The sequence below is a fragment of the Hydra vulgaris genome, chromosome 06 (assembly GCF_038396675.1).
Source record: "Hydra vulgaris chromosome 06, alternate assembly HydraT2T_AEP".
NCBI lineage: Eukaryota > Metazoa > Cnidaria > Hydrozoa > Anthoathecata > Hydridae > Hydra > Hydra vulgaris.
The window spans coordinates 2,378,317-2,450,405 of NC_088925.1; the positions used below are offsets into that span (position 1 = coordinate 2,378,317).

At 29.0% G+C, this 72,089-nt stretch overlaps 3 protein-coding genes and 1 long non-coding RNA gene across 5 annotated transcripts; 1 reads left to right on the plus strand and 3 right to left on the minus strand.

The window, feature by feature from the left end:
• The first annotated feature begins 11,387 nt into the window (after positions 1–11,387).
• Positions 11,388–20,699, plus strand: LOC100202696 (uracil phosphoribosyltransferase). 2 transcript variants are annotated; one of them, XM_065798956.1, is made up of 2 exons: positions 11,388–11,680; positions 19,843–20,699. In XM_065798956.1, the coding sequence occupies exon 2, from the start codon at positions 19,860–19,862 to the stop codon at positions 20,550–20,552; it is 693 nt and encodes a 230-aa protein (XP_065655028.1). In that variant the 5' UTR covers positions 11,388–11,680; positions 19,843–19,859; the 3' UTR covers positions 20,553–20,699. The 2 variants fall into 2 exon arrangements, with proteins under 2 accessions (XP_065655028.1, XP_065655029.1); XM_065798957.1 differs by having other exon boundaries at positions 11,388–11,672.
• A 3,320-nt stretch (positions 20,700–24,019) lies between these two features.
• On the minus strand, positions 24,020–26,040 carry LOC136080917 (uncharacterized). The gene is made up of 4 exons (XR_010638724.1): positions 24,679–26,040; positions 24,373–24,598; positions 24,208–24,289; positions 24,020–24,131 (listed from the first exon to the last, which is right to left on the minus strand). It is a non-coding gene; the product is annotated as an uncharacterized LOC136080917 (long non-coding RNA).
• Positions 26,041–28,596: 2,556 nt separating this feature from the next.
• Positions 28,597–58,641, minus strand: LOC100207443 (E3 ubiquitin-protein ligase RING2). The gene is made up of 5 exons (XM_065798959.1): positions 58,553–58,641; positions 50,796–51,192; positions 37,813–37,940; positions 29,806–29,906; positions 28,597–29,102 (listed from the first exon to the last, which is right to left on the minus strand). Exons 2-5 carry the CDS (start codon positions 51,123–51,125, stop codon positions 28,690–28,692), a joined length of 972 nt encoding a protein of 323 aa, XP_065655031.1. The 5' UTR covers positions 51,126–51,192; positions 58,553–58,641; the 3' UTR covers positions 28,597–28,689.
• A 6,372-nt stretch (positions 58,642–65,013) lies between these two features.
• LOC136081114 (uncharacterized) lies at positions 65,014–65,724 on the minus strand. The gene has a single exon (XM_065798400.1). It carries the CDS (start codon positions 65,722–65,724, stop codon positions 65,014–65,016), a length of 711 nt encoding a protein of 236 aa, XP_065654472.1.
• Between the last annotated feature and the right edge of the window lie 6,365 nt (positions 65,725–72,089).

Genomic DNA, 72,089 nt, shown 5'->3' on the forward strand with positions numbered 1-72,089 from the left:
CAACTTCACTGAGTTTAGTATTACATAAATTTTGCAAAAAAGCAACAATGTATCGGTTCTTGTTTTGTGAAAAACAATTATCTGTGAAAATGACCAGTTTCCTTATCGACTCTGGCAATTCATCTTTATAGCGTTCCAGACATGAAAAAACCTCATTGGGTCCTTTGTGAGCAAAGTTTTCGGCATAAATGTACATCGAAGCATTTCCAGAGCAAACATCATGAATGCCAAGGTTATGCACAGCCAGCTGTCTTTTGTAGTATTCCTGACCAATCCCAGTAACAGGTAGAAGTAGGTTCTTTTGAAAATCCATAGCTATGACTTGAGTATCATCAGTAGAAAGAGCAAGATGCTTGTCCTCTCTTATCTCCTCGTAGAAGGCATCCCCTTTTCTTTTGCGAACTTCATGTTCAGTTCTCAGTTTTAACACCAAATCATTATTTATGTTGACAGTGGCAGATTTAATATCAGCATTAAATTTTTCACATGTGTCACACACATCTGTGCGTGGAAACCCAAAACTAATATTAAATTCATAGTTGAAAATATCTCTGTAGATCCATTCTTTGGCGATAGTTTTCATGTCTGGGTGTTGTTCCAAAAACAACCTAAACATCTCAGAAATGTTAAGGTCAGAGGTTAGGTAGATCCTTTTTCTATTGTCTGCTCGAGAATAGTGGCTTTCTCTTGCAGGAAATGAAGAAATATGTTGACGGATTGCTTGGCGAATCTCATCATTAAGTTTTTTGTGATGGCCATGCTTTCCTCTTAAGTCTTGTAGGGGTTCTTCAAAGTCAAGGACTTTTTTTTTCAGGCGTGATTCCTTAATACCGTGCAGAGCACAAAAAGCATTTTTGCACACAGGTATAGGAAAGCCAGTTTCTTTTATTGTGTAGCTGTAGCTGCTACGGAATGTTTTGGGGACTCGTGGAAATCATGTCATCATTTCCACGAGCATCAGAAACAGAAAAAAGTTATTTTCTACTTTTTAGTCGATTGAATAGAAAGCTATTTTTAAAAAGTTTTTTTTATTTATTCTATTTTCTACTTTTTAGTCTTGATAAAATTGAATTATTACACTTATTGATTATGATTAGTATTCAATAAAAATTTATTTTGAATTCTGTATATAATAATTAACAAAAATATTTGGAGCATATTTTTTTTTATTAATTTAAATGTTGGTTGGGTCTTCTTCTCGGTTCTTTTTTGGACGCATTTTTATTTGTCTGAAATTAACAAGTGGAATATTTGTAAAATTTTTAATTAAATTTATATTGATACTTAACACTTTTTAATGCCCTCTCGGTTTCCGATATTTTTTTCGGAGTTCCAGATCTAACCAACGGGGAGGTGGGGCATCGTAAATCTAAAAGACTTATTGTTACAAATGTAACAAATATAGCTATTGTTAGTCGGCAAAAGATTATTTGTAAAATTTCAAGGCTATACGATCAAAAGAATTGCTTCAAAAAGCGCTGTGAAGTTTTGGCCTCCACAAAAAAAAAAAAAAAAAAAAAATCAAAAAATGCGGACTCGTCAGTGAGTGAATAGAAAGCTATAAAAAATACAGTAAAGTTAAAAAATTGCGTGCTTTTAGTAATGGTTTCACATTCTATGCGAAAACTTCTGATAATTTAATACTCCATTTTTGTAACTGGAAAACCATCACTAAAAACTTAATATCCAAACTGGTTTTTTGGTAAAATATAGTAGTTAATTTCAAATCAAAATCAAAACCCTATTCTTGACACGTGTTATTCTTAGTGTTTTCGGGAGTTTTAAACACGCAACAGAAACCACGCGTAACTTTTAAACGAGTTGTGCCGTTTGGGCTTTATGATTTTAACCTCGCATTCTAAATTCTATATTTTTGATTTTTTCATTTATTTTAATTTACATAGTGAACAAAATTCATTTTAATATTTTAATATTCAAAATTTATCTTAATGTTTATGAAATTTATCCAGGAGCTTGGAGATAAGACAGACTAAGTCTTCTTCTTGGCCCTGCTATCAGTATATACTGTTAATATCTTACGGAATGTTTATATTTCTATCACGGAAATAATAATAGAACTACTGTACTTGTACCACATTTTCGATTTTTAACGTCGACGGAGTGGTATAAAAACAGCGTCCCAGAAAAAAAAGTTCTGTAGAATTTCTATAAACTTTTGAGACATATGGCCTATAGAAATTCTATAAAATCTCTATAGAATTTCTATAGAATGTCAACTAATTTCTATAGAAATCGCTATAAATTTTTTTTTTCTACAGAAAAAAAAGTTCCATAGGAATTTCTATAGATATTAACAGACGTTCTAAAGAAATTCTACAGAATTCTATAGAATTTATTAAGACTATATGTTTCAAAAGTTTATAGAAATTCTATAGAACTTTTTTTCCTGGGCGTGCAATGTTTCAAACATCTCAAAAATCTAGTCGCATATATTTTTTCTAACTTTTAATTCTATTCTAAATTTGTGCAATTTAAGTTTAAATTTGCTACTACCAGCACATAATTAAATTTACTTCTACTACCAGATAGATAACTACTACCAGATAGATATTATGTCGATTTATATAGACAAAAAGTTCTTGATTTATACTTATACTTGTTTTTATTACCAACAAAAGTAAAGCTGCAAAGTTGCACTGCATGTAAAACGTTTTATTCAAAGGATAGCAAAGAAGCTAGAGTTGCTTCATTCTCTAGTTCCTTTCATTTCCTGTCGTAATTAAAAAATTATTTTTTGTTCCTTTTATTGAAAATTGCTTTCAATATATTTTATTAAAATCGTATTATGGTAGCCCGATAGTAGCTGGATGCGTTTATATCTTTTTCAAGATACGGGTCCCAGGTAGCAACTGCTCAAGACGTGAGTGTATATAGGTGGTGTAAAGTTTTTTTCCATATTTTGGTGTCTCTGCAGATTAAAAGTATTTATCAAGATTCTAAGAACTTTTTTGGCCTTGGTAGCGGCTGTTTTTGTATGCCCTTCATGCTTTAAGTTGTTAGAAATTTGATATTCTAGGTTTTTTTCGAATGTTGATGACTCGAGTTCTATTCTAGTGACGCTGCCGTTAGCGTTGTGCTCGTTCATCAAGTAAACGTTTGGAGAATCATTGTAATTGCTGAAATGCATAACCTTACACTTCTTGATGTTGAGTTTCATTAACCAGATTCGAGTCCGGGTGACAATGCTAATTGCAGACAAGCTTTGTCTTCTGCGGTTTTGACGACGCTCAGGATTTTAGTATCATCTGCATAAATTTTACATAATTTTTCTCTACCAATGTGTTCAGGTAAGTTGTTAATAAATATTATAAACAGCGTAGTACCTAGCACTTAACCTTGCGGAACGCCACAGCTAACTACCCAGGTGAATTCCTAGAAGAACGCGTTGTAATTGATTTTAAAGGAAAGCATTTATCCAGTTTAGAATGTTACCTTCAATTCCGTAGGGTTCAAGTTTTTGCAGTAATCTTCTGTAGGAGACTTTATCAAAGGCTTTGGCGAAGTTAAGAAAAGCACATCTACTGGAAGCTTGACGAAACCATGTTGACAATTGGCTATAAGTTTATGGGCTATAAGGTGCTGCATGATCTTTTCTTTAACAGTTTTTTCCATTATTTTGCATGGTAACGAATTTATAGGAGAGGCATGTAGTTTCTCGGTCGAGTCTGGAGCCTTTCTTGAACAGTGACGCAATGTTTGCCGAAAGCCACGCTTGTGGGATTACACATTGATCAACCGATTTCTGAAAAATGATGGAAAGCGGGGTAGTCGCTGCATTAGCACATGCTTTAAGCGCAAATGGGCTGATACGGTCACCTCCATTTGATTTATTGGCGTTGAGAGCAGATAGATGTTTGTGAATGGAATTGTAGTTGAAGATGACGGAGAAACTTAAATCGGTTTCACGTTTGACGAAGGGAGGTAGTGGTTGATTTAATGGTTTGATTGTGATCTGATGTTTTGCATTTATTGTTTACATAAGCGTATAGATGCTTGGGATTCCGTTTGTCGTTGTTAAGTTGCATTTGAAAGCTCTGATTGCAATGCAGGAAGCTTTTTCGATGAGGTTTCACCTTTCGCGCAAAAAACTTCAGCGAAAACCACCTTTGACAACAAATCACATTAAAAATCAAATAGCTTTTGCAAATGACCACGTAATATGGAAAGAAGCGTTGCAACAAGTAGTATTTTCAGACAAAAAACAGTTTTGTCTTAATAGGCCGGATAGATAGAATTATTATTTTCACAATTTGCGTAAACACCAGTAACACAGCAACGACGTCAAATTAGTGGTGGTGGTATAATAATTTGGTGTGCAATTGGGTATCATAGTAAATCAAAAATTCATTTTATTGACGGAAAAATGAAGGCTAAGGATTATCTTTTAATTGTTCAAGAATTCTTACGACGTGAAGCCTCTGTCATTGGTGGTGAAAATTTTGTTTTTCAGCAAGATGATGCTAACGTTCATAAAGCTAAGATAATAACGGAATATTTCAACAGCAGTAAAATTGAAACATTGAAGTGGCAAGCTAGATCTCCAGACCTGAACATTATTAAGAATGTTTGGGCACAGCTGTCACATATAGTGTTTGAAGGTGGTAAACAATATAGTTACTAGCTGATTTGAAATCATCCATCGCACCTGCATGGGATGCAAATGACATTTCGTACCTAAAAAAGTTGTATGATTCTTTACCTTCTAGAACGATTGAAGTGATTTAAAAAAAATGGTAAAAGTACTCACTATTGATTGTTTAAAATTGAGGCATCTTTTTATTTAAATGACAATTTATATGAACTTTTTCCAAAAGTGTCTTATAATTTTGTCGCAGTAAAAAAACAGTTTTTTTTTTTTATAAAATGCCAAGTAAGTTTAGAATAAATTTTTTTAAATGTTGTTTAGACTTGTAATCCTTTTGCTCTCATTTACTATAAAAATTAGTTTTTAAATATAAATGTATAGTAGAGTTTTATAAATATTTTTGGGGTGTCTTATCATTATTTCGCGCAGTGTATATATAACTCTTGTTATTTTTATATCAAAAAAATAAAGTTTTATAACTTTGTTTTTTCGACATTTAATGAGAGTTTAAAAGCCATAAACCTATTATTTATCTTATTTAATTCAAAATTCATAACAGCATAATTTTGTTTGATGCTATTAAGGAAAAGATTTTAGGTATGGAAAGGCTATTTTGTACGTTCAGTTGAACGAATTTTCTGAAATCCAAAATTGTTTTGAAAAAAATTGCTTGTTTTAAAATGGTTAAAGATTCTATTGTAAACTACACGTTCGAATACTTTTGAAAATACAGAAAGCACTGATAAATATCTGTTGTTTTAAACGTTTAAATGATCATCATTTTTGTAAATTGGAAATACATTTGCTAATTTTAGTTCATCAGGAAATATCCCTTGATCTAAGGAAAAGGTTCATATATAGAAAAATCCTTTATCAATATTTTTTTTTCAATTTAAATTAAGTATATTCTTGGGTTTGTTACCCTGGTAAAAACTAAATTTATTTTATTCTACTAACCTATTAAAGTTGATAATGTTCCATTAAAATTACCCAATCTACTAATCAATAAAAACATTTATTAAAAAGGAACCAATCGATAATTTTCTTGGAGTAATACTAAATGAAAATTGTCATGGAAACCACATGTAAAATATATTGAAAATAAAATCTCAACAAATATTTCCATATTATACAAAACTAAGCCATTTCTCAACACTGCATCCTTAAAACAATATATACCTGTATTTATTCATAGTTTTATCTTCAATTGCAATATTAAATAGGGCAGTACGAATAATGGTAAATTAAAAAAATTTTATAGTAAGCAAATACACCCATGCAGCGTGTACTTGTATCAGTATTGTGTTCGGTGCTCATAGAACTTTTCATTGTGAAACTCTTTTAAGGAAACTTAAAAATTTATAAGCTAAATATACACCAAGTTCTATAATTTTTTTTTAACAAGTCAAAATTACAATTTACAATTTACAATTTTATTTAATACAATTTACAATTTACAAATTAAAACAAAACATAAACTTTTTCCTTTTGTATTCAAGTCGTACTTTTGTGAAATTTTGCGCAAATATATATATTTTCAGTTAATAATTTTGTTGTTCAAAGAGCTAATTTAAAACTAAGCTCTTACCAAATCCAATACCGTAGACCGTTTATATAGAAACATATTTCAAAATTTATAACAAAAAAGAATAGCGTTCAAAGCATCTCTTTGGAACAGTTCAGGAAAGAATCTAAGAGTCTCTTATTACAAAAAGAATTTGATTTAAAACACCTCTTTTAAAATAAATACATAAATAATACACCCGTCCAGCACACCTCGTAAACGCAACGTCAGAACAACGTAAAAAAATATTGGGCCAACGTTATCCCAATGTTGATCGAACGTGTTTCTTGGGTAAGTTATCTAAAAATTAGTTAAAAACATTATTTCTCTTTTGTTTCAATTTTAATTAAATTTAATTAAGTTTTTTTAAAAAAAAAAAAGCTTTTTTTGTTTTCTGGAATTCCCGAAATGGCAAGACCACCAAAGTTTGATGTAAAAAAACATGCTATATCCATATAAAATTGCCGATGTGATGTAAAACGTGACTCGAGACTTTGGACTTCTTGATCCACCACCGCATTGAAAATTTGAGTTTTGTTGTACTCTAAAGCTTCAGGCCCGTGACTTTCGTCCACCATATATTTGTCTAATATTATTGGTATCTTATGCCTCCGTTTACATGATAGCTCCGTCTTCACTTCTAAAATGGCTTTAGTTCTCTGAATGATATGAGCATTGCATTCCTTGTAATTTGAAGATGTTGATTACGTAAATCATCAAGTTGTCTTGATTGACTTTTCAATTTTCGACCTTCTCCACAATCTTGAATGTAACCAATACATTCAATTCACGGGTTTCACGTTTATTTAATCCCACAAATTTTGCAGATAGGCAAAGACTGTCAAAGTGTTTTCAAATTTTAGGAATGGCATGAGCTATGTTTTAGCTTCATGATGCGTATTTTCAAAATCTTCTGCTTTACTTACACATGACAGACATAAAATCAAATTAATTAAAACACTGTCGAATATGGTTCAACAAATGTTCCAAATACCAACCCAACAACTGGCTGCCTCCTTCACAAATAAGTTAAGAGCATGAGCATAACACCAAATATGTACATGGTGATCTGCAGCTTCTGTAATCTTTTGTTACAATCTATTGTAATAGCCATTATAGCTTGAAACACCGTTTGTGCTTTCCAATAGGCAGTATTGCAAAACAAGACAAAGCCGCTCTAGCTTCCAATTTTAGATATCAAACAAGCCTTAATTAGTACTGTCGTTAATTTGTATAACAGAAAGGAGCGCTTTATGAACTTTAGCATCAAAAACTTAGCAAGTCATAATGATGAATCGAACAATCGGAAATATACTTTGCGTAGAATCCACTTGCAAAGGTTACATTTGTGCAATCAAGCTACTCTTTCCACTCCACCCAAAAGGCAGGAGAAGCAGCTGTTACCCTAGGTTTATCCTCTCCGGCGTACCTGAAGTATAGTATATTTTAAACTTTGTTTTCAGGGTTAGATAGATTTGCTTTTTTTAAAGTATTTTAAACGTAATAAATTTACTAGTTTTCGTGGTTACAAATTAGTTTACACAATTGTTCTTTTGCTATAAGACACCAGATTTTTATATAAAAAATTTAGCAAAGTCAATTTTGTTAGTGGAGTCCCATTTGTTCTCACATTTTTTTTAAAAAGAATTTAAACTTTTTTAAAAATATCAATAACATTGACTATAATTATCACTTAGTCACTAATGAGTAGAGCTAGTTCGTTAAAATATCTAAATATAATTTTCAGTAGGTTGTTAAATTAGCCGAATATTTTCATTTTTTATTCTTAAATTTTTCAGATAATACATAAAGTTAAATTGTTATTAAAAATTTATTTTCAAATAAACAGCATTACAGTTTGCCTAATGCATTAAACCTACCCAAAAAAAATTACTCAAAACCTGGCTATAATAACTGCAGGCCCATATTTATACAGCTTTTTAACCGTTAGCCGTTAGTGGTTAAATAATATACAGTTAGAGATACACATAAACATTTTACTGAAAATCTTGTTGTTAAGTTTAATACTTGTCAATAAAATTGTTGGTAGTAAGTCGATAAAATTGTTGGTTGTAAGTATAAGTGTTTTTATTGTTTTTTCAAGATGGCAGGAATATTTAATGCTTTAAGTTCTATATTCTCGCATATTATTTTGTTGCATAGGTATGGACTCCGGCAGGAAATAAAGAATCGTGAGAATTTGGTTATTTTTCTTGGAAGTTTCCTGTTGCTCTTGTGATATATCTATTAGAGTTAATTTGAAAAAAGTCTAAGAATTGCGATGTGACTAGTCAACATATATTGTATTCAAGGATGAATATTTTGATCGATGGTTTTCAGTAAGCATTTAGCACGGGAAGATTTGTGCACAGGATTTGGGGGCCCGAGCATCATTTAAGTTGGCGGCCTAAACCCCAACATTAACTCCCCCCCCCCTTCCCTTCAAAAAAAAAATTAGCTAAAGTTTTTTTGATATAAGTATACTGGTATATAACTGATTATTTTATTGGTATATATAAGTATAGTTAAGTAGCCCAGCTTTAGTTTCTTACAATGTTACAGAGGCTTGGCAATAAGACTAATTTGTCTTTTTCTTGCCCCGGCCATTTGTATATTTTACAAATACAGAAATTAGATTTATATTCAACGGCAAATATAAAAAAAAAACATTATGGAAGTCAAGATTTCGTGCTAATAAACACTCAAAATAGGAAGTTGGTTTGTCCTTATGCATGAGGACAAAGGAATTGTGCATACTTGCCATGTAATATTAGATAACGTAAAATAACTTTGGATGTAAGAAAAATAAAGAATTCTTAGATTATCTTTGGACAACGAGTAATAGCAATAAAATAAGTCGCAAAATTTGTCAAAATTTTGGTGTTTATTGTACTTATGTGGGCTATATAAGATTCTTGTCAATAAGGATCCCAAGAAATTTGATTATTTCTGTTCTTCCGATGTTTACATTATCTATTTTTAGTGAGGCAAATATAATTGGTATATCATTTTTTTGTTTTTTGCAATAAAACAATATGTATATGTTTGTTTTGTACTTAGTAATAAATTATTTAATTTCAACCAGATGTTTAACCATTCAAGCGCGTTGTTCATAGGTTCGTAAAGATCTATAATAGAGTTCAAGGAATAAAATAAGTTTGTATCATCGCCAATTACTATTACTTTTAGTTTTCTTGAGGTTTTTTTAAGATCGTTAATGTTTTTTTAATGGTTAACAGAAGGGTTTTAAAAAGGTCTATTCTTAGTTTGAGTGTTTATAGTTCTCTGAATATCATCATTGTCATCCAAAGAAGTAGGTAAATGTGTCCTAAGTATTTGAAAAGCTGTTCAAAGCTTTTCAGGTTACTAGCATCCAATACAAAGATAAGAAAAGAGTAAGTAACTCGTATTAAGCATTTGTATGGCACAAATATAATAGTCTTTGATTTTTTTACATGGAACTTCATGTCTAATTTAGTAACAGCAATAGAAAAAAATATTCAATAAACGCTGTTGTGTGCGCTAAGATGGAGCAAGCAAAACTTAATCATCTGCATACAGTAAGATGCTAACAGTTATACCAGCAATATGATAACCAAGCTTTAATTTGGCAAGAGTATTTTGCAAATAAATGCAAAACAAATAGGGAGATATGAAATGCCCTCTCTGGTACCATTAATTACTTTAAAACATCCACAAACAATGCTTTTCCACCGCACATTTATCTATTAGTCGACATACCAAAAAATTTAAAAAATTAACCTTATTAAATGATTATACTATGTTAGATGATCATATTATGTTACTAACCAAGTTAGATATTTATACTATGATTTACCGTGTAAAACGCTTTTGAAGGGTCAATAGAGATTTCTAGAACAAAAGTTTTTTATCAAAAGGATTACTTATACTCTTAACTATATCTAGAATTGCGTGTTCTATTGAATAATGGTTTTCAAAACCAAACCATTTTTATTTAGGATTTTATTTTGGATGAAATATTCGTACAATCTGTTATAGATTACTCGATTGAGAAGCTTAGAGAAGGTAGGAGAACCTAGATAGATATTAACTAAACAAGTATTATTTATCGATTTTAAATATTCGTACAACTTTAGGTACTTTTAAATTGTCCGGTACAACTCCTGTTTTAATCGAAGACTTTAAAATTTTAAATATAGGTTTATTTATCATTATAAAGACATTTGCCACTATCATACTATAAATATCACCTATGCAAAGAACTTTATTTAACTTTAAGTAATTTGGAGCAACGAAACTATCAAAGTTCTAGATAGTTTAGTTGTTTGTATTTCAGTTTGCTCTGGACATCACTTAGGTATGATTTAAATTAAATATTAGGAAACTTTATTTTGAGTCAAGATTAAGGTCAATGTTAACAAAAAATTCGTTGGACTTTTCAGCAGTTGTATTTTTGTCACTGTTCTCTAAATTGTCTATAAAAATTAAAGTAAATAGATTATTTGATTTAGTTTTTTGTTTCCAATTGTCTCTTTTATATATTTCCTTTTTTTTTTTAACGTCTCCAGCTGCAATTTTTTTTTTTTTAATAAATTTTGTATTGTTTGTAAGTATTTAGGTTTTTTTCATTTCTAGTTTTTAGATACCAGGGCCGACGAAACGGGTTTTGAAGTGGAGGGGCACAATCGTAAATTTCTTAAAAAATCTTCTATATCTAGAATGTTCTAAAGAAAAAAAAAAGGCCTTCTGAAAAAAAGTGGGAAAGGTATGAAAGTGAGGGAGGGAGAGATTTTGAGACGGGGGGCCCTCGGTGTCGTCGGCCCTGAATACTAGGTGTTAAGTTTTTTTTTTTTTAAAGATTTTTGATACCTCCACGAATATTGTAAGATTTTTACTTTTATTTGTCGTTCTATAATTAGGAATTGATTATTATAGTGCAATAATATATTATTCGTAATACGAATATTTCTAAAAAATATCTGGTCGGATATATGACATATTAGGCCTAATATCGGATAGTAAAATTTCTGATACACCTTTCTTTTCCCGGCACAACTCTAAATTTCCGTTATATCTCTAAATGATTTTGAGGTATTACGAAATGGTTTACTTTTGTTGAAATGGTTTACTTTTGTTGAAATGGTTTTTTCAAAAAAACTCGGAAGGTTTACGTGGTACGAAAGGTTCGACAAAAGTTAAAATTTTTTTTTTTTTGACGAACCTTTCGGACAAAGTAAACCAAAACCACGTGTTTGCTTTAAATATAGAAATGATTCTGCACGAAGAATTAAATCAATAGTTATGTGAAGATTAGGATATGTGTCACAGCATTGTTTACCATTAAATGCGAACCGATAGAGTGGATTCATGCTGTGATTGTTTTTAATCTTCTGTGTCGCACCCTCTTTAAATTGCCACCCCAAAAGTTTGGAGTACATATGAAGTAAAAAAAAGATTTTTTCAACTTTACGCAAAAGAAAATAAAAGCTGATTAGTAAAGTACTAAAAGCCGAGTAAAAGGTAGCAAGGTAATATCTTTCTGAGTAAAAAATAAAAGCTTTTTGTGTAGAAGGTATAAATTAATTATAATAAATTATTTATCCTGAAAAAGTCATTTTGTTAAAAAAACATTTATCCTAAAAAAGATTATTTATGTGGGTTGAAAATGAGGATTTGCATAATCATTACACCAGAATATCTAAGGATATTCTGGTGTAATGATTATATATGATGATGAAGAATATCATATTCCTCATTACAATAATTGGACAAAATTCAATATTCTGCAAAAGAATTAAACTATATAATAGCCACTTTGATGAAGAATTTAAAGAAGAGGAATTCAGAATGGAAGTCGTGAAATACGTGAAAAAAAAAATGAACTAGTTTAGATATTTATTATAAGTAGTAATAAATATTGAAAGATTTTAAATAGCATACTATTGCTCACCGTAACAAAAAAATAAGAAATACATTACCCTACCTTATAGCCAATATATTTATACCCTAATTAAAAATTACAATTAATTTTGAAAAACATTTTTTCCTCCACAATTCTATCCTAGTTCTCTTTTCAAAACCAAAAAGTTAAAATCAAAGTTTTTGGAAGGGCATGTTTCCCCTCCCCCAATAAAAAAATAAAAATTTTAATTTCAAAAAAAGTTTGGAAATGAAAAATTTAACTACCAAATAAAAAAAATCCAAGTTGAACAATATTTTGGTTTCTCCTTTAACATCTTGATAATAGCAAGGCTTCCAACTTTAGTCTGCATTGAGTTTGCGTTATCCCACAATGTATGTCATCTGACTGATGTAATAGTTCTTCTTTTAATTGTCTTTGAAAGAACATTAAGGTCACTATTACAAATAATTTTATTAATTGTCAATCTGTCTCTGTTAGATTTATAAGGCTATTCTGTCATCAAGCATCTGTTTCAATTATTTAAACATCTATTAATAATCTATTATTTTTTATCTCTTTTATAATCTGTTTAAAGTTATAATGCACACAAGGAAGAGTGAAAAGTAGGAGAAAGTGGGGGTTTAAAACAGCAAATATGTACACGGTTTGACTATCTCTTGTTTTCTATCTCTCCTAAAAACTAATTTCTTTTTTTAACAAAAGCATTAAAATGCACAAGTTTTAGAAACTAATATTGCAGACATATGGAGAGCTGGGTGAGGGGTGTTAAATGCATACAGGTGTGTATAAGACATAGCTGTCCTAAATAAGTGGTGTTACTGTGTACGTACTGTATGGATGCCCCCTAAATAAATTCGATCTGCGAGTCCAGTGCTTCTCTCCCTATATTAGAGTATCTAGTTTTAGCATTCAACAACTTACAAGCAAAACAGTACAAGATGACCATCTTTTAATTGTATAATAGGTATTGCTTTTTTACTGATACCAGTTGTTAATTTTAGAATTTTATTGATGTTATAAACTTTTACAAGAGGATCTTCACAGAAGTTCTTCTTTAGCAATTTGTATGCATGATGTTCTTTCCTATAATCAAATATCTCAAAGTACCTAATGTAAAAAAAAAATTCATATTTTTCTGTGTTTGTCTAGTTTATTATTTTTACCCAATAAAGAATTTTACACTGACACATATGTCGTTCTTGCAATCTTATATATTCAGAATAGTATCACTAAACTGTATAAATGAAATATATTTAAAATATAATAATATTCTAAATATATTATTACCAAAAACAGATTCTATTTTAACAATTGGTAAGAGTATTGTTATTTCTTTTACATTCTTGTTTATTAGAAGTTGATGATATATCTCTTAAGATTAATTTTAGTAAAATACTGACATTTTATAAAATGCATTTTCTACATGTAAATCTCTTTATTGTTTTCTAATAAAAACAAGTCGTGAGGTCCATTTGCTTTTGCTAGAAAAAACTCTTTGAAACAATTCTTATTGAATTTTTTTATTGAACTTTTATATCTTGGTAATATAAAAACAGGAAGAGGTAGAGGTTTGATATAACTTGCAAGTCCGCAGGACATTTGGCAGATAGTACTGGATTCTTGCTATCAATACCTTCATGAATTTCCAAGTCTCTTGGGTGTCATATAAAATGTTACTCTATCTGATTTGTAACCATGTAGTTTGCTACATGGTTACAAATCAGATAACTTAATTTAAATAACTGTTACAAGATGTAACAGTTATTTAAAGTCTTCTCTCAGTACTCTTAACACAAGTTGGGGTAGGAATAAAAATTAGAGTTGAAATTTTTGCCTAGGTCTGATAAATAGGGATACATTATATGCATTTTTAATAAATAATTTAAATGATCTATTGGCTTATAATCTCATAAATTTTAAGTAAGCTTTTATACAGAACATGCATAAAACAACTTAATTCTAGTGTGGCTTGTGGTTAAAACTTGTATTTTATAACAGCTGTGATATCATAATTTCAATGGGACTTAATAGGCTTATATAAATTTTTTGCTAAGGTAAAAAATATTATATACTTACTAGTGGACAAAGGGGAGGAGAAGAGGTTAAGAAAAGTTGCCTCAACAATATTACTTTTTAAAATAAATTTAATTACTTGAAAAGAAAAAAAGATTTTTTTGAAATTTTTTTTATTTAGGGTGAGGAAGGGGGAGTAACTAAATATTGACATAATTTTATAAGAAGGTGAAATAGGGGTCTCTGGATTTTTGACAAGTTGTTGACAAGAGGAGAGGGAGGTAAAAATTGCTGAAAAATTGTTGACATAATTAATGGTCAGCCCCTATAGACAATTTTTAAAGTATATCGGCTGAAAACCTTTGCAAAATTTTACATTTTTAAACTGATGTTTTATAATGGCAACACTGGAACTTTTAATGATAAGCTTATTAAAAGTTCCATTATGTTTAAAATTTAAATTAGTTATTGATAAAATATAATAAATTTATTAAATACATAAAATAACATAGTTCATGATATTTCATTATCTTTATAGCATACTCTAAGATGCTTAACACATGTATATGTATATGTATATATATATATATATATATATATATATATATATATATATATATATATATATATATATATATATATATATATATATATATATATATACAGCCCTCAGAATTAGGAAAAGTATTTAAAGTCAGCAATATATTTGTTATATTTATATATAATATATTTAAGTCAGCAAAAAAATTACAACACAAAGATTTTACCAGGTCAGCAATCTTTTGCCTACCTCAAACACTAGGTCAACAATTAGGCATTGCCGAATGTGAACTCTAATTTAGAGGGCTTATATATATATATATATATATATATATATATATATATATATATATATATATATATATATATATATATATATATATATATAATCATTACTTATTCATAAGATTGATAACATTTTATGTATTTTCAATGTTAAATTTAAATTTATGTTTTATAATTAACCAATTTTATTTAAACTATTTTTATAAGGATGTTTAATATGGGATTAGATAGGCAATACTGAATTACTGAGTAAAGTTTGGTTTAATAAATAAATAATACAATATAGTCATTTAATATACAAATTTACAATTAATAATCATTTTGCATATAAATATATGATAGGTTGTATGTGAATAAAAATCAGTTATTATCAACAACAAAAAATTTATTGAATTTTATATAAAGGTCATTTAAGCTCAATTCAATTATGCTTGGCACCATGCCACCTCTGATTTTAATGATTTTTGGTGTACGACTTCAATTATTTTTTGTTTTTTTTTTGACTTTATAACTTGAATTGAATTTTGGTGTACAAACTTAAGTTGATGAAAAAAAACTTTACTCCAAATTTTAGTGTCTGACTCCTTACGGTTTTAGAGATATTGATACTCAGTCCCAATTTCTTTTTTGATTATTTTTTCAGCGCTATTTGTTTTTTAAGCTTATTGCATAAAGCTTTAACTTCTGAAATACTTGCTTAATAGTGTTGAAAATTTGTACCTAACTATTTTTTAGGGAGAGGAACTCGAAAATGATATCTAAAACACTAAAGAATTAAAGCTTCACTATGAAAATTCAATTTCAAAATGGTGTAATACTTTTTATTAGTTTTTTGATGCCCCGTACAAAAAGAAGTATATCTTGAAATGCCTAAAAGATATGATTCTGAAAATTTTTTCTATGGTTCTATATATAACAAACTCCTTATTACAAAAAAACTGCAGGGGTTGTCTTTTTGAATCTGATTTATTTGCATTAAAAGTTTTATTAAAAAAATTAAGAAAAATTCTTATTAAATAATGGAAAAAAAAAATTATATGCATTTTTTTTGTGTATTTTTTTACAAAGATTTTAAAATCTCAGGTACAGTTCTAATATATAAACTTGTTTGCATTTCACATTAAATATCTTCACTTTATGTTGTATAACTTCATGTACTTATGCATTTCATGTTTAATGAAGTCGTTCTTGCATTGAAAGTGATGAAAATGCAATGGTTTGCTTCTATGAATATGTTTACTTAAAACATTACTCTGCAACCTACATAACTTGCTGTGATCCATTTTATTTGCACAATGGAAAAAGAAGAAAAGTTATTATTACTTAACCACGAAGCTTTTTTTAAACTTTATTGTAATTATTATAGTAGATTATTTTCAAAATACTCAGTGAAGTAATAATAATCACTCATGTTTTTAGGACGATATAAAGAAATTAATTAATAACTTACTGGGAAAATAAAAAACATTGGTATTAATGTTATTCCTGGAGAAAAGATATGTCTATAATGTATAACTAAATTGATGTCATTTAAGGATGATGGACCAGGAGAACCGACTTGCAGCCAGATTTATGAAGATGAAGATAATGAACTTCTTAAATCTTAATTCTTTTTTGACGGCTATGAACATAAGTCTTCTCAAAATGCATGCTGTGAATAGTCACTCGGGAGTTGCTCCGGGTAAAAAGAAAACATTACATGTTCAAAAACAGTAAAGTTAGGTATTGCAAGAACTTTAAATAAAGATCCTGATCAATTAATCCAAGAAGATTCCTTCAATAAGTTATATGAGGAAGTTAAATGAAAAGCAAATGATATGGATATACTTTTAGGAAAAATTAAAGAAAAAATGTTAACTTTCAAATTGAATCAGAAATTACTACTGGTTCCAATGCCTTGGTTTAACAAATCCATAGAGAACAGAATTGTTACTAATTATATGGTGCAGAAATCAAACAATCTGCTGCTGAAAAATGGTATTTTATCTTTCCCTGAAAAAAAAAAGAGGAAAGGAAATATCTCATTTGTACTTATGTGTATTTACTGTATGCTAAGTTTAAAACCAGTTATCCTGATAAGACTTGTTTTTCTCACATTTGCTCAAATTGCCCAAAATAATGAATTACAGTGTGAGCATCTGGTATGCATACATTATGTGGGTGATCACACACATACTGTATGCATACCTACCATCAAAATGTTAGGTTAATGATTAGTGCAGTTGAATTATCAAGGGATTTTCATGAACTTATAGATATGCTTGTTTGCAGTAGGGCTAACAAGAACTGCATGATACATTGTTGCTCTTTGTGTCCAGAAAGTTCTATATTAAGACATTATCTTGAAAATGAGCTCTACTCTCAAGAAGATATTGATGAAGATTATGGTTATTGTATAGGTTACAAACAATGGAAGACAAGAGACTGATAAATAAGTTACAAAAACTTACTGTTCATTCTTACATTGCAAAACATTCATTCATTGCTAATTTTATTATAAAAATTAAAAAATGATATGGGGTTTAGAATTATAAAACTTTAAATGTAAATAAACCTGATTTAAAAAAGATTATAATTCTTTTTAAATCAGGTTTATTTGCATTTAAAGTTTTATAACTCTAAACCCTAAAATCTAAAGGGTATACCTTTTTTGTAATGTTCTATATGTAATACAAGGGTATTACATATAGAACATTACAAAAAAATTTCATAATCATATCTTTCAGACATCTCAAGATTAACATTTTTTGTATGGGGCATCAAAAAACTTACAAAAAGTATTATATTATTTTGAAATTAAATTTTCATATAGAAGCTTTAATTTTTTTAGTGTTTTAGCCATCATTTTTGAGATCCTCTCCCTAAAATAATGTCGCAAATAGAAGATTCTTCATTAAACATGAAGGTTGTATAAAGTGAAGATCTTTAATGTGAAATGCAAACAAGTTTATATATTAGAACCTGAGATTCTAAAATCTTTTTTAAAAAATGCAAAAAATAAACGCATATAAATTTTTTTTCATTACTAAATAAAAAATTTTCCTAATTTTCGTTTTAAAACTTTCAATGCAAATAAATCAGATTCAAAAAAGAAAACCCTTGCAGTATTTTTGTAATAAGGAGTTCGTTATATATAGAACCATAGGAAAAATTTTCAGAACCATATCTTTTGGGCATCTCAAGATATACTTCTTTTTGTAGGGGCATCAAAAAACTAATAAAAAGTGTTACACCATTTTGAAATTGAATTTTCATAGTAAAGCTTTAATTTTTTAGTGTTTTAGGTATCATTTTTGAGTTCCTCTCCCTAAAAAATAGTTAGGTACAATTAAGCAAGTATTTCAGAAGTTAAAGCTTTATGCAATTAGCTTAAAAAACAAATAGCGCTGAAAAAAATAATCAAAAAAGAGATTGAGACTGAGTATCAATATCTCTGAAACCGTAAGGAGTCAGACACTAAAATTTGGAGTAAAGTTTTTTTTTCAGTAATATTTCAAAAGCTTTTATTTCAAAAATCATCAAAATCTGAAGTGGCATGGTGTCGATAATTTGTTTTTGGATTGATTTGACACGGAATAAAATAAAATGACCAATAAATAAAATGAACGTTTTTTTTGAACAATCAGCTTACTCAGCCAGTATATAAAGACTGTTTAGTCAAAACTAGTAACAATAAATTTGCTAGATTTAGCAGTTGTTGTTTTTGTTTCACATTGTTTTTTTATTTTTTTCTCTTTGAAATAAACCTGAAACAACAAAAAGCTCCAGCTTCACAAATATTGAAGTTCAGGCATTCATAATGAAGTCATAATGAAGGTAAAAAGCAATAAATTATTGTTTTTGCTTTTTTGAACCTGTTGTGAAAAAGTCTGTTATTACACCAATGCAACAAATAATAGTAGATCAAAAAACTTTAGAACTTTTTGATAAGAATTAATATCCAAAGTTAAATTGGTACAATGGTCATGTTAGTAAATGTTTTGTAAAACAAAACATTTACTAACATGAGCCAATTATTTACTAGTATGTTTGCATTTATTTGGACTAAGTCCAGTATTATGGGCTTACGATACAAATTGGAATTTTTTCAAAAAGTTTTCCATATACCAAAATTAGTATGAGTTAAATTCTTTAGTTGACTTTGAGAGTTGCAGTTTCTATGGAAATACATAGAAATTTGGTTCTGAATGTACATAATGGAATTTAAAAAATATTTTTAAAGGAGCATACCAAATATTGCATGATACTTAAGGGATATATTAAAATATATTAAGGGACCATACCCAATAGTGCACGATACTCCAGTATATACTATGTCAGTGCCACTGGGTATTCAATAAAATTTTCTGATCACACATGGAATGTGTTTTATAGATATGGAATAATGTTATGGTGGTGATAAAAAAGTACGTTTGTGTAAAAAAGAGAATATAATGCTAATGAAAAAATTATTGGTTTTGCACCTAAAAATTTTATAAAAGAACTCTTAATAAAATAATTCAAAAATGAATGTGCTTTTTTCTCACGAAAGCCATGGAAAGATTGTTTGAATTCATCCCACTTAGACTGTAATCAAAAAATGTAATGAAAAAGTCCACTTTTTTAAAATGTCTTCTTTAAAATAACCTCCTATACTGTTTTGTCCCCTCATTTATTAATTTTTATTTAATACTACACTTATTTAACTACATTTTAGTTTTTTAAAAAACTTGGTATAAAACGTTTTTAATTTATTAAGTTGAAGAAAATTAGTTAAAATAAATATTTGTGTCTTTATAAGTATATGTATATTAGTGAGCGAGAGTTGTAATATGTATTTGTTTTTGGGGATAAAGGGTTGTACTATATATATATGCATATTTGTAAAGCACACATAGCATCAGTTTTAAAGATAATTATTTAAATATGTTTTTTTGTTTTATTGTGCAGGTAAATTTGTTTGAAATATGGGTTCCTCTATGATGCCAAACACAGAATTTGATCTTTATATTAAATCTAATGTAACAGTACTGAAATCTCGTGCAATCGATTTGCTTCTTTCTAAATTAAGAGATAAAAATACAAACTGTGCAGAGTTTACTTTTTATGGAGATCGGTTAATGAGGATTTTAGCAGAAGAATCATTGGCACATATACCAGCAGTTCGAGGTGGCGAAGTTATAACTCCATGTGGGTCACTTACTGGTCTAGTTGACTATCGTGATAAGATAATATGTGTTGTCTCTATTCAACGGTCAGGTGATATTCTACAAGAAGCTGTTCGTACGATTCTTCCTGGTGTCGGTATAGGAAAGATATTAATTCAAAGAGATGAAAGCTCACCTGAGAAAAATCCTGTTTATTATTACAAAAATTTTCCGAAAAACATCTCTGATTGTTATGTTATATTAGCTGATCCAATGTTGGCTACCGGTGGAAGTGTCAAGGTAGCAATTTCTGTATTAATCGAAGCTGGTGTTTCAGAATCTAACATAATGTTTATTAATCTTATATGCTGCCCTGAAGGTCTTCGCTCTTTAAAAGACGCATATCCTAACGTTAAAGTAGTCACATGTTGTATAGACAAATGTTTAAATGAACATAAGTATATTGTTCCAGGATTAGGTGACTATGGTGATCGCTACTATGGTACTGGATAGTATTGTCGATCATATATGGTGATCGCTACTACCGTACTGGATAGTATTGATCATGTAGGTTAGTAAAATTATTATTTTAATTGAAAGTTTTAGTGTAAGTTTTGGTTTTAAAAATATTCAACAAAAGAAATATACAAATGCAAAATACGCGATTTTTGTTTGTTTTACAACATGGTTTTCTGTAAAGACACGAGTGATTATTTTTTCAAAATACACTCAAAATATTTTATTGGATAATCTATAAATTTTTCCATCTTATTTTTTCTGTATCTATCTTTCACTATCTTTTTTCTTCATTTTTCTTCCTTCCTCTTTCTTTTTTCAGAAACTTATCAAAATACTCAAATTTAGTTTGTTATTTTATCAAAATACTCAAATTTAGTTTTTTAATTTTTTTTTATTTACTGCTTTTTTTTCTGCATTGAACGTATATTAAAAACTTAAAAAAAACCTTAAAAGATAAAGTATATGAAGAACGTTATCTTTTAAGGTGTCCCTCAGATTTTATATATTCTGACCGTAAAAAATTAAATAGGTAACGTTGTTGGTCATGAAATATCAATTGTCGATTATAAAAGCAAAAAAGTGTTTAAAATTTTTCGAGGCTTTTTTTCTCAACAATTATACACCAGTAAAACTTTACATAAATGTTAGTTTTGTTTTCCTCAGTTTTTGATTTCATTCTTTGAAAATTTGTAGTAAATACAATATGCAATACTGAAGTGAACAGTGCCAAATATTAAATACCAGAATATTAATTAGAACGGGATAGTAAAAAATACTTTTAAATGATATATTTGGCGCATCTTATATGTAGTGAAATAAAGATTGTTTAAAAATATTTGTTTTTATTTAAAATCGTTTTCATTAAAATAAAATTTATATTATATATATATATATATATATATATATATATATATATATATATATATATATATATATATATATATATATATATATATGTATATATACATACATGCATACATACATACATACATATATATATATACATACATACATACATACATACATACATACATACATACATTCATACATACATACATACATACATACATACATACATACATACATACATATATATATATATATATATATATATATATATATATATATATATATATATATATATATATATATATATATGTATATATATTGAACATCGTAATAGCATAAAATAAGTAATTATTTTTAAAAATAACACGATGTTTTTTATTCTTGACATGTTTCGTAAAATTTATTTACATTTTCAAAAGATGAAAAAGATTTCAAAAGATTAAAAGTGATAAACAATCTCATATATTTAAACACTTAAATTTATCTCTTAATTGCAAAAATTTGGCTAACTGTGATTCTTTTGAGATTTTGGATAATGCCCCAAGCAAACACAAATTAAAAATAAACGAAGCCCTCCAAATTAAATGGGAAAGTCTCTCACTTAATAAACAAGCTTTACATTATACTATAAACTTAATTTTACTGTCAATAATTTAATTTTAATTTAATTTAATTTTATAAATTTAATTTTACTGTCAATTTATATATATATATATATATATATATATATATATATATATATATATATATATATATATATATATATATATATATATATATATATATATATATATATATATATATATTGACAGTTGGTTATTTTAATTGGTTATTTACCGAGTTATTTTGTAATAAATATACTGGTTTAATATGTATAATTTTTTGTCCGTTAATATTTCTCTGTAAAGACTTCTATTTTTTAATATATATTTCAGAGTTTTTTATTATTGTAAAATAATCTTTTGAAAATGTAAATAAATTTTACGAAAAATGTCAAGAATAAAAAACATCGTGTTATTTTTAAAAATAATTATATATATATATATAAAAACACACACACACATTAGTGGCTAAAAGTCTGTTGCAGTTGTGTTTTTTCAACAAATTCAAAGTTTAAATGAACACAGTGTCTCTAACACATTTATCAAAACATCATTTATCAACACATTTATCAACACGATTTATCAAAACATCGATTAAAATTACATAACAATAACATAGTTCAGTTTTACATACCACTAATATCTGCTATTCTTAATTACTTCAGCAATTCTCGCAGGCATAGAATTTGCGAGATTTTTACAAGCATCAACAGTTATGTCTGTGCACCACACACATGTAATGGTGGTACAAAGATCATCTAAATTTGATGGTTTCTCTTTATCAATTTAGTTTCATTATATGCCACAGGTTTTCGATGGGATTGAGGTCTGGGCTCTGCTCCGGGCAAGGGCCTAAAACCTCAACCCCATGATCCGAAGCCAGTTTTTCACTGAAGCTGCTTGATGCAAGGGAGCGCCCTCAATTGTGAATCTGCATAACTGCCAAAAGCTTTTCATACAGTATGTCAATACATTTCTGTGGACTCATAGTGGTATTTTGTGGGAGAAAGTAGAGGGAGTCGTGGCCAGATGCTGAGAAGCAGCCCCATACCTTCAAGTATGCTGTGTGTTTAACAGTTTGTATGCAAAACTTTGAATCAAATCTTTTATTGACAAGACGGCAAACGTATCTTGGTGCTGCAGAAAACAACTTCGTTACTTTTGTCACTAAACATTACTTCATTCCACATTTCACTAGAGTAATGTTTGAATTTCTTGGAAAAAAGTAATCTATCACGAATATTCTTCTTCGATAACAGCAGTTCTCGTGCAGGTCGGTACGCTTTTAAATTAAAAGTGACACTTAAACGTCGTCGAACGGTTCTTGCAGTAACTCTGTGTGGCAGTTGACTTGCTACGGCAGAGGAAGATATCATTAGAATCTTCAACACGTGTCGTTTTATTGCTCGTCTTTTCTTTAGGTCGTCTGGTTCGACGTTTCGATTTCACATCACCTGTCTTTTGCCAACGTTTCATTATCAACTAGCAGAAAGCAACCCGTAATAAGGGTTACGGTCGGTCTGTTACTTAATTTATAGTGACTGTTTTCCGCAATTTAAAGTTGCGAAACCTTAACTAATACCCTGTAAGAAAAACGCCTTCAAATTAAAAAATTAAACCATATGTAAAATTAAAATAAATTAATTTACCAATTATTTAACGTAATTTGAGTAAATTACAACCGACATAGGTCATATCAGGGTATGGCAGAACCATTCTCCTAGACATTACTAAGTTCAACACAATACGTTTTTAGCTACTGACACAAAATAAAAAAACTTCGTCATGCCTTAAATTGACGAAAGATTAAAGCTAAATTCTTGTTATATTTTTTGTAACATGAACTTTAATTAATAAGATTAATATGAAGTGAACGTAAATTATTTATGAGTTATTAATTTTTTGGTATCCCCTTTATACATGTTACTTTAAAAAAGGAAATTGTCTTTAAAACGATAAATGCACACAACTAAATATATTTATTATAAATAACTAAGCAATTGAGTACAAATACGTTTCAAACAAAAAATAGTTGATTTACAATCAAACATGTGTACAACAAATTGTAAAAAATATGTAAACTTTGATCTTTTATATTGCATTAATGCGTCGTATGACAAACCTAAAATAAGAATTGTAACAGACAAATAGACATAAAAGAAAAACAAAACAAAAAAAACAACTGGAATACAGTTTACCTGCTTTTCGGTAGCCTGTCATACTTAAACTGCCCTGGGTGTTGGGAGCGATATCTTTGGTATTCCTCAAATGTTAATGACTCTAAAATTACAAATAGAAGGATATGACAAAATTTAAAAATATTTACAATTTTTTTTTAATCAAAATATAAAGCATAACCTCACCATTTTCACAGGATGAAAAGGATGCTAAAAATAAATTTAAAAAAAGTAAATTAAAAAGAGTTAAACTTGTGAGAAATTTAATTTTAATAAAAATATGAGTAAAATGCAAACAGTTTAAAAATGTCATATTTATATTAAATAATTCTTTCACCTATTGCACATATTTCTCCGTAAAAAATATATAAAATTTAAAACACAGCCCTACCAGTTATGCTTCTACCAGACACTAAAGACAAAATATACCCCAGAATAATTGATAGAATTATATTTACATATAAATAAATATATAACTATAATTTTTTTTACCTATTCCCCTCATTTCTTCCATGAAGTTGTCTAAAGTAAGAAAAAAGATAACTGAAGCTAAAACTAATAAAAACTAAACTAAAATTAACTATAAACTAAACCAAAAGACTAAAATAAACTTTAAATTTTAATATCTGTACCTCAGAAGACAAAGGTCGGTTATCCAGTTTTTTGTGAAAATGAGTTATGTATGAGACCTTTTTAGTTTTTCAGTATCTACATAGACTGTATCTACAAAGTATGTATCTTTCAGTAAGTATCTTTCAGTATCTAGTATCAAAGTATCTAGTATCTAGTATCACTTTCAGTATCAAAGTAAGTATCTTTCAGTATCTACAAAGACTGATTTCCTGCAACAATGTGAAACAAAGTTTGGTCAATATAAAGGGTCTGGTGTCCCCACAATGTTCAAAGGAAAAACGTCTGTAGTTCAGAAATGACTTTTAACTTTTTTTATTTAACTTTTTATTTTTGTCAAAATTATATTTCATGTGCCTCAAGACAAATTAAATAAGACAAATTGAATAAAACATAAATTTAACCATCAAGAATAAAAAAGCCAATAAAGACTAATTATTTTACTATTTACTCTCTCCTGGACAATTTCTAAAATGTGACAACTGACTTGGACTATATATATATATTTCTTCTCTATTATTGACAATATAATTTTAAGTATTACCTAAGTTTTTGGGCTTATTGTATAAAATTATAAAAACCTACTGTTTTACTTTTAAGTCAACAACAATATTTTAAAAAACATTTTAGTTACTTTATAAAAAAATAAAAATCTTTTTAAACATACTACCTCTCTCTTCATTGTTGTAAACTAAACAGAAAAACAAACAACTGATAGTAAATTTTCCCTTTGGTAGTAGGTTATTAAATAGATTAAATAGATCAAAGATCTATAATCTGCTCTAACAGTCTACAACCTTATCATTAAACTATAACTATTTTCTACAACCTGGTGTAATTTAACATAGATATATTTTTTCAAATGACAAAAATTATTAAAGTACATTATATAAACATAGAACAAATGTAGTGATAGTGGATTTAATCCAAAAATAGAAAGAACCTTTATAAAAAAGCTTACTGCTTTTAAATCTACAAAAATTTCCAACTTACATTTTTTTATCTACATTTATCTATAATAAAATATGAATTAATGAGTTACCATTATTTAAAGTTAATCCAGAAGCAACTAAAATAAATTATCAAATAAAAAGTTTATTTATATAATCTTGTCAATAATGTTGAAATAAACAATATTTATTGCTTGAAAAGTTAAGTAACAAATGTAATTCAAGTAAATTAAAATAAATGTACGAAGTTACCTGTTGTGGCTGGTGCAACTGAAGTTATAACTAAATAAAAAAAGATTAAATAAAAAAGCTATTTTATCTATCTTATCTATCTTATCCTGATGATTATGTTAAATAAACAATACATTAAATAAACATACAAATAAAAAAGACATTACTATTTGCTGTAAAATAAAATAAAAGACATTACTATTTGCACCAACTGATGATTCTACCACACCTAAATGACAAAATTTATTAAAATATATAAAACATATTCAATGCTTTAAAAGAATATTCAAAAGAAGTTTTTAAATCTACAAAATCTAAGTCCTTACTGAGTTCTACCTGTCTGTCTAAAAATAAAAATTGAGATAAAATTATATTCAATGAAATTGCTAATGCTGCATTTGAACTCAAATAAAATCTAAATGATAAAACTTACTTAAGTCGCTGTCAGCAAGCCTGTCTAAAAAAAATTTGTATTTTCATTAATCCTAATCTATAATCTATAAATAAACTTACTAATATAAACGATAAATAAACTTGAACTAATATAAACTATAAATAAACTACTATATACTATATAAACTGTAAATAAACTAATATAACTATGTTACTAATATAAACTATAAGTAAACTACTATACACTATATACTTACTAAAAAGGCCTTTAGCTCCTTTTAACTGCTTTAAAAATGAAAAATACTTGCTTAAATTGATCTAAAAAGACTGAAGACAAAACTAAAACACTTTACAAAAAAAGAAACATTGTACTAAAAAAAAATTTTTTACCAGTCATTTTAGTTTTAACTTCTTCTAAAAAAAAAACAGAAAAATAAAAACAACGAACAACAAACAAATTTTAGTTTTAAACAATGAACAACATCAGTTCCTCTTGAAACTAAAAATTTATCAGCTCTAATCGGCTGGAAGACCTTGCTTGAAAGACCGCGTGGAGTAAAGAAACGCTTTTAGAAAAGCCTAGAAAGTTCTTTATTAAAAAAGAAAGTGAAACGACACAAACACTATTAAATTACAGTATTCATATTTAGAAGATTAGATAAATTACAGTATGTCATGTTTAGATTGTGCTAAAAAAACTATTTTACCAGACATTTTATTTCTAACTTCTTCTAAAAAATGCTATAAAAATTAGAAAAATAAAAACAACCAACAACAAACGGTTATTTAAATTTTCTATTTTAAACAATGAACAACATCAATTCTTTTCGAAAATATATATATATCAGCTCTAATTTGCTTGCTGACCTTACTCGAAAGACCGCATGGAATATATAACCGCGCATTCAAAAATCTAGAAACTACTTAAAATCTAAGAAATGGTGTATTTTACAGAATACAGAACCGTCATTAACAACACGAACATTAGGCGTAACTATGCGCACTATTCATTAGCGTAATAATATTTAGATGGCACAACTTGCTGGGAAACATTCAGATGCTTGCGTTAACTAATGCAAAAATCTGACCACGTTTTTTAGGTGAAAGTTCCATTTTTGGGATGAAATTATTGATCTAAAGTAAACAAAGAAGAAATGAAACTACTTTTTTTTTTAAATAAAAGATTATCGCAGTTTTCGGGGGTGTCACCCCCGAAAAACTTTAGAATTCAAAAAATGTTGAACGCGAGTTTTAGCGCCATTTCAGTGAAAGATTAGTGGTTTTTTAAAAGAAATTAAGGAAAGCTTATAGCTACTTTCTCTCTTGTACGAGTTCGTACATTTTTTGGTAACCCACCACCTCATGAACTGAAAATAGCAGGCTTTGGCATTAGACAAAACCTTTTTACAATGGTTTCTAGAGTTACAGACGTCTGTTTTCTGGATAATTATTTTGCTGGTAGATATGGAAATAATGGTTTCGATTGGGAACTGCAGTAGCACAATGTGAGGAAAGCCATGGAGAAGAGCGAGGCTTAGCTTGGAATCGTCGAGAGGGAGTAAAAGATTCCATGCCAACCTGAATCCAAAAAGTTATGTAAGAAGCACATTTTTCAGCAGGAAGAAGACGATATATGAGGTCCAGTGGTGTTCTCCTAAGATGTTTGTGTAAATTTATTAACCCTTGCCAAAATGGTAGGGTTGCAAATTTTACATGATTATAACATGAACATTCGTAAGTTTGGAGTTTGTACGTCTTAAAGTTTCAAATCTGAAACAATCGGTGGCCAGTGGTTTATGCATACTTCGAACGTTAAGATTCAAAATTGAAAAAAATCTTAAAAATATTTTTTCTGATGACAATAATGAATTATAGAAAAAAGAAAACTGATGAAGATGTTCAATTATTAAACTTGCTTATTAATTTTACACAGAAATGCGTCAACGGTTAATAAAATTAAATAAGCGATAAATAAACTGATAATAATACAGTAAATTATATGCGAAAATAGATTTAAAAAATGTTTAAAGAAGCATTTAAAACTAAATAATTTCTGATAAAATTACCCGTTAAAACTAATAAAAACAATATATATATATATATATATATATATATATATATATATATATATATATATATATATATATATATATATATACTAATATTATTTATGAAAAAACTTTTCAAACATTTTCTTACAATGGAGTTAAGTGGAATCCGGCTTTTAATTCAGATAATATTAAAAATATAATAAATACAATTTATTAAACCATTTAGTTTTTAAACGAATTACCGATTCTCACTTGAAAAAAAAAAGTTCAAGTGGTGTCGAATCTTTTGAATAAAGCTGTTTAATTTCTGCAAGAGTTAAATGTTTTTCAAGTTTTTGATATTCCCCGACCGTACGTACTAACACTTCAAAGTCGATACACGGAGATATTTCTTCTAGAGAAATTCTTGTGACTAAAAATTGACACAAATGAGCAACAGTTGCAATTCCCGTAGTTTTTAGATATCGCGATTTAAAGTGTTTAAGAATATCACAAGCAGGATGAGGGTGAAACAAGACTTCTACCTCGTTTACTTCATTATTTAAAATGTTTGAATTATCGGTAAGAGAACCAGTTGAATCTTTGTGTTTTCTCTTCGAAACTTTATGTTTTCCAGTCATAACAAGTGAATCGTTATTTTCTGTCGACATTTCACCAGAATCTAAAACAAATTTAATAAAATTATAAAAATAATCAATATTGTTTTAAAATTAAGTCCACGTTTCTACACTTGTGTGGTTTGGGCAAGTGACCATGTTGTTATTTTCTTATTTATGTGAGATAAAAAAAAAAGAAATTTTTACAACCGGTTGCTCTTCCTGGCTCTCCTTTCCTTTAAAAAAACACATTTATTTTCGTATAAATGTTTACAGATTTCTGATCCAAATAAAAATCTAGTTTAAAGTTCTGAGGGAAATTTTCAGCAGAAATGCAATTTTTAGCAGACAGGCAAAAGACATCAGCTTAAGGAGCATCACAAAGAAAATCACAGGAATTCTATTCAACCCGAAGGTAGCGTAAGAAGTGCAAGGTGTGAATCTGGTGCAGAAAAAGTAATGGTTTTAGTAAGCTTGGTCTAAAATAACTAAAAAAAGACAATGAAAAACCAATCAAAAGCTGAGGCAAGAGAAAAGACAAAATTCGAGGAGCATTTGTCATTTTATGAGCATTTTATGCAGTGATACTTTAAATACAAATTTTAGCCAAATAAAGTCACATATTTTTCAACCCCCAACCCAGCCTACAAAAACTATAAACAAACTGATTTTTTTTGTTGAAGAACTTGTTACCACAAAATAAAGAATAAAAAACCGGAAAATTGCGTAATTGTTTTAATTAAAAATGCCTAATTAAAAAATGTTCACCTTGTGAAATTACTGGGCTATCTTCCTCTTTAACAGTCGCTGAATGATCAACTAGAGCATGTTCTGCTTGCTTGCGCTGTTGTTTAAGCATTCGGTTTAATCTAGAAAAGTAATTTCAAAAAAATGAAGTACTTTTAAGGAATGTTTGAAAAAACAAATAAAAACATGGTAAATATGGTAATAGCAAACGATAACACAAAGCCTCTACATCTACATCAACAACATATAGCCAGCGGACATAAAACATGTTTAAAACGTCTAAAAAACGTAGGATTATATTTTAATACGTGTTTTAACACATCTTTTGCTTGAGAAATCTTGAAAAATTTTTTGCCTCGTGAAAAAAAAACTCTTAATAACTACGGTTTTATTTACAAAACAATCGTTTCCAATTAAAAAAAGCTACTTGATCAAATATTGAGCTCCTTAATAGCATAATCTATCAGACTAAAAAGCAAGCTACCACTATTAAATAACAAACAGCCTGATCACATAACAAGTAATCTCATAACAAGTGATCACAAATTAAAAGGTCAAATCATTCAGATTATCATTTCGACTCGACCAACAAGCTAAACTGGCACACGGTGTCAACTGCTGCTGCTGCTACTACTACTACTGCTGCTGCTACTACTACTACAAATACTACTACTACTACAACTACTACTACAACTACTACAACTACTACTACTACTACTACTACTACTACTACTACTACTACTACTACTACTACTACTACAACCACTATTACTGCTTCCTTGAATTTTATTGGCATATTTAATTTAGGGTTTATAGCTATTTTAAAAATCAATTTTCCACAACTATTCCATGATTTCCTTTTGTTTTCAAGTACTTACTGAGTTAACGTGGTGAAAATCAAATAATTTTTCCTGATAATGTCGAAGATAATAATACTTTTGCAACCAGAACTGTGACCAGGTCAATTACCAATTGTCTTACAAGTCACAAGTCTTTGTCAAGTCTTTTCACTAAAGTCTAAGTTAAGTCCTAAGTCAAGCAAAGCGAGTTTAATTCAATACTCAAGTCAAGCCTCAAGTCCCTAACTCCTGATTCAACAAGTAAACAATTCATAATATATTAGTAATCAACTAAACTCCATTTCATATTTTCAAATACATTTATGCATTATATTTAAAGCAGGGATGCGAAGTCGGAGTCCAGAGTCCAAGATTCTGGACTCCAGACCATCATAGTAACTTTACATCTGATTTATTTAATGATATGCTTTTAGGTGCATGAACTAATTTTTTATTTGAATGCTATATTATATATATTTTTACTTATATATGTATATATATACAGTTTATTTAAATATGTATTTGATGCTATATATAATACATAATGTTGAGTGACTTTCAAACTTTTTAACTTGACTGAAATTTTAAAGTTATTTCAACACTTAAAATAATTTTATATGGTTAAAGGATTAAACCATAGTATTATTTCAACTCTTAGAACAATTTTATATGATTAAAGGATTAAACTATATTATTACTTTAACTTTTAGAACAATTTTACATGATTAAAGGACTAAACCATATCAAAAAAAAAAAAAATTTAAACATTGTATGCAACATTTATTAAACCCATGTTTACTGAACTGGCAAGTCGAAGAAGCTACTCATGGTAATTACAACCCTCTTTTAACTCATTAACTCCAAACACAAGTTTTAACAAACAAAGTGAATGTGTGGAGAAATAAGTTAAGCACCAATTAGGAACTTCTCACTTATAAGGCGAGTGCTCTACCACTAAACCACTACCACACATAAACTTGAAGTTAACAAATCCTTTATTTAAAGTATATTAGTAGATATACCTTCAACCTAAAAGGATATTTTTTGAGCAAAGAAATGGAATTAATAACTAATTGTAATTTTTTACAGCTTAATTTAAAACTTTACATAGCATACTCTAGCATTTCAGGGACTATTTCATCCCTAAAAACTCAAAAAAGTTATAAAAAAAAATTTGGAGTCAGGAGTCCTCTTTTGATCCCAGAATCCCTAAAAATCAATAGGACTTTGCTGATTTAAATGGAATACATGTTTTTTTATGATTCATTTGCAAAATATCAAACCTGTCAGCTGTCCGATGTCTAAGCCCAATGAGGATGCAGTAAAACATTTTGAAAAAAAAAGATAAAAACCAGGCCGTGCACTTAAAAAAAAAACTTAGAAAAAATGCTTTAATGGGTATTACATAAAGTATGTACTATGGAGGAAGGTAGTTACCCAAAAAACGTACAAATAAGTACAAGGGGGAAAGGGCTGTTAAAGACAGCGAGTATGTGCGCTGTTGGATCTCCTTTTTTTCATCTCTATTAAAACTTGATTATTATTTTTTAACAAAGCATTGAACTTTGTTGAGTTTAAAAACCAATATTATGTTATGTAACAGAGAAATTTTAATAAATTAAGGTTTTTTTGTTTTTAATGTTTTGAAAAATTAGTTTAGGAAGGGAGGAGGGTTGAACATGTTATTAATAACGAGTATGTACTTAGAGGAGTGGGGTCATTTAAAGCATACAGGTGTGTACATAAAGGGGAGAGTCCTAAATAAGTGGTTTTATTGCATACATACTTCATGGATGTCCACTTCTACAAAACCTAAAATACAATATGTTAAATGTATGTAAACAAACTTAACTTTATATTGAGACAGGTATTTACTAAATTTCTAATTTATTTTCGAGCTTAAATGAAAGTATCTTGAACTTCCAGCCAAGTCACAAGTCATTTGTCGAGTTAAGTTACAAGTCTTACATTATTAAATCAAATTATGTCAACTTCCAATAAAAATAAAGATTAATAATTTGGATACTGCAAAATAACTCTTCCTGGAAGAACACTGTGTCAGAGGAACCTTCCTGAGGGAAGAGTTGTGAGAACTTTGGAGACCTCACAAGAATCCGGTGCACAGCTTTCGGATGAAGAAACCAGGAGCCTGTCATAATGCATGGTTCACAGCCAAAGTTTTGTACTTTTGCAGGCTCCTCTCATAGTAGCAGCACCCCGACTAGACCTTCAGTCTAGTCAAAAGTGCTGCTACTATGAGATTAGATGTCTAGTCTCTAGTCACATCTAATCGCCTGCAGGATTTTCAGGCTCAAGCCCCATCACACCATTCCGGACTTCTGCAGGTAAACAAACCTCTCCAGGATTTTGTTGGTCCACAATCTTGGCTCATCTTTGATTGTCTTCAAATATAGGATGTCAGGTTTCTAGCCTTTGTTCCTTCCATATGGCATAATGACCCTGAATATCAGAGATTCAGCCATACCCTTCACAGCATTATGACAGTCAATGATGTAGCAGAGAGAGCAGCCAGAGATGTCACACAGTATGTTAACTATTCAGAGGATGCTGAACGTAACAATGACATCATTCTAGTTGTCAATAGTCACCAGGAACTCATAGATTTCAGTCATCTTACAAAGTAGGAATGCATGAAATTAACATAAACAGTATCACAATATCATGTTAGACTTTTTGACAAAAAAGTTGCGCTGCATGAATGTTTGTATAGAATTAATAAACATTTGTGTTTGTTTACAAGAAATATAATATTATACAAATATTTGTACAGCATGATATATTTGGTGATCATTAAAAATTTTAACAACAATAAATGTGTTTGCATAAAATATGCATATTGTTAATTTCTGTTATGTTATTTATACCATATTTAGTAGGTATGTATCATTAGTACCATTCATTTTATAATAGAATTTAAACAAAACTTGGAATTTTTCCCCTTTTGGCAACCATATTGAAATTTTTAAAAGTATATTTTACAGTAGAACAAGTATTCAGCTCATCATTGGTAGAAAAAGTTGAAAACACTTAAAATAAAAAATTTTGGCAGCCATATTGGACTTTTAAACATTACCCACAGTATGTATATTTTGTCCTACAACAAGTTTACAACCACAAAAATATCATATTTAGTGTTTATTCACATCATACTTGGTAACAAATGTTGGAAACTGTGAAAATTTGACAATTTGGCCACCATATTGGATTTTGGCAACCATATTGGATTTATAAAAATTACTCAAAAAATGTATAATTTACCCCAGAACAAATTTAAAACAACTTATATATCATATTAGGTGGTTTTTTATCTCATCACATGCAGTAAATGTTGAAAATGATGAAAATAGGACTTTTTGGCAGCCATGATTAAAAATGGTTGTAAATTTATATTTTAAAGGACTTCTTTCTCTTGGTTTATTAACAACTCCAATGTAAAACTGTATACAATCACTTTGAAATTGTAACTTCTGACATTCACTTTTATTTTACCAAGTAGAGAAAAAACTGCAATACCAATTTTTACTTCTATTTTGCGACATTTGTGCGCGGTCAAGTATATTTTCTTTAGCTTTATAACAGATTTTACTCCCTCCAACACAACTTTTTAAATAAAGTTCTGCATGAGAGATCTCATTAGCATTTCAAGTATTTGATATAAGAATGGTACTAATGGAGAACCTGACAAAAAAGTCTTAAGAATGGCTCTGTAATTGAAGCCAAATATTGAAAAAAAGCAATTTTAGCAGGCATCAGAAGATCATTGGCAGCACCAGTAACAATGTTTACAGTATAATTATCAGGTAATTTAGACTGCGTGACATACAACTTCACATTATCATAAATACCTAAAGCTCTTTGATATACAGATACATTTTTAACCCATATTGTTGAACAAAATTTCAGAAGAAACTTATAACTTCCACTAGTTGTTTGATAATTTGTCCTACAAGCTAGACTATAAAATGTCCTACGAGCTAGACTACCTTGAAAATGATAATGAGTACTGCGTTAACATTCCATTTCACCTTTTTATGACCAGATTGAGATGTACCATGTACAACATGTAGACCACGTGATCCCATTTCGAGAATAGATGTTTAAAGACTCATCAAAAAATACAACTATGTACTAGCTAAACACTGCTTTTAAAATTAGATCATAGAAATATGGGGCAAGACCATGTGTGATGTTACCGATAACCATGCGTGATAGGCTACATTAGTTTTCCTAATTGTTATTGTTTTAGCTACATAAGAACAGATAAGAAACATAAAGCTAGAAACATAGACTGAAACAGTTGTCAAATTTTCAAACTTGATCTGTAAGAGAAATGCTGCTGTGCACTTGTATAGTTTATAGTGCTCAAAGTAAATGTATAGTGCCCAAAGTATTTCAGAACATATTACATCATTCTGAGCCATAAATCAAGAGAAAGGTGGTACTGTTGTGCTGGAAGAATCTGTTGAAATGATTGGCATTGGTTGAGAATATTTAGCCACACAGAAAGCTAATGGGAATGATTATGATGGGAATGATGGGAAGCTATTAAAGTTGATGTTGATGAAACAGTTGCTTGTGATATCGTATTTTTCTGTGACTTATTAGTAAAATGATCAAATACTGCTGGTTGGCTTGTAAAGATATATTTTAAATGCACTTTTTTCATGATTTTTGACTTCCATTTTATACCGATATTACCTAGAGAAAATGTGTTTCTGCATACACTACACATACACTTTATTTTATCATCAGCTTTTTTAAGCCAAACCCATGATGGGTGAAATTAATGATTTATTCTATTAACATTTTATTAACATAGTTAAATAAAATCATATGTTAAAATAGATTTATATATTTTAAATATATGTAACAAACTTTAGGCAATAATATAATAGCAATCATATTTTATTTTTCCATATGATTTTATGAATGTAAAATGAATATTAATTTTTATTTGAACTAAAAATTAAAAAATTTTGAAAAAGAGATTTTTTCCCTGACTTTCACAAAAAAAAAAAAAAAAAAAAAAAAAAAATCTCTGATTTTTCCCTGACTAGAAAAATTTCCCTGATTTCCAGTTGGCTGGCCAACCTGTTTAACTACACATTTTTAAAAATGCGAAAATATAACATTAATTACAATCACAGTATATAATAAAAGTGATAATATTTTATTGGAACTAAAATATATCAATGCAAATGAACATCATTAGCAAATAAACATACACCATCAGCAAATAAAGCCACTTTAATCAAAAGTTTATAAGAAAGATCCTTATTATAAATTTAAAGTATTCCTGGACCAAGGATGCAACTTTGTGGGACTTAATCCTACATTTAGAAAGGAACGAGTCAAAATATCAAAGATGTTTGCTATCTAGAGAAGGAAGTGACCTCGGCCACAGTCCTGGCCTTGGCCAAACATAGGGCTTTTTATAACCTCGGCTTTGGCTGAACAATAATTTAAGCAGGGGTTATTAGCCGGGGCTAGGATATTTTATTATACATATACATATATATATATATATACATATATATATATATATATATATATATATATATATATATATATATATATATATATATATATATATATATATTCATTAATATGTATTTATAAACATAACATGAATTTAATGCAAAATGAAATATTTATTTCATTTATAGGGTTTGTCAAGATTTAGGCAGACTTGGCCATAATTTCCAGTCACAGCTATGGTTTATCAAACCTGGCTCTGGCCCCAGTCAAATATCAGCCTCAGTCGCTTACTAATCTAGAGTTGTTTTTATGAAAAAGATGAATGAAACAATGATTAAAATCAGCCGCTGTACATGAAGGAGAAGAGTGAGAAAAAAAGTTTCCATGTCTACCTTTTTTTGTCTAATCCAAAAGATTAAAAAGGAAGCACAATTTTCATCAGAGACAAAAAAGTTCAACCCAAGGACTATTATGAAAAAAAAGAGAATCCTAGTTCTAAAGTAGTAGTACCAATTGTCAAGTTAAAACCCCAGTCAGTTTAAAGTCAAAACCCTAGTCAGCCTTAAAGTAGTAGTAAGAAGTATGATGATAAAGGATGATGAAGTATGATGGTAGAGTCTAGAAGAAGTATAAAAATTTTATAGAAGTAGTATGAAAATATTAAGTGAGGTAACATTACAATCTGAACCACTTAAAGGAGAATAAGGAGAAACAACAGAAAGTAACATTAAAAAAGTTAAGTTAAGATGAGCTAAGACAAAACACATGAAATAATAGCTTAAGTATTCAGACCTTATTTTATGATAGATAAGTAAACTATTTTGTAAGGCATATACAACTAATAGGAATTGCTTCTAATGTGAAAAGGTATCCTAATGTGTTCTTGACAATCCGCATCAAATCCACTAACAGCAACGCCTTCCATGGCAATATGACACTGTTGATATTATGATATTTTATAGGTGATGGAATTAGCTACTTACCACAATGTTTAGAAATCTTTACTAACAACCAGCCACAGGGCCCTCCTTAAAAGATAATAGAAAAAGTTGCATGCTACTAACAAGGAAACACAAACAAAATCCCATAGAGTCAGAAGATCCATAATACATCATCCTAGGCACAAAACAATGTAACGCATTTACATATAAACCAGTCTATTAGATGATGAAGGGGTGTGAGGCCAGTCAACTAAAATTTTCTGTCTACCACTAAAGTCTTTGCCTTGGAAGTCTTTTTTTAGATAAAAGCTAAATGCAGTTATCATCTGCTCAGAATGAGTACTTTTATTGACACTCAACCTTTACTCAATTAATGACATCTCAACCTTTACTCAATTAAAAGCCCCAAAACAGGAGGTATTATAAGTCAGAGTTAACTTCTAGCTTTTGCCTAGAAAAGCAAATCTTTCATAGCAGCAGGACATGAGGCAGATTGTACTGGACTAGTAACAGAGTGATCATTAAAATCCTGACCTGACTTGATTAATTTAAATTTTATTTAAGATATAAAAACATATTTTATGCAAAATCATTTAATTATTACTTAGGTTCTAGTCAGGGCCAGAACTAAAAAAAAAAATACCATTTATAGTTTCATCTGTAACAGAAAATTCAAAAATCTTTCAAAATAAAATGCTTGTAAATATTGAAAGTTGTAATAAAATTATTTTTCTGCAACAGAAGACTACCTGTTTCTAGCTTGAATACGAAGACCTTCCTCTATACTGTTGGTTAGTGCTTGCTGATTGGTATGTTGATGTAACTTTTCGAGCGCCTGTTCTTGATGAGCTTCATACTCGTCTCGATTAGGATATATCTAAACAACCTTATTATTAATGATTGATTTACCAGCTAATGTTTTTTAAGACAATATAATATAATTTATATACATATATATATATATACATATACATATACATATATATATATATATATATATATATATATATATATATATATATATATATATATATATATATATATATATATATATATATATATATATATATATGTATATGTATAGATATATAACAGGGTGATAACTAATAAATGAGAATTTTCATATCAGGCTATAATAAAAATAAATATTATATTTATTTTAATTGAAGGTACATCACTTATCTTTAAGAAAAAATTAATGAACATTCGAATATGGTCCATCATCAGCAGTTCGACGTAGTTTTGTCATGATGTTGGAACAGGAGTATTGTATGGCATTTATATCGATTTTGGCGAATGCATTTTTGATTCAGGTAATCAATTGTTTGCAATTCTTAGCTCTCCAGTTATTTTTGTATACTAACAAACTCAAATATCCAAAGAAATCTTCAATTGGGCAACACTGAGGCAAGTTTGTTGGATTGCAGTGTTTTTTTGGCATATGCAATAATGCTTTATCCAGCCAAATCAAGTAATTGCTATCTGAATAATATTTTTGAAGAAATGGAATCAATATTTTCTTTAAACATTGAATTTGTTACACTTTTTGATTAATAGCCAAACTACTTGGCTTAAACAATGGCTTGGAAATTCCCCTCTCAGATATGGCAATGTACAGCATCACTTTCTGCTCCAACTTGTGTTTATATCTGTATTTTACTTTTTGTAGTTGTTGTAGAACTTTTATCTGCATAATATCGATCATTTCTACTTGTTTTCACTATTATAGATCACTATTACTTGTTTTTTCAACAATTTGCAGATATAAGGCTGCATACACTTGAACTTTTCTACAGCACTTTGTTGAATCATTGTTGTTGAAAGCACCGTGAAGCAAACATCATTTTTACGATTTTTATATATATATATATATATATATATATATATATATATATATATATAAATATATATATATATATATATATATATATATATATATATATATATATATATATATATATATATATATATATATATATATATAATAGGTGTATGCATATGAAACCGCTGTTTTTTCTTTGAATTAGAACGTTTGTTTTGGAGATGTTTTATTTATATTTCTTTGAATGTAATTTCCATTATTTTCTACTACTTTTTGCCAATTTTTTGGTAACTTATGAATTCCATCCCAATAGAATTTCTCAGGTTTAGAAGCTATCCAATTATCGAGCCATTTTTTGACCTCTTCATAATTCGAGAAGTGCTGATCTGCCAAGCCATGTGACATTGATCGGAATAAATAGTAATCTGATGGAGCAAGGTCTGGTGAATACGGCGGGTGGCATAAGACTTCCCATCCGATAGTTTTCAACGCTGTTTGAACAACTTTACAAACATGAGGACGAGCATTGTCATGTTGAAGAATTATTTTATCGTGTCTCTCAGCATATTCGGGTCGTTTTTCTTCTAATGCTTTTCTTAAACGGAATAATTGGAGTCTGTAAAGTGGCCCATCAATTGTTTCTTTAGGTTTTAGCAACTCATAGTATGCCACACCAATCTGATCCCACCAAATAGACAGCAAAGCCTTATTTCCATGAATATTTCTCTTTGGTGTTGATTTTACAGGTGCGCCTGGGTCAACATAATGTGTTGTGCGGACTGGATTGTCAAAATAAATCCATTTTTCATCTCCAGTCACTATTCGATGCAAAAAAGACTTTCTTTCAAAACGATTCAATAACATTTCACATGTCACTAAACGCCTTTCAATATCACGTTCTTTCAATTCATGTGGAACCCATTTTCCTTCCTTTCTTATTTTACCGAGAGCTTGTAAACGTCTTGAAATTGTTGCCTGATCAACATTCAACTCTTCTGCTAATTGTTCTTGGGATTGAGCATCGTCTTCGTCCAATAAACTTTGCAATTCTGAATCTTCAAATTTTTTTGGAGGTTTACCACGTTCCTTGTTGTCAAGATCGAAATCGCCACTTTTAAATCTTCTAAACCAATCTCTGCAAGTTGTTTCAGATAAAGCATGGTCAGAATAAGCTTCTACAAGCAAACGATGACTTTCTGCAGCAGTTTTCTTTAAAATAAAATAGTGAAGTAATACTTCCCGCAAATGCATATTTGAAGGCACAAAGTTGTTCATTTTGAAAGATGTATAAAATTATCTAGATATGAATAAAATCAAATTAAAAACTATGATATTTAAAGCAAATTGAACGTAGTTTCACACACATAATCATCCATACATTAATTTTGTCTTAAAAAGAAAATTAACTTGTTTTATTTTAAACAGCGGTTTCATATGCATACACCTATTATATATATATATATATATATATATATATATATATATATATATATATATATATATATATATATATATATATATATATATATATATATATACATATATAAATATATATATATATATATATATATATATATATATATATATATATATATATATATTCGGTAATGCTGACCTAACTGCATACCAAAAAGTGTTTTAGGTCAACAAAAAATGCCGACCTTGTTTCTATGTTTAATGGTAAGACCTTTGTATCAAACTTTTTTCCGACCTAATGCCAACCTCTAAAAGATTGAGGTCAGAAAATTATTGCTGACCTTTTTTTCCTTACTCCGAGGGTTGATATATTTATATATATATTTGATAAACTTTAATGCGATAGCGGTGTAGTGTTAGAGTGTTAGCTTCATAAGTGAGAAATTCTGAGTTTGATTTCTACCACACCCCTTGTAGAAACGCACTCAACTTGTTTCTCCACTCAGCTAATTTGTTTGTCAAGACTCATATTTGGAGTTGAGAGGGTTGTAGCTAAAATAAAGTAGCCTCCTCATCTGCAGCCTCTCAACCTTAGGGAGATAAATATCATTAAAAAATATATACATATATCTATATATATATAAGTACAAACATTGAAGGTTGAAGTATTATCTAGATATGAATAACTTTTGTTATGGCAAAATAACTTTTTTTATCACTATTCTTTGTTTTTTCAAAGAATAGTGATAAAAAATTATATAAATGTGGTAGTGGTGTCGTGGTAGACAGCTCGCATTATAAGCAAGAGCTTCCGAGTTTAATCCCCACCACGTCCCTGTTAGTAATGTGCTCAACTTGTTTCTCCGCGCAGCAGCCTTGTTTGTCAAGGTTCCTGTTTCGGAGTTATAGAGTTAAGAGAGGGTTATAACCACAAGAAGCCTCCTCATCTGTAGTGGCCTTATCGACCTTTGGGATATGAATTAACAAAAAAATATATATCAGGTTTTGTTATGAGATTTTATTGTGTAAGGAAAGCACGAAATGCTGATAAATGTAATTTTAACACAGCTTTAATATTTATATTATTAAAAGTTAAATCTAGTGTTGTCAGGGTACTCCATACTTTAGTACCAACACAGTTCTTCATTAAAAAAGTAGTTACGGTGAAAATCTTTCAAATTATTTAGTATATTGGTACTAACATTAGTACCGATCTATTTTAATTGTACAATAGTGCATTTTCTAAATAGCACTATTGCTATTCTTCATTCAGATAATTTTCAGAATTACCCTCTATAAGTAAAGCATAATAGCATAAAATAAGGATTTAATAGCATATAAAATAAGGATGACTTGCAGTTTAGTTAAAGTACCTTTCTGACCAAAAATTTTTAAAAATCTAAATGGAGAACAAACTTTGAAAACTTTTAATTAAAAAAATTAAAAATGAAATCCAAAGAACAACACTTATAAAAAAGAAAGGGTGTCAAAGCAAGCTATGGAAGTATTTCTTATTTGCTGCTGATGACAAGGGTAATATAGTAGACAAAAATATGCCAACTAGTGGAAATGTTTGTAAACTCATAAAATATTTCAAGATAGACATCCTGATTTAATGAAAAAGTTCAAGGTGTGTTTATTTTATGGTTACTTGTTTAAAAAAAGTTTAAATTAACTTTTTTAAACTACTATTACTATTGTTATTACTTTAATAAATATTATTATCATTATTATTTTCATTAAAATGAAATTTACCTTATTTAGGATTATTAGGATTGATGTACTCCAAAAAGATGCTGGCGTTTTTACAAGTTTAAATGCTTAGTACCCAACTCTTAGTGATTGAATTATAACTGGTTGACTCAATTTTTTCTTTTTTCGAACATAAACAATTTGTATTAGTATTAAATTTATGATTTTCTTTTTTTTTTTAAATAAATTTTTTTTTTTCTTTAAACAAAATATAGTATAAATAAAAGATAAATTGACAATTCCAACCCATAGGTGTTTAATTTTAGCAACTAGCTCACAGAACTGAAAAAAAAAAAAAAATTTAATTTTATAATTTTTTGGTTGTAAAAAAATTGCTTTATATCTTTTTTGATGGTACCATTACCGTCATTTAAAGCCTAATTTAGAATTTTTGTGGAAATTCTTATCAGTCTCTGATAGTAAGTAGAAGGTAAGTCATTTACAAAAAATTGTTTTCTGCAACAATTCTTTTTTTTTTTTTGTAAAATAACAAAAATTTGGTAACGCAATTTACATACAACAAAAGAAAAAGAAAATTTTTAAAAAAACAGACTAGGAATAAAAATAATACGTCATAAGTTTTTGGTAAAATTGCGAGTTTATGATATTGTGCATTATGCAGCATTACAATTTGGTTTGTAGTCAGTATAATTCCACCTCCATTTACCTTCATCCAAGTACTAAATTTAGTACTGAGTACTTTGATACATATTGGTACCAAACACTGAAATTTTAGTACCGGGACAACACTAATTAAATAACGTCATTAGTGTATTATAAGTACTGCATTGAAAATAAATTTAATTTTAAACCTCTTTAAAAATAATCCAGAACTAATATAACGAAAGATATTGATGAAATTCATAAGTGATGAAATCTTATGAGTGATGAAATCTTATAAGTGATGAAATCTTATAAGTGATGTAGTCTTATAAGTGATGAAATCTTATAAGTGATGAAATCTTATAAGTGATGAAATCTTTTGAAATTTAAAAGATTATAGAGAGATTTTAGTTAAGATATTTGTAAACAAAATGTTTAGAAATAAATTATGCCAAAAGAACATTACATGATATTGTTTAAAAAGAAACAAAAAATTTTAAATACATTTGTGAAATTTTGGGAGGTCAAAATAGCAATTTTAGTCACTTCAGGTGGTCTATTTATTTATACATATATATATATATATATATATATATATATATATATATATATATATATATATATATATATATATATATATATATATATATATATTTATATATATATATATATATATATATATATATATATATATATATATATATATATATATATATATATATATATATACATTACATGTATATATGTAATAGAGGTGTACACTTGTGATCGGCCAACGGTACGAGACGACCAAATTTTGTGAAGGGCAAAATAAAATATTCCTTTGAGTTGCCCAATATGACGTTGCCAACCAATATTAAGTTGCCCAATATAACGACTATTAATTTTTTTATTGACAGCTCTAGTTTTTCTTATTTTTATTTTTGTTGTTGCAATTCAAGAATTATAAAAAAAAAAAATCTAAAATAATAATAAAAGAAATCAAAAATAAAACTTTTGAAAGTATCAACAGTATCAAAGTTTGTTTTTCCCATTTTCTATTATTAATTGGAACATCAGAAAATTGTATGAGTGTTTAAAGGTATTTAACAAAATACTTCCTAATTAGAAACTAAAAAGTGGTTTAAATACTATTTTTTTTTTTTTTTTTACAAATTTTATTTTAGGATTTAGATATAAAGTAATTGGACTAAATTTACCCACAAAAAATGTTTTGACAGGCCTTGTTAAGAATTGTTACGCAGCTCGCTTTTTTCGTAAATGTCAAAAGCGTTCAGTTAGTCAAAAACTTTTTTGTAAAAAGTATACACCGAAAGCGTTCAGTTGGGCAAAAACTTTATTTTTTGGAATATTTAAATCATGTTTTCATGTTGTTTATTCAAGTTAATTTAGGTCATAAAAAAAAGCATTTAACCGCAAATTTTAATTTTAGAAGACTTTAATTTAAATACGATTATAAAAATCTAAATTTAGTTTTGAAGCAATGAAAAATAGTAAAATGTTTGATGTAAAATTTAGTTTTAAATGAATGTAAAATAGTTTGGCAAAAAGTTAATCCATTATACAACTCATCCATTGCACTACAACGACTCATCCATTGTATAGTTAAAAGATTACACTGTATAAAAGAAAAATAAATCTGATGGGCGAAAAGGTAGTGGAGTTGCCTTGTACATAGAGAACAACCTCACATTGTATGAAATAAGTATTAGTAATCAGGACAGCAAAATAGAACAAATATGGGCTGTTGTTGTAATTAGAAATATCAAATTCTTGTGGCCTGGAAAACATACCTGTTATTGTCTTGCAGAAGTGTTCTCCGAAGCTGTCGCCTATACTTTCAAAACTATTCAACAAGTGCTTATCAGAGTCTTGTTTTCCAGCCTGCTGGAAAGTGACATCTGTTTAGACAAATGTCTGCTGGAAAGTGACAGTAGTTAGACAAATGTCAACATTCCAGCCTGCTGGAATGCTGACATTTGTCTAACTACTGTCCCATTAGTCTTCTTCTTATCATAAGCAAGATTTTTGAATCTTTAATTAACAAACACTTAATTTCTCATCTTGAATCTAATAACTTACTTTCTGACCATCAATATAGACTTCGATCTTCTTGTTCTACAGCTGATTTGCTAACAGTAATAACTGATAGGTTTTATTGTGCATTAGATAAAGGTGGAGAGGTTAAGATCATCGCTCTTGACATTTCAAAAGCTTTTGATAAAGTTTGGCATGCTGTTCTTCTCCATAAGCTTTCTTCTTATGGTGTATCTGGCAACATCTTTAAGATTATTGAATCCTTTCTTTCCAATCGTAGTATAAAAGTTGTCCTTGATAGACAGCACTCTTCTTCTTATTCTGTAACTTCAGGGGTTCCTCAAGGTCCTCTTCAAGTTCCTCTTCTATCCTTGGCCCTATACTCTGTTTAATTTACATTCACGATTTTCCAGATATTCTCACATCTAAGGTGGCATTGTTTGCTGATGATACTACCAATTACCTCTGATTGCTTGGAGGGGGCATTTGAGCTTGAAAAGGATCTTACTTCTGCTACAGCATGGAGCTCACAGTGGCTGGTGAACTTCAATACAGATAAAACTCAATTTTTTTCAGCCAATCGTTATTGAAATAATTTAGATCTTCCTATATTTATGAACGGTGATGTACTCAATGAGTTATCTACTCTTCATCTTCTAGGATTAACTCTTACTTCCAATCTTTCTTGGAAACCATATATCAAATCAGTAGCAAAATTAGCATCTGCTAAGGTTGCATCTCTTTATCGAGCTCAACACTTTCTTACTTTGGATTCTATTCTCTATCTCTATAAATCTCAAATCTGGCCTTGTATGGAATACTGTTGCCATATCTGGGGCGGATCTTCTAACAATGCCCTTTCTCTTTTAGACAAGGTGCAAAAGCGCATTGTAAACATAGTTGGACCTGCTCTTGCAGCCAACCTCCAACCATTATTACATCATTGTAATGTTGCTTTTCTTTCTCATTTCTACAAATACTATAATGGGCACTGCTCTAAAGAGCTAGTGTCTCTTGTGCCATCTACTAAAATTCATTCTCGTGTTACTCGTCAATTAATTAAGTCTCATCCTTTTTCTGTGACTGTTCCTAAGTGCTCCAAAAACGCTTATTTGTCTCATTTTTTCCCTTAAACATCAGCTCTTTGGAATTCGCTTCCTTCATCTTGCTTTCCTGATTCATATAATTTGCAATCCCTTAAGTCCTCCAGCAATCGTTATTTTGCTCTACAATCTTCATCTTTTCTCTTCCAGTAACTTCCAACTTTAATTAGTGGTTGCTTGCAGCCTTGATTGAAGCGAAGATGTTTTAAAAAAAAACAAAAAAAACCTCATTGGATGTATATATACAGACCAAACAATCAAATAGACATAAATAATCTCAGACAAATTATACATGGTGCAAAAAATAACATAGATGATAAAATATATGCAGATGTAGTAATACTAGGATATTTTAATTTTCCTAACAATATTTGGAATAGTAGATATGTTGAGAGTGTAAATAGTAGAGAAAATTCAATAGAATACATGTTTACTGATATGACAAACGACAAATTTTAAAAAACACACTGGACTTGATATTTACCAACAATAGTAACAGAATATATGAGCTACAATCACATGAAGTCCTGGGTTGTATAAACAAGGGGCACTTAATATTGACATTTAAACTTGAACTAAACATTAAACAGAGAAGCAGAATACCAAAATATAAATTTGACTACACCAGAGGAGACTACACAAAAATAAACAATGAAATTTACTCAATTGACTGGAACTTCTGATTTCATAAATCAACAACACAACATATGTATGACTTTTATATTAAACAAAAACTGAGTATTTTATATATACCAAAAATTGATGGTAATGCAAAACACAAACACAAGAGGAATCCATTGTTTAGCGATCCTTGGAGCATTAGTAAGAATGAAAAAAGATCTAAGATACATAAATTTAGCAGTCAAATAAAAAGATGCAGAAAAGGTCAATGCATACAAAGCAATAACAAAATTAGTATCAAAAGAAGCCGCATTAGCTAGAAAGGACTATGAAAGAAACCTGATAATAAAATCAAAATAAAATCCGAAACTTCTTTATAAATATATAAACAGTCAGAGAAATACAAAACAATCAATTAAAGCCATTTTGAACACTTATGGTACTGTAAGAAATAACCAAAATGAGATCGCAGATATTCTAAACGACCATTTTCAAAGCGCCTTTGTAAATGAAAGCAACACAATGCCAGTAATAGCAGATAAAATAATAAGTCACACACTTGATTCAAATGACAATTTTATTGATTACATAGATATTCTGAATCGACTTGAAACACTAAATACATACAAAGTATGTGGTGCAGACAATTTACATCCTATTTTATTAAAGCAATGTGCAAAGTCAGTAGGATTGCCATTTATATTTATCTACAAATCATCTTATAACACAAGTTATAAGATGATTTAAGTTATAACCTGCCTCTACAGTGGCATGCAGCAAATGTGACACCAATTTTCAAAAAAGGATGTAAGTTAAGTGCATCACACTACAGACCTGTGTCAATAACGTCAATAGCATGCAAAATATTCAAAAAAGTTATTAGAAATGAAATGCAAAAATTTTTTGACAACTGTAATCTGGTCACAAAATGCCAACATGGTTTTGTGAAACAGAAATCATGTACCAGAAATCTTTTAGAGACTTGATTTTATTTTGCACATTTATCAAAAAATATATCTGTGGATGTTATTTTGCAAAGGCATTTGGTACCGTGCTACACAAGCAACTTATATTAAAATTGAACCCATATGGAATAAAAGGAAAATTTTAAAGCTGGATTGACGCGTTTTAGAATAATCGAATACAAAGAGTGGTTCAAGGTGATGCAGTGTCAATATGGAGAAACATATCAAGTGGTGTTCCACAGGGATCCATTCTAGGGCCATTCCTTTTTGTAGCATACATTAATGGCAAACCAGAGAAAATCAAAAGCACTGTAAAAATATATGCAGATGGCACCAAATATATCTGCAGTAAATTCAATTGAGGGCATTAAATTAATTTAAAGAGACTTAAATAATATAGAAGAGTGGTCAGAAAAATGGTTAATCAAACTGAACGGGAGTAAATGTGTGGTTTCGCATTATGGTAAAAACAACATAAAATTCAATTACACAGTTAATGATTCAGAAATTAAAAAAATCAACAAAGGAACATGATCTTGGTGTAGATTTTGATACATCACTGAAATGAAAGATACACATAGTAACATGTTCATCAAAAGCAAATACAACAATAGTGATGATAAAAAACACCTTTGTCCATTTAGATCAGCATCTTGTCAAGCAATTATACACAACCTTTGTTAGACCCCTGATTGAATTTGCAGCACCAGTTTGGTCACCAAACTACAAAGGTGACATTGAAATATTAGAAAAAGTACAGCACAGAAAGACAAGGATGGTAAAGAACATAAGAAGTCTGCAGTACCAATACCGTATACAGACACTAAATTTAACATTGTCAGAAAGAAGACAAAGAGATCTTATTCTGAAAACTATTTTTGTTTAAATTTTTTGGATTGAATTGTTGTATATTAAAGTCAAAGTGAGTTTTATTGTCAAATAAAATATAATCATCACTTGACAATAATATATATTGTCAAAGTGAGTTTTTAAACTCACTCACTGTTAATACAGTTTTAATTACAATTACTATTACATTGCTAATGTCCAAATGTTCAAATAAATCCTCTGGATGATGGCAAAGCAAAGCTGCTGATATTATGGACAGCGCTAATCAAAACTATCAAACGGGTTTTAAGAAAGATTTACAGCCTGTTTGATTCACTTGCTATGGAAGAAGTAGTGAGTTGATTATGTATGAGCTCTTGTTGAGCTAGGGGAGATGTTGTGATTTCAATTTGCGCCATTAATTAGCTTTGCTAATTACTGACAAAAGTTACACTTTATATTTTTTTATTATTATAATGTTTTGTATAATGATCATTAATTGTCCACAAGAGTCACAAGTTACATTTTTAAATGATATATATAGCAAATGACTTTTTGTAAGACAAGATTGTCTATAAGTAAGAAAAACATTATTGTTAAGATGGCTTTTAAATGCGTTGAACGACATCCGGCATTATTAAAAAATTTAAACACCAGAGGTCACAAGTTTGGATACAACAGGGAAATTATTAGAAATGCAATCAGACATAACTGCTAAACAAATAGATCCATATAGTTGTCAATGCAATATCTTTGAAGGAATTTAAAAAAATTTATGGTACCACACATAAGTAACAAATTATACACATTTATGATTATTCAGTATAAACTATAATAATAATAATAATAGTAATAATAATAATAATAGTAATGATAATAAATAATAACAACTATTAAATATCACGTAGAGCTAGGACATTACTCTTTGTATCACCATGTGACAGATCTGTCACAAACCTATTCAATGCTCACAAAATCCAGTATAAGCATTTTAATTTGTACTTATAAGGCATTGTGACATAAATGTCACACTCCCATTTTTTATAAATTTTGTTCATGTAAAAATAAAATTTTGAAAAACAAAAATGTGTTTACTTATTTAATAAAAGCTATCAACTTTATAAAATATTTTTAGGATAATACTGCAATACGAAGGGTTAAACTAGCTAAAAAATGCTTGCACTCTGTATAATAAGGTAGAGCCATTTGAAAAAAATTTAGAAATTTGCTTTGCCTGTGTTTCAAATTGTTGTCTTTTTTTACAAAAAGACAACAATTTGATTTTTCATTTCTTTTTTTCAACGAGTTCTTGAAACTTCTTGAAACTTCTTGAAACATCAAATTTTTGAGTAATCCTAATCCAAAAAAAAAATTTTTTCTCAACTTGGTACTAAAAAGACAGAATAAAATGCTGGTTTTGAAAAATATTAGTTTTATCAATAAAAATTTTTTATTATAAAAAAAAACAAAATGCAAAAATTGTTATCTAAAATTGTTGCTTTTTTGCAAATTATGTAAAAAACGGGGGTTTTTAACACAAAAAATAATAATTTGTATAGTTTTAATTTTGAATAAAAATAATATTTTCATATAGTTCTGCACCTTTTAAGTACCTGGTTGACAAAGTTTTAAAAAAAATTAATAATATTTAGATCCATCAAAATTTTAGTATTCAAAAGAAATCTCAAGAACTCATCTAAATCCAAAAATATTTTTTCTTCTTTTCTGTTATAACTAATAGAAACCATTTGCGCCTTAGGAATGTTTATTTTTAAATATTTTTTTCTTTTGCTATGAAAATCGCTACACATGGTTGCATTTCTTTCTTTTTTCTACAAATACAATCATGGTCAACGGTAAAACAAGCTATCATCTCTATTACGATAAACCAAAACTCATTGTTTCTTATTCAACAATAAGTTGCATCCTTTTACTTTATCTGTCCCTTCATGCTATAAAAACTTTTATTAACCCAGTTTTATTCCTTGCACATCAAAAAAACCTTATAACTATTAGCCATCTTCATGTTATTCTTTATATATACAACCTACAACTTTTCAAGTCTTCAGTTAACCATTTCCTAGTACTTTTTCTTATTCTCCATTTTGAAGTAACTCATAACTTAATAGCGGTTGCTTGCAATCTTGTTGGAAGTAAATTAGAGTTTGAAAATATATAAATATATGCTAGTATTTAATAAATAGTAAATGTAAGTATAAAATTTTATTATATATAGTATTATAAATTTTTTTCTAGCCCCGGCTATCAACCCTTGCTAAATCTTATAGTTTAGCCAGGGCCAGGGCCAGGGCCCTGGTCACTTACTACATTGCACTGTTTGCTTTATTTCTTATGTTTTATCTGATGATTTATTAAATGAATTAAATTAATAAAGTTTAAATCATATTTAATAATAATAGTAATATTAATAAATATAATAGTAATGCTAATAATTACAATAACAACAATGATAATAACAAATTATAGCAACAATTATAATAATGTATTATATTAGTAATAACATAGATAATTAATAAGAAGTATCATTTATGTTAACTCAAAATGATTATTTTTCAAAATTTTACCTTTGCAATTAGAGAATCAAAGTTAGGATCGGGTCTCAGTGATCTTTTTGATATTAACTTTTTTCTACATGTAGGACACTCTTTGTTCCCAGCTCTTAAAGCCGTTATTATACAATCATGACAAAACCTATGTAAGCATTCTTTTGTTGTCATAGTATTAGTTAACATATCCAAACAAATTGGACACATAAGTTCGCTATGAAGAGATCTTGGTGATATAGCAATTTCTGTATCATCAGTAATAACTTCTTGTGGTGTTCGATGAAGCTCATACAAACTCAGTTCCCAAGATTTTGGTTGTTGAAGACCTTGTGCAGACTGTGACATCATAGGTTACATTTACATATCACAAATGTATTTTATGCAGAAACTAATTTTGGGTTAGCTGGCTTCGAAACTAATATAAATAAATAAAGTTATTTAGATAAAAACTATAAACACAAATAAATATAATTTAAAAAAATAATATATTCAGCAAGCCTCTATTAGAACTGTCATTTGTACTAAATAATTAAGATAATAAATATTTAGATTTATGTTGCATACTTGTTTTAAAAGGTTTTTAATCAGAATTAGTCAGAATGAGTCAGCATTTGGCAATACCGGATCAACTGCCCATCTAAATGTGTTTGAGGTCAGCAAAAAATTGCCGACTTCATTTACGTGCCTACATTTAGAAATTAATTCTACTAATTTATACATATATATGTATATATATAAAAAATATATGTTATCAAGTATATTAAAAAACCGTTATAATGTTTATGAATATGTTCCAGAAATTAGAGAACATGTTCCAGAAACTTGGATTTCTTATCTTCAATCTCAGGAGAAATAAAAGTGTGAAGCACCAATAGGCAAGTGTCCATGGCAAAGCATGAAGGAAAAACACAATGATAATAAATTAAAGTAATTTGGGCTAGATAATGCTCTAACCAAAGTCCAAAATGATCAGCTGCTTTTCCACAGGTCATATGATTTATGATAGATTGGACTTCATCAGAAGTGACAGGATGGGAATCATCCTTAAGGAGATTACAGTATTTAAACATAAAGGTATCATTTATATTGCATACTGGCTTGACTGATGGGAAAAAATGAAACAGGGGCAATAGTTATTATGTATGTATGTATGTATATATATATATATATATATATATATATATATATATATATATATATATATATATATATATATATATATAGGTAATTCCATATGAAATCATCCCAAAAAAAAACATTTTTGACACCCTTACATCTCTGAATTTGTTCATTTTTACCTCAATTGCAGTCAATATTAAAAAAATAATAACTGCAAAATTTTTAGTTAAAAATACACATGGATTCCAGAGATCTTCAGTTGAAATAATGCTGACTCAGCATTTTAGTAATTATCTGAAGCGACTTCAAAGCAACTTTGACATATAGTATCTTCGTAATGGCTTGGGGAAATTTCCTAAGATTTGGTACCCCAATAGTTTTTTTCGTGAGGAATCCAAAAATAGCACCCTCAAGACTCGATTGTCTCAGGAAATGCCTCCTTTATTCAATTTTGTTCAAAATTATTGACTTGTAAATTCATTATTTTTGGAGGTAAAATGAAGACTGTGGCCCAAAATCCTGGGTAAAAAGTTTAATTGTACATCATTTTATTATTTTAGGTCTACTGAAAAAAGTTAGATTCATCAATTGTCTCTCTAATTCTTGATCAAAATTTGCGTTTAAAAATTGTTTTTTCAGAAAAATCTAAATTTTGTAACAAAAGCAATTGAAATTTATTTGAATAAAATATCAAATAGTGTTATTTATTAACTAGTTTAGGACATTTAAAGTCATGGGCTATGGAGGGCCAGGGGGTTCTGACCAACTCTGCGCCCCCCCCCCAATTTCCCTGAATTTTTTTTTGATTTTTTTTAATACTTAAAATGAATTAATAATAAATAATTATTAAAACTCAATTTGAAAACATAATTTTTTTTTTTAGTTTAAGTTTGAGAAACAATTTATTTTCTTTATTTCAGTTCAAATCAGTGAATGCGTACCTTTTACTATATAGAAAAGTTTTGTTTTGTTCTTTTTAAAGGTTGCACTTTACTTGTTTGTATTTTCTTAAGGAATGATTGAGAATGTTATTGTTTTTTTATTTTTTTGGCAGGTAACATAAATAATAAACATATTTAATATGGAGAAATGTGACACTGGAAATAGTCTTAACATTCATTGTCACAAAACTGGATTTTCTAGAAAACAAGGTTTTGTTCAATTCCAAGATCTTCCTTGTGAAAAACAAGAAGAAATAATATGGCGAGCAAATTTAAAGAAAAAATATTGCTCAATAAGAATTATATGTTGTTATCACAAGCATTTCTATAAAAAAATATTCTAAGAGAAAAATTACAAAGTGTTGCAATCCTTTTGGAAAACACAAGGAAAGTTATAAAATTGCTATAAAAGGTATCAAATCTAACATTAATTACAACAGAATTGATATGGAAATTAAAAGAAAAACAATTTAATATTTGTAATAAAATTTATATTTTCACTTTATTTCACAATTTTAAAAACTTAAAACTAAATTTGTTTCTTAGGTAATATAAAGATTTCCCTAGACTTGGCAAAATTTTTGCAAGAAAATAATTTTTATGTAACCCCAGGTTGGAAATTCTGCAGTAAATGTTACATAAAAACAGGAGAAACTGATAAAGATTTAAATTCACAGGAGGAATGGGAATCAAAAAGTGAAAAAAAAATTGAGTTAGATAACACTATAGAATTGCTTGGAATTTCACCAGTGAAAATAGTCTTTTAAAATTGCCTGCAGCAAAACAAAAGTTTGAGAACACTATTGACAAAGTTGCAAAAATAGTCTCATCAGCATATAACATTAAAGAAATTTCTTTAACAACAGAAATAAAAAGCCCCATTTTAAACAACAACATTAACAATGACCGTGATCTAGACATTTTAATAAGGTGCAAATGCCATAAGAATTTATATACAAGACTCAGAGAAATATAACTAGATAGATCAAGGAAGATATAGATAGAACAGATAGAGCAAGGAAGATATAACTAGATATATCAAAGAAAATCTACCAGGTGTATTAAGTGTGAAATACTTTTCCGATGGTTGAGCAGCACAATTTAAAAATTTTAAAAACTTTATCAATCTTTGTCATCACAGATAAGACTTTGATTTAAATGCTGAATGGATTTTTTTTGCTACCAGTAATGGTAAATCCCCCTGTGATGGTATTGGTGGGACTGATAATTAGAATTTGTTTTAAATTATTTTCTAAAGATGAAATCAACCAAACATGAGCACAATTAGAAAAAAGATATTTAGGTGGAAGAACAGTTCCTGGTACAAGAATGTACAAGGATTATCATTTTATTCCAATTGCTTCAAACACTATAAGTTATAAAAAAATAAGTATTGATACATGTATTGAAATATTCGATATCTTTCCAAAAAGATAACATAATAAAGAGATTTCATTAAACAATAAAAAAATGGATTATATTGCATGTTTTTATGATGAATTTTGGTGGGTAAGGATTGCTGAAGATGTAAGTGAGCTTGATACAAAAGTCAGATTCATGCATCCACATGGACCAGGTAAAAACTTCAGTGTCATGAAATGACTTTTAATATGAACCTTGTGGCCCTAGAAAATCCTTTTGGGGTATGATAGTGGGGATATATAGGAGTATATTAGAAGTGATCTTGTAATTTTTTGTCATCATCCGTGGAAGGAAGATTGATTTGAAGTTTGAGCATTTTTCGAAGTTTTTTTGTGAAGTCAAAGCAAGTAAAAAGCTTATTTTAAGGCAAGAATTTGTTATATTTTGTCATAAAGGTTGCAAATAGAGATATTGTTTACATTTTTACATGAGTTATATGCATTGTTTATTTATTTGAAAAATTTCGGGAAAGGGCTGAATGCTAAAGCATTTGTTAAGAAAATTTATGAAGAGCAAAAGTGCAATCAACATTTCTAAAATGCCTAATCAAGCAAAATGTCATGATGAAAACAGGAAAACTGTATGTTTTCTTTGTTTAAATAAATCCTCTAGACAACTCACTGCTGCTATGATTGAAAGCTGCCCCAAAGTCTTTGACCAACCAATCAACTTTGAAGACCAAAGAGTTCCAGTTGGAGTTTGTGAAAAATGTCGCACTATTCTAAGAAGAAAAGAAGCAGGTCAAGATGTCCAACTTCCCTCTTTGCCTGATTATAAAACAATTAAAGTCTGGCCAACAACAAGATAATCAGTTTGTGATTGCTTGATCTGTTGTTAGGAAAGCAAGGTTCAAAAGTCCAAAAAAGTCAAGGCAACTAACCCAACCAATCCACCAATAGAACTGCCAGCTATTGAAAAGTGCTGTTCTGCATACCTTTCACTGATTGGAAGAAGTATTCCCCATGTCTGCACCAAAGGAATGCTTAGACAAAACTTACTTGAAGTTGCAACGAAAGATGAAAAAGCTGCTACAGTGATTGCCAACAAAACACCATCTCCTTATGGCACAGTTTGCTTTAGTGAAGGATAAGGAAGAAATCTTCCAGTGACTCCAGGTATAAACACTCTAAATAAAAATCAATCATTTAGCATTTTTTTAAATAAATGTTGATGAAAGAAATAATTTCAATTTTAGGATCTTCAAGGCAAAGATAACTTTTTTCACCAACATCCACTTTGACTGCTCAACAGCTCTTACAAGTTCAAAATTAGACTGGCTTATCTAACAGAGGAATGAACAAGCTTGTTTCAACTCTCAACCAAGTTACTCCACATCGCCTAGTTAAGAAAAACTTTAGGGAAAAGTTTAAATCACTTGGAAAGCATCTTTCTGATTTGTTTGTTACCTGCAACATTATGGACACAACCAAAACTGACAGCCAGGAGTCCACAAGACTAATTGTGCGCAGCAAAGATCTTATTGCTCTGAGAAACACTGTCATCCAAATTTGAGGTCCATAGTCAAATGAACTTATAAAGATTGGAATAGATGGAGGAGGAGGTTTCTTGAAAGTTTTTCTAGGAATAATTGCCTTAAAAGCACAGAATGTCTCCCGACCATCCAAAAAGCCTCTTTTTAAAGATTCAGGTGTGAAATGTCAATTGTTGGTAGCTGTTTCAGTAAATCTACCTGAAAAGTATGGTAATGTGAAACAAATTCTTGACAAATTGTACCTTAATATTGTGTTGTCATGTGACATGAAACTTGCTAACATCATCTGTGGTTTACAGTCTCACTCCCTTTGGATCCCGCTCTTTGGATCTGTATTCCGAACAAGCAACAGAGTTGCTGCATCACAACAATCATTGGCAACATTTCAAAAGGCCTAGCAATGATCCAGACTACTCAAAGAATCTTCTTAGCTATTTGATCGATTACAACAGCAAACATTCATTTTGATGTCATTACTTAAAAGAAAGAGAGAGAATTATATTTTTTTATGTGTGCTATATGTCAGAATCTATATATAAATCTAGACCTTTGCTGAATTAAGATAGTAATTTAGGTCATTCAGAAAAAATATTGAAGTTTTTGATGAAAGTCAGAATTTCATAGTTAAAAATCAATTTATTACTTCATTTCCTAAAGAAATTGTAATGTTTATGTTTTTGTTTGTCAATATTTGGTTGCAAACAGTGTTTTGATGCACAGAATGAATAAATAAATGTCAAATTTTTTGTAATGGAGACTTCTATGAAATTTAAAGTCACTATTTAGAGCAGTAATAATAGAAAACATTGATTTGATTTTTCTTCTGCAGACAATGACAAAAGATTTCAAAATCACTTCTAATACACTCCTATATATCCCAACTATCATACCCCAAAAGGATTTTCTAGGGTCACGAGGTTCATATTAGAAGTCATTTCGTGACACTCTGACTTCTTTTGGCCAATGAGAAATGACAAGTGTTTAGTGCTGAATTCTGAAGTTATATGCCTTATTTCTACACCCACAACAATATCAGGTCGTATGTACAACAAATTTAGATTTGGATAATAAGCAGTAGGTTACAAAAAGAAATTGAATACATTTAAAATAGTTTTGTTGTAATTTTATTAACCTATTTTGCATTTAGAATTTGTCTTTCTTTCAAATCCTTGGATGGAAGGGGGGTTTAAAGAAATCCCACTTTCCACCTTATTATTTCAATGACTATATTAGTCTTAAACTACTAAATAAAGATATTGATTGTTAAAGTGTTTTTAAAAAATTTAAATATCTTTGGCTTTAAAATTTATGATTTTTAAAAATGTGAAAAGATCTCAGTTTTAAGTGCTTACTTTGAAATAAGAAGTAAATAATTATCGATTTGAAATAATGAAAATAAATTGTTTCTCAAACTAAAAAAAAAATTATGTTTAAAATTCATTTTAGGTATAAAAAAAAATTCAAAAAAAAAAAATGTTCTAAACTAGTTAATAAATAACACTATTTAATATTTTATTCAAATAAATGTTTTAAAAAACATTTCAATTGCTTTTGTTACAAAATTTAGATTTTTCTGAAAAGACACAATTTTTAAACGCAAATTTTGATCAAGAATTAGAGAGACAATTGATGAATCTAACTTTTTTCAGTAGACCTAAGATAATAAAATGATATACAATTAAACTTTTTACCCAGGATTTTGGGCCACTGTCTTCATTTTACCTCCAAAAATAATAAATTTACAAGTCAATAATTTTGAAAAAAAATTGAATAAAGGAGGCATTTCCTGAGACAATCGAGTCTTAAGGGTGCTATTTTTAAATTCCTCAAGAAAAAACTTATTGGGGTACCAAATTTTAGGAAATTTTTAAACTAAAATTTTTGCAGTTATTATTTTTTTATTATGGACTGCAAGTGAGGTAAAATTGAACAAATTCTGAGATGTATATATGTATATATATATATATATATATATATATATATATATATATATATATATATATATATATATGTATGTATATATATATATGTACATGTATATATATATATATATATATATATATTTATATATATATATATATATATATATATATATATATATATATATATATATATATATATATATGTATATATATATGCATATACACACACACACACATATATATATATATATATATATATATATATATATAAATATATTTATATATATATAAATATATATATATATATATATATATAAATATATATATATATATATATATATATATATATATATATATATATAAATTTGATTCCAAAGAAAAAAAAATATTTATATCTCTTTTTTACTCATTGCACAATTAACTCTATCAAAATAAATGTGACAAAAGTAAGAAACATCTGAGTTTTTATTATGAAATATGTTTTGTCAATAACTATTTATTAAAAATGATTATTTTTAAAAACATTTTGTTAAAGTTATTTAAAATAAGCATTTTAAACTATATTTTTTGGAATTTACTTTTAGAAACAGTAAAACTAATAATAATAATAATAATAATAATAATAATAATAATAATAATAATAATAATAATAATAATAATAATAATAATAATAATAATAATAATAATAATAGTTTATCATCAAAATTAATAGTATAAGAAAGAACGTGTTACAACAAATGTTTAAATCTTTCTAGTTTAAAATGACACGATAAAGATTTTAAAAATGATATTCGGTAATATTAAAATTCTTAATTTGTAATAATTTAAAAATGTCAATACAATTATTTAATGTATAGTATATTTAAAAAAAAATTGTACCTGATCATATGCAACTGATTATATGGTACTGATTATATGCGAAAAAATTTCCATCATAATTTTATACAGCTAAAAATTTTCAAATGGGAAAATTATTAATACTTATTTTGCTTAATTTTCTGATAAACAACCTAACATTTATCTATTTATATCAACCTAACATTCATCTAACCATCTATTTCATCTTGTAATCGTCTTACAATAACTCAAAATACACAATATATTATGTGACCATGGAATTTAAAAAAAAACTGAATTAAATTACAATCACAGTCAACTTTTACTATGAGTGTTTACATTACATAGTACTTTACAACTAGTAATACCAATTGTCTCCAAGTTTTTTCAATAGCGAAATTAATTACTTTGCGTTCAGCAACATATTACGGAAGATAACAACGCAACACCGTATTTTTTCTTGTGCGGTTATAGAATTTCAAAATCAAAGCGGGAACTTCAGATATACAGGGTGAGGCAAAATTAACTTCCCTATTTGAAAGAGCTGTTAATTTTTTTTTTGATATTAACTGTCATTATTTTTTTTTACAGCTGTAAAGTAGAATAGCACAAAATTAATTATGAATTGATTCAATCCACAACAACGTGCAGAAGTCGTGACTATTTTTATTCAAAAAAATAAGTCAGTTGTGTTAACAATATCGAAAAAGACATCGTAATCAATCAGCACCTGATAAGAAAACAATTCATGCTTTATCAAATCAATTTGAACAGTATGGAACAACTTTAGACTCTCACCATTCAGGAAGACCAAGAACCGCCCGCTCTAAAGAAAATATCGCTCGTGTTCGTGAAAGTGTTGCAGAGTCACCAAAAACATCAACAAGAAGACGTGCTCAACAATTAAACGTTTCTCAGCGCTCTCTTCGACGAATTTTGAAAAAACTTACACCTTTTCCCTTACAAAATCCAGTTAGTGCAAAAGCTATTGCCCAGAGACCATATTCAGCGTTTAAAGTACAGTAATGTCATATTGAATCTTGCGAGAGAAATTGATAATTTTAGTGAAAAAATGATAACGAGTGACGAAGTACATTTTCATCTCAGTGGCCATGTCAATAAACAAAATTCTCAATTCTAGGGAAGTGAAAGCCCATAAATCATTCATGAAACATCATTGCATCCACAAAAAATAATATTTTGGTGCGCTATTCATGCCAAAAATGTCATTGGACCTTATTTTTTTGAGGACGAAAATGGACAAAAAACAACTGTTACTGGTGATAATTATCGACAAATGATCCGAGACTTTTTAATGCCACAAATGGAAGAACAAAATTTGGACAATATGTGGTTTCAACAGGACGGTGCCACACCACATACAGCCAAAGAATTAACACGGATTTTGAAAGACCTTTTTCCAGGTTGATTAATTTCTCGTTTTGGTGATTTGCATTGGCCTGCAAGATCACTTGATTTAACAGCTCCCGACTTCTTTTTATGGGGTTATTTAAAAGAAAAGGTGTACGTGAATAAACCACAAACTCTTGATTAACTGAAAAACAATATTTGACAAGAAATAGAAAACACACCGGTTGAAATACTCAAAAAAGTAATGAAAAGAGCTAATTTGTGTAGAACCGCTAAAGGCGGACATTTAGTTGATATCATTTTTGAAAATTGACAAACAAAAAATTTAAATGCTAAATAAACATATTATTTGAAAAAAAAAAAAATCTTTCATTTATTTCAAAATTGTAAGCAAACCAAATGGGGGAGTTAATTTTGCCTCACCCTGTACATAGCATAGTATTACTATTTTGAGTAAAACTGTTTTTTTAATCATATGCTTTAAAAAACCCTTTGATTCTAAAAGGTACCCATTATAACTTTAACAACAGTTATTTATAGAAATACATAAAAGTTTAAAAACGAAAAAACTCTTTCTAAGTTATGAAAGTAACCATAAAATAAATGAAAGTATAGATTGACCTCTTTACTGGTGGTACAACAAATGCCTGATTAAACCGGGTTCCTGGGAGCCTAGGCGCCCAGCCCCCAAAAATTAGGATACCAGCGGGCTTCCCAATTTTTAACGTATATTTATTTTCTATATTATATAGGTCTTGATTTCTAAATTATTTTCAGTAAATTTTGATGAAATTACTTTCGATAATTTCTAATCAAATTAATTTCATTAAATTTTTTTATGTAATTAAAAATAAAAACTCAAAACTTTTTAAAAAAAAGTTCGAATTTCGAACTATATGGGAGAAAAGTTTAAACAATTTGTATCTTGATTTACTTGAAAAAGTGAAATAAACAGATACAAGTTAAATACAAAACTGTTTAATTATTTATTAAGAAATGCGAATTGACTACATTTGGATTTGAATTTTTTTTTAATTTTTGAACAAATAATATCACTTAAATTAATAGTTGTTTGTTTTTTTGTTTACTTATATTTGTTGGTAAATATGTATAATTTGTAATGTACCACATATATTTATATATATATATATATATATATATATATATATATATATATATATATATATATATATATATATATATATATATATATATATATATATATATATATATATATAATGTGTAAAGTACCGATTTCTTTGTTATCCAACATCGGAAAAATATTTGAAAAAACTATTTTTACAACTTTTTTAATACCTTTAATTGCTTTCATAAATTACAATACGGATTTAGACGTAACCATTCTATTACAAATGCACTAATTGATTTTACAGAAACTTTAAGATGTGCCCTTGATAAAAATAAGTTTGTTTGTAGTGTTTTTCTCGACCTGCAAAAAGCATTCGACACAGTAAACCACGATGTTCTTCTTGCCAAGTTACATTACTATGGTGTACGTGGAATTCCACTTAAATGGTTTAAATCCTACTTAAATAACAGACTTTAATACGTTACAGCTAAGGAAACATCTTCATTAACCAAAACTTTAATTTCGGGAGTCCCTCAAGAGTCAATATTGGGGCCTCTGCTTTTCCTTGTATACATCAACGAACTAAACACCTGCATTAATAATGTTTTAACATACCAATTTGCCGATGACACTAATCTGTTAATTGTTGAAGATTCGCTTGAAAAATGCAGTTAAAAACTAATGAGGCCATATTTTCTGTTATTAATTGGTTTAGAGTAAATAAAATTTTAATAAACGCTACAAAAACGCTACAAAAAAACAAGAAACAATTCACTTTCAACATTAATGGAAAAATATTAACTTCGTCAAAAACTGTGAAGTACCTTGGAGTTTGGCTGGATGAGAGTCTTTTTTTTAAGTAACATCAGACTTACAGACTAAGCTAAGTCGATCAGTTGGAATGTTAGCCAAGATCAGACATTTCGTAAATTTTGAAACACTTATGAGTATTTATCATGCCATATTTGGATCGCACCTTAGATATGCGTGTCAGATTTGGGGTAAAAAAAAAGTCCCTTAAACCAACTAGTTTCATTTTAAAAAAAACCCCTTAAAACTATTCACTTTCAAAATTTCCTTTTTTGTATTTTGTATTTTGGTCTAATCTATATACTTTTATTTATCGTTGTTTTTTAAAACAATTTTTATTTATAATAATTGCTGTAATTTTATCCTAAATGCTAAATGATTTATCTTTCTAGAAATGTATAATTTTCATATAGACCTTTTTGTTAATATGTCTGAAGAAACAATTTTGTAAAGATGCGGCTGGAATTTGGTCACTTTACCCTAAACAAACGTAAAATTGGTAAAGTAATAAATAAAACACCTATTATCAAAAAAATAACAAGAAGCGCTAATAACTTAAACATATTCTTCTAAAAGCACGAAAATATTTAACTTTTATTTATTGAGAAATCATGAATAATTTTTTTGTTTTTTGTTCTTTCTAATATGAAACTTCAGAACACTCGGTTATATATATACTCGGTTAGTGGAGTATTTGGAACATTTTAGTTCAATATTAGATATATTCATATATTTTGCTCAGAGCATTGATTTTGATTTGACAATTTTAATCGATTTCCTTCAATTAAATATCGCATAAGGTTTGTATAAACTAGTATAAAAGTAAATTTCTTTTTTAGGATTTGCTTTCTGTGATTCGTCTAGTGTAAAGACATTTTTATTTAACCGAATCATTGCAGTAACATTATATGCTTCTTTTTATTAATTAATAAGAATTGTGAGCTAAAAAACTTAGTAAACATAAATTTAGCAAATACACATAGTAAACACTTTAGATTGTTTAGATAAGATGCGGATTTATAAGGTGGCGATAGTGACTATGTCCCTTAAAGTTTTTGAAAAAAAAAAAATTTATTTCTATAAATGTAACTCACCATGTTGATTGAAAAGGAAAGAAGTAAGTTAGGTCTAATAGGCTCACTGTTTAAAAATGATATGAAACTATATTAAAATTAGTGCCTTTGCCTGGCCACAAATCCTATAATCTAAAAATATCCCCACTTAATAGATGGTCAGACGGACGCGACTCTAGAAATAAAATGAGAGGAAGAACGAGGAATGAAGGGAGGGGGGGGGGGAGGAAAAGTACTTAAAAAGCAGAGTTATTAACAAGGCCAAAAGTAGCTTGGCCATGATCAAGGCTACAAGTTATAAGAACAAGGCCATAAGTTACAAGCCCAATGCCAAGAGTTTTAAGATCAAGGTAAAGATTAAGAATTTCTAAGGCAAGGCCTACGCAAACTTTTTCAAGACTAAACACTTCAGTTTTTGCCTCACGTTAATACCAATTATTAGCAAAACTGTAAGTAGCAAGTGTTGTGACAATAAAACCGTATTTTGTAAAAATAGACCAAGGTTATGCGCAGAATTCAACAAAATCAATAAGAAAATATGTATTTTTTTTTAAGGCCAAGGCCAAAACAATCAAGGCCAAGGCCTCAATTTTTAGCCTCATGGTCAGGCCTAGGCCAAGGACTAACAACTCTGTTAAAAAGTACAGACTGCTTCCTTAAAAAAAAAAGTTCTCAAAATTAAAACTCACCTGACTGAAATGTGTCAAATACCCGACTGGTGTTTGACACATTTCAGTCAGATGAGTTTTAATTTTGAACTTGAAAATTACTTTCTTTAGGGTGGTGTCACACCCCTGCACCCCCTATAGAATCGCTTCTGTAGTCTGCATCCACTAAATCAAAAAACATTAAATCGCCCCCTTCCCTTAAGCTATCTCCTTACGGGATGGTCTGGATCCACCCCTGATTAGATGCACGTAATAGTTATGATAAAAAACACATCAAAGCAAAGATAAATTATGTTTGTCATTACTGCAATCCACGAAAAAAAATTTCTGGGGGATAATAACCCCTATCACTTCTTACTTCTTCCCTTGCCCCCCCCCCCTCCATTCCTCATCCCCGCAACACTAAGCATCAATCAGCCACTGGTGTTTATGATTATATATCATCTCTCTTTGGCTACATCTCTTTACTTTGTTCTGATAATAATAAACTGCTCGGCAAAATTTTTTTTCCGTAAAATGAAATTGAACAATAATAGGCTGCATGCCTCACTTATGCCTCATCAAAAATCTAAACAAAAAACAATTATATTCTAAAAGCTCTGGATAACTAAAAGAATCTTAAAACCTATTCAAATAAAAAATAAATTATACGAGAAATTTCTTGTGTTTGTCATCCATAATTAAAAAAAACACATTTAATCATAGGCGCTGAAAGTGTTTAAAGACTGGGAGGGGGGGGGGCAGAAATGGGTGGAGCGTGGGGAGGGGTACCCCTCCCTAAATGGGGTGTTGGGGGGGGCGTTATCCCACTGAATTTTTTTTAGTGATAATTAACCCTGCTAAATGCAGATTTGCAATCCTTTTTAAATCTTGCGGTAGTGGTGTAGTGGTAAGAGCGCTCGCTTTGTAAGCGAGAGGTTAAGAGTTTGACTCCCACCACGTCCCTGGAAGTACCGCACTCAACTTAGTTTCTCCGCGCAGCGGCCTTGCTCGGCAAGGTTTGTGTTTTGGAGTTAAAGAGTTGAGAGAGGGTTGCACCACGAATAACAACTAAAAAATAATAAGAAAAAAAAAAAAAAACACAAAAAAAATGAGTAGCATCCTCGACTGTAGTGGCCCCCCTCGGGCCTTAGGGAGGTGATTAATCTAAAAAAAAAAAAAAAAATCATTATATTTAAATATTTGGTACAAAACAAAATCTACCAAAAACAATTACAGTTACTGTAAAAAATGCCCAAATACGGGTAAACGTTCATGGGTTTTAGCCACAAACTCCTCTATGAGTGCTGTAATGTTAACCTTGTCTAGGTAATCTTTGTTAATGTGCAATCCTTCTTAGTTAAAAAGGCGCTGCAGTTCTGAAACTGAGTGGTCAATGACTTCGAAGAGACTTTTCTTCCAGATAACATCTGTAGTTAATTGTTCTACTTTACGGCTTTGAGCTCCATGCGAGAAACGAGCAGGAGCATTAACTGTGGAACTACGCTGTGCCTAAGGCAGCTCAAGATTCAGTGTGGTAGATTTCTCGATGGCCTTCCTGTGTAATTCTGAAGCAAATGCATCACTGCGCAAGTCTTTAAGTTGAGCCAGAAGGAGTTGAACACATTTTTCCGCGACTAATGCACTCAGTAATGGGCTCTGTAAAGCTTTGGCTACCAACTCAAATTTGGAAAACAGAGCATTGCACAATGCCTTTCTCTTTGAAGACTCTCTTATGATTGTTTCAACATCACACACAAATTGAATTGTGTCAATAACCATTTTTACTTCAAAGCAGACCTCTTGTAAAACAAGATCCAACGAATGATTTGCGCAGTGAACATACACTGCGTGTGGGTAAGTTTCTCCGAGGTGAGCTCTTACTCCAGATAAGTGTCCGCTCATGTTACTGGCTCCATCAAATGCATAGCCAACTAGTTTATTCATGGGTATTGTGCAGCGGGTAAACACATCAATTATCACATTAAACAATATTTCAGCAGTGCTGTTCTGGCAATTGTAGAAACCCATAAAGCATTCCTGTACTTTTAATTTAGAGCCTACATATCGTATGCTGATAGAAAATTGCTCATAGCCCGCCACATATGTAGTTCCATCAGCTGTAAGGCCAAGATATGAGCACTGTGATATATAAGTGACAATGCTTCGTTGAACTGAATGTGCAAACATTTGAATAATTTCATTTTGTATTGTGTCTGACATCCATGTGTCGCGTTTATTTCATCACTCTTTCAGCTGCCATAGATTTCCATCAGTTCGAGCGATGGCCTGAGATGATGACACTTGTTCACTCAAAATAGCAGATATAGAAGTCTGTTTGGAATACAGTATTTTCTCTGTGGCTTCTTTGTGGGTAGATGACTTTTTATGAATTGAAAGTTTTTTGGTTCCTTTTTTCCAGTTGGAAAAGCCAGAATCAACAAAAACATTAGCTTGTCGATTGCTTAACGTTACTAGTTTCTTATTCAGCTTCCAAACAGTTGAAACACCAAACAGAATCTGTCTCAGGAACATAGTGTAACCATAGCCATTTTGTAAACCAAATACTCTTACAGGACCTTTCATACTGATCTGATGTAAATTTCTTAGTTGGGAATTTGTACGTGGAAGGGGGTTGAAAGGGATAAAGGACCAGGGTAGTACCTGTTACTGCCGGTACAGCAGGCTTGCTTGACTCAAACTTGGCAGAGAAATTGGATGTGGTGGACACAGATGGCTGTGTTGATGGATCAGAATCATTCTGTGAGGCTGTAGTGGTTTCACAGCACAATCACCAGTTACAGCTTGGCCCGGTTCTGACCTAAAGGATTTGGATATGGATATTACATACATTTCACCTTTTAGTATATGTTAAAAAAAATATTTTTAGTAGTCTTGTGATTATGGAATGCTGCCGTAAAATGATCACACTGCGTATGCTAGATAATCTAGGCAACTATTTAGTACAATTGTCTGTTCCATGATTTAAATTTAACATATTAAATGCTTACTAACCTCGCTCTTGAAAAGAAGACGTCTATAGTCGTTAAAGTAGGCTTCTTTGCTTTTGACATTGATTGATTTTTTTAAAGAATTGTGCGATTTAACATGAAAACAAATTTTGCTTTATTAAATTTTATTTCAGTCAGTTGACAACAGATCAGACAGCCTCATTAGTTTTTGTGTGTATTTTTTTAAATTTTTCTTTAACTATTAGCGCGTCGTCAGCAAAGTTGTGAAAACATCGGCAATGGAAGTGTTAAGTTCATATGTCTGTAATTAGTATGATCAAACTTTGATCCATTCTTGTGAATAGGAATTTAGGAATACTCCGTTTTTAAATGAGTTATTTACAGTTATACTGATTGGCTCAGATATGATCGATCTATGATGAAATTTTTACAATTGAAGTGGAAATACTATTAGGGTACAAACTCTTTTTAGTATCCATTAAACAGATACAAGTTTCAATTTGTTCTGCTGCTACTGGTGAGATAAAAAAGAATTTTTATTTGGGAATCATAGATAATCATTAAATTTATTTTTAAAGGGTTCGTTATTTTTAGAAAGTTATCTGCAGTATTTAAAAGATAATCATTAAAACAGTTAGGGATTAGTTCATCGTTGGTAATTAAGTTGTTTTCTGATAGAAAGTTTAATAGATTGTTTCTTGGAAACACGCTTGTTAATATTTATGATTTCTTTAATTTCTTTCCACATTTTCTTTATGTTGAGTAAATTGCTGTTGAATAAGTTTAAATAATAGTTTGTTTTTTTTACTGATTTTTAGTAAGTCAATGAATTTATTTCTGTATTTTTTTAACTATTTGCATTCAAAAGAATGCCAAAGTTCTTTTTTTTGAAAGAACTTTTGCATTCGATAAGAAAGTATTTTAGCTTATCGATATTTATATTTAAGTTCCTGATGTTGATGTGTATTACCGTGAACTTTCCTATGTTAGTTTGGAGTTCAGCTTTAAAAGTTTTAATAACAAAATATGTAGAGTCAAATACTTTTCTGTTATAAAAGAAAATATCGTCCTCATATAAATCAGTCGCAAAAAAAAATATTTTCAGTTTTGAAAACGTCAAAACGCAACTTTTGAAAGTCTTTTGTTTCAAAGTCCATTATAAAAAAAAGAACTAAATTAAGAATTTTTCAATAGAATTCGATTAGTAAAAAAATTTCATTGTACAGAGTATGTACATTGTACAGAGTATTGTACATTGTACATGAAAATGAAATAAAGTGTAAATATGAGGGCGATATTTTCTTTTATAACAGAAAAGTATTTGACTCTACATATTTTGTTATTAAAACTTTTAAAGCTGAACTCTATATGATCTCCGATGCATTCTGTTGTAGTGCGCATGGTACTACTGTTACTGGAAGAAGAACTTCGGAAGTAACAAGTCTAACAGAGTTGTCTCATTTGAGCTTCAACATAGTTTGAAACGGAGCTATTAAGGCTATCTAAATACAAAACTTCTCCTTCAATGCATGCAGTTGTCACCCAATGGTTGACGTCGTTAAGATTGATGATCAACTCACAGGTGACTGCTTCAAACCCAGATCGTGTCTGAACTAGAAGAGTTGATTGATTGTTTTTGTCCTTTGTATAAAACATCTATTATTGTGTTAGGGCCGTGGAGTCTTTAAGCTAACTTATCGCCCATTCGTGTGTATTTGCGTCTATTGCATTTCAAATCTTTGTCGCCAACTGCAAATGATTGAGCTAAATGTTTAACACCGTAACGTTTCTTCTGCATATTTTGCGCCATCGTGATGTTCTTTTTAGCTGCGTTTCTTTTTGCACCAATTTCTTCAGCGAACTCAACCATTCGTAATCCTTGTTTGGCTTCATCAACTTTAGTATCGCACAGAAAAATCTCTCTTGTCCGGTTTTCCAAATCAAATGGAACTTGAGCTTTAACTCCATACATAATCTCGAAGGGAGAGCATTTTGTAGAAACTTATTTATTTATTCGATATGCAGATTTATTTATTCGATATCCCAGTCGTTTGCTTCGTTGTTAACAAGTTTCATTATATGTGTAATTAATGTTTGGTTGAACCTATTGTGCAAAATAAATAAGTTATAGTTAGTAACTGTTGTATTTAAAACTATTAAATAATGCCCCTTTTTTACACAAAAAACAAATTTAAAAGTTATTATAAAAACTATACAAAAATAAAAAAAGAGTATAACCATTTATCACCTTTCTGTCTGTCCATTAGTCTGGGGATGACATGCTCACGTTTTTGCGAATTCTGTCTAATTTCAATATAAGATCTTTCACGAGCTTATTTTAAAACTCGTGTCCTTGGTCGTGAAGAAGAATGTGGCAAGCCCCAAATCTGAATACAAAGACGAAGAATGAAACGGTGAATAGAATCCGCATCCTTGTCCGCAATGGAATCAACTTCAGCCTATCTAGTCAGGTATTCTGTTGCTACTACAACATACTTCTTTCCGTTCTTAGTTTCTTTCAACGGACCAATTAGATCTATTCCCCAACGGTGAAAAATGTCATGAGCTGGGATTGGATGGAGCGTCGCAGGTGATGGTTTGCTGATAGGGTTCGCACGTTTACATTCAGGGCAGGATCCGAAAAATTCGCGTATGTCTTTTCAAATCGACTTCCACCATTACCTCTCAGTTGCTTTTTTGATCGTGGCGTTTTGCCCAAAGTGACATCCTTCAACTATGTTGCTATGGAGAGTTCGTATTATACGGTTTCGCTCTTCTTCTCCAATTACAACTCGTTGTAGTCGTTTTTCATTTCCGATATGAAATAATTATCCATGTACCAACCGGAATGATTCTGCTTTCTTTCGAAGTTTCCTCTTATTGTCTTTCGTATACTTCGATGAATATTCCTTTTTACCCGAGATATATGACCAGAACCTCGCTTTCTTCTTTTTCCATATTCTTGTTTTAAATAGTTAAATAAAACAAAAACAACTTATGCTTGCAAGTTTTGTACTTTTATGTAACTAGTTGAATAATAAACGTTCACAAATATTCTTGTTCTTTACTGATGGCAAATAACTATAATAAATTGTTGTTATTTTAATAATTGTAAGTTGTTTCATAAAAGTGATCCGCAATTTATGAAGTTATTTTACTAAGCATGACAAAATACTCATACAGATTTGAACTACTAGTTCATAAATAGTCCGAAAAATCGAAAACTAACGAGCCTTTGCTTTTTAAAACATTCAAAATCGTTCTAAACTTGCACGAAGTTATTTTGGTAATAATCAAACATAATTTTAGTTATTGTTATCATTTTGTTTAAAGAAGATTTGTTTGGATACAATTGAAACTTTGTTTTTTATGTAAGTTAGTTTAGCATTTAAACAGATAGTATATTTATTAAGATTTAGTATTTAATTAGATCATTCATTAACATTTTATTGCGCAATCATATCAATTTGTATATTTAAGAAAATATTTAGGGGAAACTAATGAAACGGAGGAAATTTTATTTCGCAGACGGAGGAAAAAATTATACAAGAGCGGAAATATTATTTCGAAATAAATTTTATGATCAATATTCTACCTGTTTTCTACGTTACTATAAGGTTATAAAATTCACGTTAAACCTCAGACAATTATTTGCGTTATTACGAGACCAACGTTTAAAGCTAAGACTTTATTTAAACTTGTTTGGAACGCTGCTGGAGAAAAACGCTTTTGGAATCGAAGTTCCATATAATGAAGTAAACAATCGAGCTGGAAAAAACTTTTTATTATTTCAGAAAGTGGGAATTTGAGTTTTTTAGGTTTTTAAGGGTTTTCTGGGTTTTATTTTTAAATGCTAGATATCATTATCAAAATGCACCTGAACGAAAATCTTTTCGAAATCGACTCAAAATGTTTTTTGTAAAACTTAATTTTAGGTTTTTTATATTACAATATAAAAAGAAATTTTTTAATATAAATATAAATTTTAATATAAAAAGAAAATCAGAAATTTTATCGTTTCAAAAAAATTGAACAACAAAAAAAAACCAAAATAATTTTATTTCATTGGTTTTTTTAAAAAAACCCATAAAACCCACTTTATCCAGCCCTGATTTTCAACCTGATATTAGGGTCGATAGTTAAAATAAAAAGAATTAATAATGATTACTTCAACGTTGTAATTTTTTTAAAGGTCTGTAGACCTTAATTATATAAAACTAATTATAATTAGACTGCTGATAAGGTCCATATAATACCAACTTTGCACATTGCTTCAACCTAAGTTTAGCGTCGATTGTACAAGAAACTTGACATTTTTACTTATAATTAATAAGTAAAAACAAAAGTGAAACGTTAAAAAAAAAAAGTGATCACTTCAATATAGAAATTTTTTTTAAAGTTGTAAAATGTTTTTCATAGTTCAATACATATTCTAATTGTCATCAATGTGAAAATTGTTGTGACATTGATGCAATTTAAATATTTATTGTCAATATTGTCAATATTATCTATTTTTTTCACATACACATGCCACCCAATAAATTTTGTTGGTTTCATTTTGAAATATTTTAATGATAAACCTGCTTGTCTATACAAAAAGTATCAATAGTATTTTTGTATAACCAAGTAATTCATGTTACTTCCTATGGTAGACAAGCAGGTTGAATATTAAAATATTTCATAATGAAACCGACAAAATTTATTGCAGTCTGTAAAAAATAATTGAAAAACATTAATAATTGACTACTTTACATATATAAATGTATGTGGTTAAGGAATGATTTTAGTTCGAAGAAATAATTGTTAAATAAGAATATAGAAATAATGAAATAATATAATTAAAAAGTAAAGCTATAATGAACTAGCAATAAATAAAAAGACATGATTTGTTTTAACATGTTGTCCATTGTCCAAATTAATACCACCGTACATTGGAGAACATTGATGTTTTTGTTTCGATTCACCGACATACACTATGGAGCATTTGCACTTAATTAAATAGGTTGCAGGTTGGCTGTTGCGTGATAATTTCGATTTATTTCTAGACTTTATTAGCGTTTTTAGGTTAGCATTTGACTTAAAAACAGTTCTGTGAGCAGCTTTTCTGAGATACAAAAACATCAATGGAGATAAAAAACATCAGCCTTGGAGATACAAAAACATCAATGTTCTCCAATGTACGGAGGTATTAATTTGGACAATGGACAATATGTTAAAACAAAGTTTCGGACTTCATTTTTTTCATACTTAAGTAAAAGAAGCCATTAGAAAGGTGACGTCAAAATTTAAAAATTTTTTTTGTTGTTATTTAACGGTCACAATTTTTGTAATTATATTATATTATATGCTGATGATGCCGGTGCCTATCATCCGGCAAAAATTTCAAATAAATTATTTAGTATTGAGAGATTTCGTATTATCTGATGTTTTAAATTAGTTTATGCATATATATAAATATATATATATATATATATATATATATATATATATATATATATATATATATATATATATATATATATATATATTTATATATATATATATATATATATATATACATATATATTTATACATAGATATATACATTAATATATATATATATATATATATATATAT

Coding starts and splice junctions, on each gene's coding strand:
- LOC100202696 (XM_065798956.1), top strand. CDS start 19,860: ATGGGTTCCTCTATGATGCCAAACACAGAATTTGATCTTTATATTAAA.
- LOC100207443 (XM_065798959.1), bottom strand. CDS start 51,125: ATGATGTCACAGTCTGCACAAGGTCTTCAACAACCAAAATCTTGGGAA. Junction 37,941..50,795: donor TTGATTCTCTAATTGCAAAG/GTAAAATTTTGA, acceptor AAGGTTGTTTAG/ATATATCCTAATCGAGACGA. Junction 29,907..37,812: donor CGTATTCAAGCTAGAAACAG/GTAGTCTTCTGT, acceptor TTACTTTTCTAG/ATTAAACCGAATGCTTAAAC.
- LOC136081114 (XM_065798400.1), bottom strand. CDS start 65,724: ATGTCAGACACAATACAAAATGAAATTATTCAAATGTTTGCACATTCA.